At 35.5% G+C, this 72,089-nt stretch overlaps 4 protein-coding genes across 4 annotated transcripts; all 4 read right to left on the bottom strand.

Moving 5' to 3' along the window:
• Positions 1-3,021: 3,021 nt before the first annotated feature.
• On the bottom strand, positions 3,022-3,955 carry LOC123947191 (olfactory receptor 6C3-like). Its single transcript, XM_046013237.1, is given in 2 exon segments — positions 3,022-3,346; positions 3,348-3,955. Coding segments are annotated over 2 exon segments (933 nt in total).
• Positions 3,956-21,942: 17,987 nt separating this feature from the next.
• LOC123946977 (olfactory receptor 6C1) lies at positions 21,943-22,881 on the bottom strand. The gene has a single exon (XM_046012887.1). It carries the CDS (start codon positions 22,879-22,881, stop codon positions 21,943-21,945), a length of 939 nt encoding a protein of 312 aa, XP_045868843.1.
• Positions 22,882-41,845: 18,964 nt separating this feature from the next.
• On the bottom strand, positions 41,846-42,817 carry LOC123947199 (olfactory receptor 6C6-like). The gene has a single exon (XM_046013246.1). It carries the CDS (start codon positions 42,782-42,784, stop codon positions 41,846-41,848), a length of 939 nt encoding a protein of 312 aa, XP_045869202.1. The 5' UTR covers positions 42,785-42,817.
• Positions 42,818-70,278: 27,461 nt separating this feature from the next.
• Positions 70,279-71,250, bottom strand: LOC123947180 (olfactory receptor 6C6-like). Its single transcript, XM_046013223.1, has one exon. The coding sequence runs from the start codon at positions 71,215-71,217 to the stop codon at positions 70,279-70,281; it is 939 nt and encodes a 312-aa protein (XP_045869179.1). The 5' UTR covers positions 71,218-71,250.
• Positions 71,251-72,089: the final 839 nt, after the last annotated feature.

The following is a 72,089-nucleotide window of genomic DNA, read 5'->3' as shown; positions in this document are numbered from 1 at the left end:
GGAGAAGAATAAATGAAACAAGATGGGATTGGGAGGGAGACAAACCATAAATGACTCTTAATCTCAAAAAACAAACTGGGCGTTGCTGGGGAGAGGTGTGGTTGGGAGAGGGGGAGTGGGATTATGGACATTGGGAAATGTATGTGCTATGGTGAGTGCTGTGAAGTGTGTAAACCTGGTGATTCACAGACCTGTACCCCTGGGGATAAAAATACATTATATGTTTATTAAAAAAAAGAAAGAAAGAAAAGAAAGGATGAATACCCAGCTTTTGCTGCAACATGGACGGGATTGGAAGTGATTATGCTGAGTAACATAATTCAAGCAGAGAGAGTCAAGTATCATATGGTTTCACTTATTTGTGGAGCATAACAAATGACATGGAGCACATTGGGAGATGGAGAGGAGAAGGAAGTTGAGGGAAATTGAAAGGGGAGGAGAACTGTAAGAGACTATGGACTCTGAAAAACAACCTGAGGGTTTTGAAGGGGCAGGGGTGGTAGGTTGGGGGAACCAGGTGGTGGGTAATAGGGAGGGCATGTATTGCATGGAGCACTGGGTGTTGTGCAAAAACAATGAATACTGTTATGCTGAAGAAATAAATAAATAAATTTTAAAAAATTGTATAATAAAGCAAAATATACTAACATCCCTTTACATTTTTAAAAATAGATCCAGTTGAAAAATGAAATTCCAATATATCCTATTTAATCTGACTAAAAGTTGAGCTGATTAGTAATGAAGCAATGACACAGTTTGGGTGACTCCATTGCCTTCTTTATGTCTGACATAACTCTGATTTTCATACAGGCTCACTAACATGCAGAATGGCCAGAACATAAAAAATACCAGCAGTTTCCATTGTTCCAATCCAGGGTAACCAGCACTCCTGAACACATGAACTCTTAGTGTACCTCTTTGCTTTCTATTGTTAATGTTTTTGTCCTAAATTTCCTTTTATTTCTTGAGTGAGAGAGAAGTAAATGTATGAAAGAGAAAAAAACTTCAGAAAGTATTTTAAAACCTTCTGATGTGGTTTCTACACAGATCTTATGTAGCAAACATCTTACGTAATGTTTTATCTGTTCTCTCTGCCGATGGCTCAAAGGGAATAAGTCAGTGAATCAAAATTGCCAGAACAGGACTGCACACAAAACATGAAGGAATATAAAACATAATACACTTTAGAATTGAGATTTGACAAAGAAGCTTGGGGGACAGTGTCCAATGAGACAGAAAAAATAACAATGAACAAACAACCATTCTAAATGTGATTCTCTTGAGAAACATACTGAAAGAAATTATTTTTCAGACAGAGATTACAAAAAAAGTATCTCAATTCATACTTCAGAACTCTACCAAAAGTGCTTTTACACCATGACATTTTTAAAAACCGGTAATCTACCACATTGTACTAAGTCATTCATTGCCTCTATTAACTTTTTAAAAATATATATTTTATTTATTTAATAGACAGAGATCACAAGTAGGCAGAGAGGCAGGTGGCGAGAGAGGCAGGGAAGCAGGCTCCCTGCTGAACAGAGAGCCCAATTCGGGGCTCGATCCCCAGACCCCGGGATCATGACCTGAGCCAAAGGCCAAGGCTTAATCCACTGAGCCACCCAGGAGCCCCACCTCTATTAACTTTAATCTGCCTTCCAAGAAGAATTTTTGCTACTCTAATACTGCTAGTGCTTTATACTTTTTTTCCTTCTCACTCTGTTGCTCACCAGCAATGTCAATTGAGGAGGTTCTTGTTTTGATTGATTAATGTTCCAGTGTATATTGGCACCTTCCTTGACCAGACCATGATAACATAATCATCCCCAAATGATATGATGTGAGTGTAAAACACCAATTAAATTGTTCCTGTCTTTAGTAAAAACAAAGCAATATATGCAGGTCCATAAGAGTTTGGAAAATGTAAAATAGAACAAGCATAAGTTTTAGTTATTTTATTTTGTTTCATTTTCAAATCAGGTTATTATATTGGTTGTTATAGCTCAAGACCTCAGGCGAAAACTCAACCTCTCTATTTACATATTTGTGAAAAAGAGATAATCACCCTAATTTGCCATATAGCTTTGAAAACTAAATACAGTATGATTGAGGACATACCTAGTTGAGTATATGGCATAGAATAAACGCTCTCTACAAAAGAGATATTATTATTTGTGAAATCCTGTTAGACTTCCAGGTGGCATGACTGTAATGGTGACTGCCTAAATACTCATTTATCTCATATTTTTAAATATAATACAAGTAAACAAGGAGAGTATATAAAATAAGACATAACATATACCTAAGCATAACTACAAAACAGAAGATATATGACCTTCAAATAATTTATAAGCAGTAAAGTAAACATTCAAGCCTATACCTAAAGGGAGGAATTGGACAAAAACTACAGATATTATGTAAAAAAATATGGCTGTTGCAGATAATATATTTCATTTTTTATAACTTTAAGAAAGAAACTGCAATATCAGTAACAAAATAATATTTTATTTTTTTAAGACTTTATTTATTTATTTGACAGAGATATTGCAAGTGGGCAGAGAGAGTGAGAGGGAAGCAGGCTTCCTGCCAAGCAGAGAGCCTGATGTGGGACTTGATCCCAGGACCCTGAGATCATGACCTGAGCCGAAGGCAGAGGCTTAAACCACTGAGCCACACAGGCACCCCACAAAATAATATTTTAGAGTAAGTTGATTAAACTGTTTACTCCTTTAACTATTAACCATATACAATATTTGTATTATTCATAAAAATCAGCAAAATTAGGTATGTTTTATAGCCACTGCTTTTCTGTATAGAATTGTAACTCAATAAGGAAAGAGAACCTATAGAGGGTTTAAAAGAAAGACATAAAGTAGCTATTTTTGGTTTAAAAGAAAAATTAAAGTACTTTGCCTTACAAGTGTCTGTGAGATGGATATTGGAGGATACTGTAGAAGTTGAAATTTTATTTATCATTTATTGGGTCTTCACAATGATATCAATTCATGTTAATACATATTTTCATTTGTTTCTAGAAAGCAGTACTTTAAGAAGCAAGTTTCTGAAAGCTTGTTTTACTTGCTGATTCCTCAAGGTATAAATAAAAGGGTTCAACATGGGGGCAATTGAGGTGTTGAGAATAGCTACTCCTTTGGTCAGTGATGCTCTTTCTTTTGCTGAAGGCTTGACATACATGAATATACAGCTCCCATAAGAGATGGAAATGACAATCAAGTGAGAGGAGCATGTGGAGAAAGCCTTTTTCCTCTGACTAGCAGATGGGATTCTCAGGATCGTGCTAAGGATGCACAGGTAGGAAAGAATCACTAATGCCAAAGTGAAGAGAAGTGACAAAAGCAAAGTAAAAGCCAATCATTTCCAAAAGCCATGTGTCTGAGCAGGAGAGTTGTAAGATGGGGAAATAGTCACAAGAGAAATGATCAATTACATTGGAAGCACAAAAATCTAGCTGGAGGATGAGCATGAGTGGTGGGAAAATGGTAAGAAATCCTCCTAGCCAGGACCCAAAGACAAGCAGGGTGCAGATTTTTTTGCTCATGATGGTGGTGTAATGAAGAGGCTTGCAGATGGCAACGTAACGATCAAAAGACATGGCAGTGAGAAGAAAAAATTCAGCAACACCCATGAAGATGAAGAAAAATAGTTGAGCTAAACAATTGTTATAGGAAATGGTCTTGATATTTGTAATGATCGCCCCCAAAAATCTGGGGATAGAGACACTGGTGAATGTGATTTCTAAGGAGAAATTCTGCAGGAAGTAATACATAGGAGTCTTGAGATGACAGTCTATCAGGGTGAGGATGATGATGGTTAGGTTTCCAGTGACACTTAATACATAAGCCATAAATAAAAAGATAAAGATTACAACCTGAAGCTGTGGGTCATCTGAGATGCCCAAGAGAATGAACTCTGTAATCATTGTATGGTTTCTCATGCTGCCTTTTATTTTCTTTAAGCAAAATCTACTGTTGGGAAACAAGACAAAAAGAAAGAGTATGTAAATAGTAAAGGAATTGAAGATTTAAAAATTTTTATGTTCATATTAGTAGCTCCAATGAAATGAAGCAATGGAACTTTTTTCCTGTGTGCAGTTTTGCAATATCCACTCAGCCTGTTAAAGCATAAATATTCTACACATCCTCTCTTGAAATGGAAAACCGTATTCACAGGTCTATGTTAAAAGTCCCCTCGTGACTTTACATAACACCTGTACCTGTAAGAAAATTGTCTATATATGCAACATATTTCTTAATTTTTATTTCTTAATTTTTATTTTATTTTAATTTCAGTATTGGTAACACACACTTATATTCATTTCAGTTGTACAATATAGTGATTCAAGAATTGCATACATCACCCGGTGCTCATCAGGACCCGTGCACTCCTTCCTTAATCCCCATCCCCTATTTCTCCCTTTCCCCCACCCATCTTCCCTCTGGTAATCATCAGTTTGATCTCTACAGTTAAGAGTGTCTTCATTCCATAAAGGAGGAAAGAACATCCAATGGGAAGAAAGAGAGTCTCTCCAACAAATGGTGGTGTAAACTGGTCAGCTACATGCAGAAGAATGAAAATACACCACTCTCTTACACCATCCACAAAACTAAACTTGAAATGGATTAAAGATCTAAATGTGAGGCCTAAAAGCATAAAAATCCTAGAAGAGGGCACAGCAGTAATCTCTCTGAAATTGGCCACAGTAAAATTTTTCTAGATAAGTCTCCAGAGGCAAAGGAAATTCGTTCCTGCAATACTAGTTATCATATCTGTAATTTAGATATTGAAGCATTGTTTTGCAGTTTCCAAGATTGTGTGTTCTTAGGACTAAAATACTTAATTCTGAGTTTTAACTTTGATGCCACTTACAAACTTCATCTTCTGATTTTGGTGGAAGTTGATGTCTCTGTTATAATTCCTGAGCTTAATAAGAACACGATTATTGTTATTCTTAACATGCATACTTTTTAAAAGTGACCAGAAGAAATAAATGTATTTCCTGTCTTACATATATGAGACTAGAATTGCCTTGGTTGTAAATGAGAGTAAAATTCTTTATTTGTGTGAAAGAAAACAGAAGCCAGAAATATCATTTAATACATGGAAGAAGCCATGTAAATAACATAGTTTTTACAACATAGTGATCCATTCCTATCATCTTTATGTTCTTTATTTAAATTAACAATTGACTTCCTTTTTTTTTTTTCATTTTAAACTATGTTCACTTTGTTTTGTTACTCTCCATATTTGAGGATAATAGGAGTTCAAAAGGGAATTTTTTGATCGCAAAATATCTCATTGTCTTCTTTCCAGAAGAGTAAATAAGTAGAATTAATAAAATTCTCTGTAAAATTGACTTTATAGAAACTATAGATTATTAAAATGTAATCAATATAGGGAACATGGGTGGCTCAGTCATTTATACATTTGCCTTCGGCTCAGGCCATGCTCCCAGGGTCCTAGGACCTAGTCTGGCATCAGACTCCCTGATCAGTTAGGAACCAACTTCTCCCAATGTCTCCAGCTCCCTCTGCTTGTGCTCTCTCTCTCTGTCAAATAAATAAATAAAATCCTTAAAAAATGTAATCTATATGTTGGCTAACTGAACATAATAAGAAAATTTTTAAAAATTCTTAAAAAATGAAGCTCATTTTGTTTCAATTAAAAAAAACAGTTAACCAAAATAACTAAGTTTCTTTTTTAGTAAATTCAGTGAATTTGGTTTTGGAGAAATGTTCAATGCAGAAAACTGTAAAGTCTTTTTATGATTAAAAAATGTAATTTTAGATGACCTTTATCCATCATGTTCTGTCTTTATTCTTAGAAACCAGTATTTATCTATGTTATAAGTTCTCAGTAGTATTTGCTGTATTATTTTCTTCCTGTGGGGGATAAGTGTCAAGCTTATATTGGGCCTCTTTTTTTCTTTTAATTTTTCCTGACAATCAACGTTTCTTCCTTCAGGAATAAACACACATTTGTTATAAGACACCAGCAAAACTGTCAGATCAAAAGGCAGAGATTGCTACCACATTTTGAAAAATGACTGAAGTATTAAATCATAAAATTAGTAATTATAAATATACTAATGTGATAACTAGGGGATCCCTGAAATTTATTTCAACAAAATAACCTCTGGAATGGGAGGTAAGCACATTCACTGACAAGTATGGAACATACTTTCTTTTTGTTATGTCTAATGATTCAAGTCATAAACATAACCCCAGATTTTCTTAAGTTACTTAAAATGTGAGAGGCAGTGCACTCATAATCTACTTCAGGAGGTTTTTGTCATGAGTTTACCCTTGTCTCTGTCATGTAAAAGCCTCTCACACTGAGAAAATGGAGGCTTGATTGCACACAAGTTTTCTATAGCCTCTTCTCCAATCAAAGGGATTTCTTTTTATCACTTTTATCTTTCCATATTACCATAAGCTTTGTTCTGAACTGAACTCCAAGAAGTACTATTGTAAGCCTGTGAGGTCTTTAAGAGATTTCCAGGGGGTAAAACCCTATGACTGGAAGGTAAAATATTTCACAGCTCCCTGGATAAGATGAAGATTGACTGAATACTATCCAAATACTAAACAATCTTACCTTCTCTGGTCATTGTATAAATCCCTGAGAGACCAGAGTGAAGAAAGGAAAAGTCGCAAAACTGATAAACTCAAGAAGTATAGTGATGCCGAGACATGCATCTTCCTAGAAAGCTAGCAATGCAGTGACATAAAAGCAAAATGTACTTACCAACAACACAATCAGACTAGTTTCCCTTCGTCTTTACTTATTTTTCCTGATATGCCCATGGAGCTCTGTCTACACTCAAGAGATAGTTTATTCTTAGTTCCTTTGGGACTGTTTAAATACAGGGCTGAGCTACAAAGTAGTGGACCCTTCACCAAAAGTAGCAGCCAGACTTTATTAAATGATACACCTCCACCTGCAAAAAGTAGAATGAATAAGCAAATTATTTTATTTATTTATTTTTGTTGTGTAGTTTTGTTACTAACTTTAAAGTGAAAATAGAGTTTGAAATAAAAATGCCTCAATTACCAAGTTCATTGTTAAAAAAAAACAAACCCAAAAAACATTTTCAGACTTTAGTGTTAGGCTATTGCCCATCTTCTTCCAAAAACCATTCAGGATTAAATCTTCTGCCAGATCTAAAAGCCTCCTTTACCTTGTCAACTCTCAGCCCCAAACTGCTTACTATATCCACAATCCATGCGACCAGTTCTGGATCTCATTACTCCCTTGAAAATGTCTGCTCTGTGCTCAACATATTTACCTATTCTTTCTTTTTTATTATTAATTTTTTTAAAAAAAGTTTAGTTTTAGTTTAGTTGATTTACACTGTTGCATTAGTTTCAGGTACACACTTAGTGATTTGACAGATTTATACATTATGCTATGCTCATCACAAGTCTAGCTACCATCTGTCCCCTTACACTGGTATTACAATATCATTGGTTGTATTCCTTCTATTGTGTGTTTTACTCCCATGCTTACTTATTTCATAACTGAAAGCCTGTATCTCCCTTTCCCCTTCACCATTTTACCCAACCCCCCAACCACCTCTCCTCTGACAACCATCAGTTTGTTCTCCATATTTACATGTTTGGTTCTGCTTTTTGTTGTTTGTTTATTTGTCTATTTAAAATATTTTATTTATTTATTTGAGAGAGAGATAGTGAGAGAGAGCATGAGCAGGGGCAGGGGAGAGGGAGAAGCAAACTCCCCACTGAGCAGGGAGTCCCATGTGGGCCTCCATCCCAGATTCTTCAGATTATGACCTGAGCAGAAGGCAGACACTTAACTGACTGAGCCATCCAGGTGCCCTGTTAATTCATTTTTTTTTTTTTTTTTAAGTAGCCACTATGAGGAGAATCATCTGGTATTTGTCTTTCTCAGTCTGAGCTTTTTCACTTATGATAACACCTTCTACATCCATCCATGTTATTTCAAATGCAGGATCTCACCCTTTTTTATGGTTGTGTATTATTCCATTATATATATATATATATGTATATATACATACATATATACATATGTGTACATATACACATACACATGTATGTATACACATACATATATACAGAATATACAAACAATATATGTATATCACCTTATTTTATATATATGTATATCCATACACACACAATTGTATGTATTATATATAATTATATTATATATATTATATATATATGTGTGTACGTATATATATATATACACACACACATATATATATATATAAAATCACGTCTTCCCTATCCATTCATCTACTGTATCTATTGACAGATACTTAAGTTGTCTCATATCCTGGCTATTGTAAATAATGTTGCAATAAACATAGAGGTGTATATATTATTGAAATTAGTGGGTTTGGGGGGGACTGGTAAATACCCAATAATAAAATCATTAGGTTAAAAAGCACTTTTTTTTAAATTTTTAATTTTGTTGTTGTTGCTTATTTTGAGCATAACAGTGTTCATTGCTTTTGCACCATACCCAGGGCTCCATGCAGTACGTGCCCTCCCTATTACCCACCACCTGGCTCCTCAACCTCCCACGCCCCTGCCCCTTCAAAATCCTCAGGTTGTTTTTCAGAGTCCATACTCTGTCATGGTCCATCTCCCCTTCCAGTTTCCCTCAACTCCCTCTCCTCTCCATCTCCCCATGTCTTCCGTGTTCTTTGTTATGCTCCACAAATAAGTGAGACCATATGATACTTGACTCTCTCTGCTTGATATTTCACTCAGCATAATCTCTTCCAGTCCCATCCATGTTGCTACAAAAGTTGTGTATTCATCCTTTCTGATGGAGGCATAATACTCCATTGTGTATATGGACCACATCTTCCTTATCCATTCATCCGTTGGAGGGCATCTTGGTTCTTTCCACAGTTTGGCGACCGTGGCCATTGCTGTAATAAACATTGGGGTACAGATGGCTCTTCTTTTCACTACATCTGTATCTTTGGGGTAAATACCCAGCAGTGCAATTGCAGGGTCATAGGGAAGCTCTATTCTTAATTTCTTCAGGAATCTCCACACTGTTCTCCAAAGTGGCTGCACCAACTTGCATTCCCACCAACAGTGGAAGAGGGTTCCCCTTTCTCCACATCCTCTCCAACACACGTTGTTTCCTGTTTTGCTAATTTTGGCCATTCTAACTGGTATCAGGTGGTATCTCAATGTGGATTTAATTTGAAGCTCCCTGATGGCTAGTGATGATGAGCATTTTTTCATGTGTCTGATAGCCATTTTTATGTCTACATTGGAGAAGTGTCTGTTCATATCTTCTGCCCATTTTTTGATATGATTATCTGTTTTGTGTGTGTTGAGTTTGAGGAGTTCTTTATAGATCCTGGATATCAACCTTTTGTCTGTACTGTCATTTGCAAATATCTTCTCCCATTCCGTGTGTTACCTCTTTGTTTTGTTGACTGTTTCCTTTGCTGTTCAGAAGCTTTTGATCTTGATGAAGTCCCAAAAGTTCATTTTTGTTTTTGTTTCCTTTGCCCTTGGGGACATATCTTGAAAGAAGTTGCTGTGGCTGATATCAAAGAGGTTACTGCCTATGTTCTCCTCTAGGATTCTGATGGATTCCTGTCTCACGTTGAGGTCTTTTATCCATTTCGAGTTTATCTTTGTGTACGGTGTAAGAGAATGGTCGAGTTTCATTCTTCTACATATCGCTGTCCAGTTTTCCCAGCACCATTTATTGAAGAGACTGTCTTTTTTCCATTGTATATTTTTTCCTCTTTTGTCAAAGATTATTTGACCATAGGGTTCTGGGTCCATATCTGGGCTCTCCACTCTGTTCTACTGGTCTATGTGTCTGTTTTTATGCCAGTACCACGCTGTCTTGGTGATCACAGCTTTGTAGTAAAGTTTGAAATCGGGTAACGTGATCCCGCCAGTTTTGTTTTTCAATATTTCCTTAACAATTCGGGGTCTCTTCTGATTCCATACAAATTTTAGGATTATTTGCTCCAGCTCTTTGAAAAATACCGGTGGAATTTTGATCGGAATGGCGTTAAAAGTATAGATTGCTCTAGGCAGTATAGACATTTTAACAATGTTTATTCTTCCAATCCAAGAGCATGGAATGGTATTCCATCTTTTTATATCTTCTTCAATTTCTTTCATGCGTGTTCTGTAGTTCCTCGAGTACAGGTCCTTTACCTCTTTGGTTAGGTTTATTCCCAGGTATCTTATGGTTCTTGGTGGTATAGCAAATGGAAACAATTCTCTAACTTCCCTCTCTGTATTTTCATTGTTAGTGTATACGAAAGCCACTGATTTCTGAACATTGACTTTGTATCCTGCCACATTACTGAATTGCTGTATGAGTTCTAGTACTTTGGGGGTGGAGTCTTTGGGGTTTTCCATATAAAGAATCATGTCATCTGTGAAGAGAGAGAGTTTGACTTCTTCCTTGCCAATTTGGATACCTTTTATTTCTCTTTGTTGTTTGATTGCATTGCTAGGACTTCTAATACTATGTTGAACAAGAGTGGTGAGAGTGGGCATCCTTGTCATGTTCCTGATCTCAATGGGAAGGCTGCAAGCTTTTCCCCATTGAGGATGATATTTGCTGTGGGTCTTTCATAGATAGATTTTATGAAGTTCAGGAATGTTCCCTCTATCCCTATACTTTGAAGCGTTTTAATCAGGAATGGACGCTGGATTTTGTCAAATGCTTTTTCTGCATCAAGTGAGAGGACCATGTGGTTCTTCTCTCTTCTCTTATTGATTTGTTCTATCACATTGATTGATTTGCGAATGTTGAACCAACCTTGCAACCCAGGGATGAATCCCACCTGGTCATGGTGGATAATCTTTTGAATGTGCTGCTGGATCCTGTTTGCTAGGATCTTGTTGAGAATCTTTGCATCCATATTCATCAGTGATATTGGTCTGAAATTCTCCTTTTTGGTAGGGTCTTTGCCTGGTTTGGGGATCAAGGTAATGCTGGCTTCATAAAAAGAGTCTGGAAGTTTTCCTTCTGCTTCAATTTTTTGGAACAGCTTCAGGAGAATTGGTGTTATTTCTTCTTTGAAAGTTTAGTAGAATTCCCCAGGGAATCTGTCAGGTCCTGGGCTCTTGTTTTGGGGGAGGTTTTTGATCATTGCTTCAATCTCATTTCTAGATATCAGTCTATTCAGGTTGTCAATTTCTTCCTGGTTCAATTTTGGGAGTTTGTAGTTTTCCAGAAATGCATCCATTTCATCTAGGTTGCTTAGCTTATTGGCATATAACTGTTGGTAATAATTTCTGATGATAGTTTCTATTTCCTTGGTGTTAGTTGTGATCTCTCCCTTTTCATTCATAATTTTATTAATTTGGTCTTTCTCTCTTTTCTTTTGGATTAGCGTGGCCAATGGTTTATTGATCCCATTGTTTCTTTCAAAAAAACAGCTTCTAGTTTCCTTGATACGTTCTACTGTATCTCTGGTTTCTACCTCATTGATCTCTGCTCTAATCTTGATTATTTCCCTTTTTGCGTGTGGAGTTAATTTGATTTGTTGTTGATTCTCCAGTTCTTTAAGGTGTAGAAACAGCTGGTGTATTCTGGATTTTTCAATTTTAAAAAGTACTTTTGACCTAAATTCTTTAAATTCTTAATTTTCTGAGGAAACTTCATAATGTTTCCCACAGTAGGTGTAACAATTTACATTCTCTCCAACAATGCATGTGGGGTCCTTTTTCTCTGCATCTTATCAGCATGTGTTATTTTTTTTGTCATTTTGACTTCAGCAATTCTAACTGGTGTAAGGTAACATCTCAGTGTGGTTTTATTTATATTTCCCTGTTGATTCATGATGTTGAGCATCTTTTCATGTGTCTGTTGGCTGCCTATATGTCTTTGGGGAAATGTCTGTTCAGGTCTTCTGCCCATTTTTTAAACAGATTGTTTGCTTTTTTTGGTATAGACTTCATAAGTTCTTTATGTATTTTGGAATTAAACCCTTATCAGATATATCGTTTGCAAATATTTTCTGTCATTCAGTAGGTAAACTTATTGTTTTGTTGATGGTTTCATTTTTTGTGTAAGAACTTTTTATTTTTCTGCAGTCCCAATAGTTTATTTTTGGTTTTGCTTCCCTTAGGGGATATATCTAGAAAATTGTTGTTACATTCGATGTCAGAGAAATTACTGCCTGTGATTTCTTCTAGGATTACTTATGGTTCCAGGTCTCACATTTAGGTTTTTAATCCATTTTGAGGTTTGTTTGTTTTTTTTTTTTTAATTTGAGTACATGGAATTGGAAAGTGGCCAATTTCATTCATTTACGTGTAACTGTCCAGCACTGTTTATTGAAAATACTGTTCTTTCTCCACTGTATTTTCCTATCTCCTTTTCATAGATTAATTGACCCTATGATCACAGGTTTATTTCTTGGATCTGTAGTCTGTTGTATTGATCTAAAGATCTATGTGTCTACTTTTGTACCATACTGTTTTGATTACTATACCTTTGTAATATATCTTGAAATCTGTGATTGGGATACCTCCAGCTTTGTTCTTTCTCAGGGTTGTTTTGGCTATTGGTGTCTTCTGTGGCTCCATACACATTTTATGATTATCTGTTCTTGTGAAAAATGCTATGGGTATTTTGAGAGGGATCGCTCACTAAGATCTCAGGCCACTGGATGCAGATCCTAGTCCAGTCTGGGCTTCTAAGGTAGATGAGAGGCAGCAACATTGCAGCTCTTTGGTGTTTTTAAATTACATCTTTTTTTTTTTCCTTGCCCAAGGAAAGAGGAATCTATTCTCAGTCCCTCAGTACTATCCCTCCCACTTATGTTCCCAGTCAGGGGGTGGGGGCTCCCTTTGTTACTGTGTCTCCTGTTTATTCTATGCTCTTGCCTTTGTGCTTGTCATTGGTTGCTCAGAAGCTGTTCAGTCAGCCCTAGTTCTTCAGGAGGAATCGTACTATTAATAGGCATAATTTGGTGTGGTCTGTGGAGGAGACATGTTCAGGGTCTTCCCACAACACTAGCTTCTCCTAACAAAGATGCATTTTAAAATCTTGAAAACTCAGAAGATTATTTGAAACTTTAACTTTTCATTTTTAATTATAAGAGTGAATTACAGAGAATACCAGAGGAGACTTGTATATAACTTAGCAGTTTCATTGTTGGTTAAGTTTTAGGAAATCAGCTGCTTCCAGTATCACCTCATTATTTGCATGCATTCCTTTGCATATGTACAAGTAATGGTAGAACATATATGTGAGTACTAAATTATTTTGATAGATATTTCAAAATTTCCCTCCCACACACAAGAATAAACATCATTGCAAGCCGAGCATCACAGGTATTAGAAATCACTTACATATTTTACAAATGGAAAGATGAAATGAAGCCACAATACACATACTACTAAAGACAGTCATGTAAAGAACAGATCATAGAGCCCAGATATTAAGGGTAAAGAGACACAATATCTTTGTAAACTTGGAAAAATTAATTAACCTTTCTGAACATTAATTACTCTACTCATAAAATGAGAAGACTAATAGTCTTAACTCCTAGGATATACTAAAGATTAAATGAAATAATGAATGAAAGTGCTTACAGACTAGTTAGGATACAGGAAGTTCTTAACAGAAAAATGTTTACTCTTTTAATTTTATATTCCCCAACTGTTAGAGAGGTTGAACATTATTTTAAAAAGATATTATTTGTTTATTTGAGAGAAAGAGACAGAGAGGGGCGCCTGGGTGGCTCAGTCATTAAGCGTCTGCCCTCAGCTCAGGTCATGAACCCAGGGTCCTGGGATTGAGCCTCACATCAGGGTCACGACTTAGCAAGGATCTTGCTTCTCCCTCTCCCACTTCCCCTGCTTGTGTTCCCTTTCTATTTGTGTCTCTATCAAATAAATAAATAAAAATAAAATCTTAAGGAAAAAAGGAAGAAACCGAGATAGCAGGAGAGAGCACCAGCAGGGAGTAGAGGGAGAAACAGAGTCCAAGGTGGGGATCAATCCCAGGACCCTGAGATTATGATCTCAGCCAAACTCAGAACTTAACTGACTGAGCCACCCAGGCTCACCCAAGGGTGGACATTTTTTGTACCTAATGTAGCTTTAGTGAGTTAAGCACAGGGGTAATCCACGTGCTCCTACAGATATGTTTACAAACATATATATTTTAATGAAAGAAGATTTTACTTGAACAGTTGATCAAACATAGAGCCATTTCAATGAGTTAAGCATAAGGCAATCGCCATATGCTTCTACACTTAAGTTTACAGACACTGCTATCTTAATGAAAGACATGCTACTTGAAAGAATGATTATACAGTGTATAATAAGCACAGGGCTATTCCCATATGCATCTACACTTAAGTTTACAGACACTTATAGCATAATAAAAGAAGATGCTGCTTGAGAGTAATATTGTAAACAGTGGAGTTTTGATGGCTAAAGCACAGCAAAATCCCCCTATGCTTCTATACTTCAGTTTATAATTACATCATTTTTGAAAATCTTTTTATTTAAATTCCAGTTAGTTAACATACAGTGTAGTTTTAGTTTCAGGTGTACACTATAGTAACTCAAAACTTCCCTACAACACCTGGTGCTCATTACAAGAAGTGTTCCCCTTAATCTGCATTAACTATTTCACCCATTCCCCTACCCACCCCTCCATTAGTAAATATCAGTTTGTTCTCTAAAGTTTAAGAGTCCCTTTCTTGGTTTGTCTCTCTCTATTTTGTTTATTTTTGCACGTTTGTTTTGTTTCTTAAATTCCACTTAGGAGTTGAAATCATATGGTATTTGTCTTTCTCTGACACACTTATTTCAGTTCGCATACTTTAGAGAGATTGAACGTTTTTAAAAATTCTATTTCTCATCCATGAATTGTCTATTCCTATCTCATGTTCACTCTTGAAGATTATATCTTATTTAATATACTTATTTAATATACTATATTTAATAGTAGGAGATATTTATGTACCTGGATATAAACCCATGGTGAATTTCTTTTGTTGAATCAAGTTTTCAGAACCTCTCCTTAACTTATTTATGAGGTGCTTCTACTCAAAAAAAAAAAAAAAAAAAAGATGTATTATGAATTCTTGGTGACCTGTTCTTCTTAGAGCACCTTTCCACACATTAATTTGCTCACTGTTTCTATGGTTCTGTGGTTCCCATTTGCTTCCTAATCTATCCAGAATTTGTTCATATGTAAGATATGATCTGGTTTGTTTGTTTGTTTTTGCTTTTTAAATAAATGGTCAACTTCTCTAATATCATTGGGCTAGGGACAATATGAGAGGTTGGAGAGTGAGTCGTTTAAAGCACCAAAACCATGGTATCCCCTGCAAGTAATGTTTCTAGCTCAGAGAACTTGGGTCTGAGAAATTCATACTTCTCATTTTTCAGGAAAAGAAGAATGGTTTCTTAGTATCCTCAATATAAGTGTCTAATTTTAGCAAGGCCAAAGCACAGTAGTAGTTGACCCTTTTCTGCAATTTCACTTCACCCCATCCACCCTCACCTTTCCATTCCAGAATACCTGTGGTTTTCTTTCCTTATTGTTTTAATAACCTTACTTTCTCTTCTCCTTTAGGATGTTCATAGTCACATAAGATCTTTCCCCTTTGGCACCTCAGTTCACTTCTACTCATTTATCAATGATCTTTATTTGTTTGTTTGTTTTTATTGAGTATTGCTGACACACAATGTTACAGTAGCTTCAGGTTTATGACGTTGTAATTCAGCAAGTCTATACATTGTGCTATGTTCACCATAAGAGTAGTTATCATCTTTCACCATACAACAGGATTACAATAGCATTGACTACATTCCCTCTGCTGTACATTTTATTCCTGTGACTTATTTATTCCATAACTAGAAGCCTGTACCTCCCACTCTTCTTCCCCCATTGTGCCCATCAGTCCAACATCTTTCATCTGGCATTTGTGATTTTGTCATCATATGTGTTCTCTGTATTGTTCTCTGTATTGATGGGTATGTTTCTACTTTGTTTTCTGGTTTACTTGATCATTTTGCTTTTTGGATTCTACATATAAATGAAAGCATATGGTATTCGTTTTTCTCTATCTGGCATATTTCACTTGGCATAGTGTCCTCTGTGTCGCTTGATGTTGTCAATGGCAAGATCTCATTTTTTTTATAGTTGAGTAATATCCCATTGTGTGTATATGGATATGGATATGGATATGGATATTTTTCTTTCTCTATTCATCTATAAACATACACTTAGACTGCTTGCATATTTTGAGCATTTTGAATACTGTAAAAATGTGGGGGTAAATATATCTTTTGGAATTAGTGGTTTTGACATAATAAAGCAAAATGATTGATGTTTCATAACCACTGACTTTATATTCATAATTATAAACCACTTACATGGAACCTACAGATACTTTAAAGGAAAACACAACTCAGCCATGATGCAAAGAATGTTTAACAAGTAATCTCAGCATTTCCTGTAGCTGTGACATTGATATAAGAAGATAGCAGATTAGAAATTTTAAATTTCATTTTTCTCTTGTTAAATCTTCATAATAACATTAGTTCATATTAATCAGAACTTTGATTTCTTTGTATAAGATGGTATTATAAGGGTCAAATCTTTGAAGGTTTGTATCTTTCCAGCTCCTTAGGGAGTAAATGAAGGAGGTCAGCATGGGGTCAACAGAGTTATTGAGAATAGCTACTTTTTTGGTCAATGAAGCCCCTTTTCTCCCTGCTGAGTAATTAGCATATATGTAAATGGTAATGACAATCAGGTGAGAAATATAAGTGGAATAAAACTTTTTTCTCTCCCTGGCATGTGTGATGTATATTAGGACAAAATCACAATGCTAAGGTAAATAGCAAAGTAACCAAAACAAGGGAAAAACAGAATACTTCTAGGAATCATGTATCTGAGAAGATAGTTAGATAAGCAAAAGATACGCACAGGCAATTACCCGTGATATTGGATGCACACTTCTCCAGCTGGAGTAGAAAAATAGCACCTTGAAAAATGGTTAGGAACCTGCCCAGCCATGCATAGAGCACAAACAGGATGTATAGTTTCCTGCTAATGATGATGGTGTAATGAAGGGGTTTAAAATAGCAACAGAGGGGTCAAGGGACATGGCAATTAGAATAGGAAATTCATTCACCTCCACGAAGATAAAGAAATTATTGGATGGTACAACTCTTATGAGAAAGGATTTTATGCTTGGTGATGATTGTCCCCAGAAATCTACAGATACATACAGTGGTAAATGAGATTTCTAAGATAGAGTAGTTTCAACTAAGAAACACTTAGGGGGCTGTAGATGGAAGTCTACCAAATAATGATAGCCAGGCTGCCAATGACACATAAAATATATGTGATAAATAAGAAAGGTAAAACCTCGACCAGAAGATCAGGATCATCAGAAAGGCTCAGCAGGACAAGCTCTGACCATTTTATCATTGTTCATTTCCCTCTTTCTCTTTTTTCTTTTGTAAGGATATGCAGCAATATTGATGAGTGTAAACACATTGATAATAATACAACAATCATATGGAACTTTAACACCCCACTGATTGCAATGGATAGATCATCTAGTAGGTAACAAAGGTTTTGAATGACATATGGGGCCAGATGGACTTCACAAATATACTCAGAGCATTCCATCCTAAAACATCAGAATACACACTCTTCTTGAGTGCACATGGAACTTTCTCCAGAACAGATCATATACTGGTTCACAAATCAGGTCTCAGCTGGTACCAAGTGATTGGGATCATTCCTTATATATTTTCAGAGCACAATACTTCAAAACGTGAACTCAATCACAAGAGGAAATTTAGAAAAACTCACATACATGGAGACTAAAGAGCATCCTACTAAAGAATGAATGGGTCAATCAAGAAATTAAAGAAGAATTTTAAAAAATGTGGAAACTAATGAAAGTGAAAACACAACTGTCCAAAACCTTTGAGATGCAGCAAAGGTGGTCCCAAGAGGGAAGTATATAGCAGTACAAGCCTTTCTCAGGAAAAAAGAAGGGTCTCAAATACACAACCTAACCTTACTCCTAAAGGAGCTGGGGGAAAGAATAGCAATAAAGCCTAAAGCCAGGAGGAGAAAAAAATTAATAAATATTAGAGAAGTCAATGAAATAGAAACCAAAAGAACAGTAGGACAGAACAATGAAACTAGAAGCTGGTTCTTTGAAAGAATTAATAAGATAGATAAACCCCTGACCAGTGTTATCAAAAGACAAAGGACCCAAATAAATAAAATCATTAATGGAGCCAACACTGAAGAAATAAAAACCATTATAAGAACATATTATGAGCAACTATATGCCAACAAATTAGGCAATCTGGAGGAAATGAATGCATTCCTAGAAATGTATACACTATCAAAAGTGAACAGGAAGAAATAGGAAACCTGAACAGACCCATAACTAGCAAGGAAATTGAAGCAGTAAAACAAGAGTCCAGGACCAGATGGCTTTCCAGGGGAACTCTACTAAAACGTTTAAAGAAGAAATAATGCCTATTCTACTGAAGCTCTTTCAAAAAATCAAAATGGAAGGAGAGCTTCCAAACTCTTTCTATGAGGCCAGCATTACCTTGATCCTAAAAGCAGACAAAGACCCAAAAGGAGAATTACAGACCAATATCCCTTGATATTCCTCCTTGAAAGGAATGGGCTACTCCACTGATGTTCGTACTCATGTTCACTCCAAGAACATGGATGCAATAATTCTCACCAAGATCCAACAGTACATTAAGATCTAACCAAAAGGATCTGCCAAAAGGATCCAAAAGTATACATTAAAAGGATAGATCACCACAATCAAGTGGGATTTATTCTTGGGCTGCAAGGGTGGTTCAAAATCCACCTATCAATCAAAGTGATACACTACATTAATAAAAGAAAGGACAAGAGCCATATGATCTTCTCAATAGATGCAGAAAAAGCAGTTGACAAAGTACAGCATTCTTTCTTGATTAAAACTCTTCACAGTGTAGGGATAGAGGGAATATACCTCAATATCATAAAAGCCATACACGAAAAGCCCAGACAAAAATCATTTTCAGTGGGGAAAAACTGGGAGATTTTCCCCTAGGGTCAGGAACATGGCAGGGATGCCCAATTTTACCACTGTAGTTAAACATACTCTTAAAAGCACTACCCTCAGCAATCAGACAATGAAATGAAATAAAAGACATTCATATTGAAAAGGAGTAAGTCAAACTCTCTCTCTTCACGGATGACATGATACTTTACGTGGAAAACCCAAAAGACTCTACCCTCAAATTACTAGAACTCAAACAGGAATTCAGCAAAGTGGAAGGATAGAAAATCAATGCACATAAATCCATTGTATTTCTATACACTAACAATGAGACAAAATAGAGAAATTAAGGAATTGATCCTATTTACAATTGCACCAAAAATAATAAGATATCTCGGAATAAACCTAAACAAGAGGCAAAGGGTCTATACTCACAGAGTATAGAACGCTCATGAAAGAAACTGAGGAAGACACAAAGAAATGGAAAACCACTGTGTTAATGGAATGGAAGAATAACTACTCTTAAAATGTCTATGCTACCAGGAGCAATCTATACATTCAACACAATCCATGTCAGAATACCATCAACTTTTTTCACAGAGCTGAAACAAATAATCCTAAAATTTGTATGGAACCAGAAATGTCCTTGACTAGCCAAAGGAATGTTGAAAAAGGGAACCAAAGCTGGTGACATCACAATTCCAGACTTCAACTCTGGAATCTATACTCATCAATACAGTATGGTACTGCCACAAAAACAGACACATAGATCAAGGAAAAGAATAGAGAACCCAGAAATGGACCCTCAACTCTATGGTCAACTAATCTTTGACAAAGCAGGAAAAATATGCAGTGGCAAAACCACAGTCTTTTCAACAAACGGTGTTGAGGAAATTGGACAGACATATGCAGAGGAATGAAACTCGACCATTTCCTTACATCACACACAAAAGTAGACTGAAAATGGATGAAAGACCTCAATGTGAGCAAGGAATCCATCAAAATCCCAGGGGAGATCACAGGCCACAACCTCTGTGACCTCAGCCACAGCAACTTCTTGCTAGACATGTCTTCAAAGGCAAGGGAAACAAAGGCAAAAATGAAATAAAAGATAAAAAGCTTTTGCACAACAAAAGAAACATTCAACAAAACCAAAAGACAAGCAACATAATTGAAGAAGATATTTGTAAATGACATACCAGATAAAGGGCTAGTATCCAAAATCTATAAAAAACTTATCAAACTCAACACCCAAAGAACAAATAATCCATTAAGAAATGGGCAGAAAACATGAACAGACACTTCTCCAAAGAAGACATACAAATGCACAAAAGACACATAAAAAATGCTCAACATCACTTGGCATCAGGGAAATACAAATGAAAATCACAATGTGATACACTGGTCAGAATGGCTAAAATTAACCACTCAGGAAATGACAGTTGTTGGCGAGGTGACAAAGAAAGGGGAACCCTCTTACCCTCTTAGTGGGAATGCAAGGTGGTGTAGTCACTCTGGAAAACAGTATGGAGGTTCCTCAAAAAGTTAAAAATAGAGCTACCTTAAATCTAGCAATTGCACTACTAGGCACTTAGCCAAAGATACAAAGTTAGTGATCCGAAGGGGCACTTAGATCCCAATGACCACAATAGTGAAACTATAGATAGAGCCCAGCTCAACAAGTCCTGTCTGTATTTCTCAGTTGAATACATTGCATAGAGATCATTAGGAATGGTGCAGCACTAATTAGGATTATAGTATAAATAATAGTTTATATTATTTAGAATACTTTATTCTATCCATAATTTTCTTTCACTTTCTCAAACACACACACCCACACACACACATGCATACATACACATCATCCAAAATACTTTAGGCACCTAATACTTTAAGCTGAATGAGTGGATGAGTATTTTAACTGCTGAAATTCTGAGTTTTGCTCTGTTATGAAGTTTTTATTTTCTACAAAACTTAAATGATTTTAATGTTTAGGCATTAAAAATTTAGATACATGCCCAGTTTCAAACTAGTCCAAAACTAAGAAAGGAGCTATACATATATATTCTGTTGTAGTCAGAAAGCAGAGCTTACCTTCCATGGAAATAGAGAAAGTGAACTTATTCTACACATCTAAAACAGCTATTTCTTCACTAACTTCTACAGTATTTGTATATCTGTGGATGTATACATGCATGTATATACCCTGTATATCTGTCTATATCTACTGAGTCATTATGGGATTTGGAAATATGGAGGTCCATTTATGCTTTTAAACATCTATGCTTTTTTTTTTATTTTAGCAATGGGTAGATTATATGGACATACTCTACTAAGTAAGCAATATGTTTTGGTTTTTAAATGAAAACATTCATAATTTTTAAAAAATCATATGGCATTTGAAAAATTTTTCCTAGAGGAATGCAAGATGGTGAAGGGATTTCTGACAAAGATCAATGAAAATGACAAGATTATATTGTCTGTATAGAATAAGGAAAATATCATATCAATAATTATACAACATCCCTTCCATTCTAGGTGATAGTTGTTTTCCCAAATAAATCTCAAAGTACACGTTTTCGAATTAAAATAATTATTGTTCAAGAAGTTCCAGCTAACAATGGGTTCAGAAGAATGAGAACCAGATAAGCATATGAAGTTATATCAATTGAATGGGAAATATATTAAATGTGCTTGTAAACTGTTAGAAAGAAGTAATGAATAGGGTGATGGGAAGGCCATTGTAAATTGAAGAAGTTGCTCAGACTTCATTTTTGCATATTTTAGTATATGTGCTGCCGAAACGAGCACATCATTTTTGTATATTTTAAATTGCCTGCAGTGGGTGTGTCTAATTCAAGTACCATAGTATTTCATTTGCTTGAGAAAAATACAATCTTCTTTGCCCTGTCCATGAAGGCTCGCTTGACTTGCTCATTCCTTAGACTGTAAATAAAAGGGTTTAACATGGGGGCTACTGAGGTGTTTAGCACAGCAACACCCTTGCTCAGAGACACTCTGTCTTTTGCTGAGGGTTTAATATACATAAAAATGCAGCTGCCATAGGAGATGGAGATGACAATCATGTGGGATGAGCAGGTGGAAAAGGCCTTTGTCCTCTGACTATTAGAAGGAATTCTTAAAATTGTTCTGATGATATATATGTAGGACAGAAATATTAATGCCAGAGTGAACATTAAAGTAAACACAGCACAGGAAAACCCCATTATCTCTAGGAATTTTGTGTCTGAACAAGAAAGTTGCAGCAGGGGAAAATAGTCACAGGTAAAATGGTCAATAATATTAGACCTACAGTAATTAAGGTTTAAGAGCAACATGAGTGCAGGGAATATGATTAAGAATGAAATCAGCCATGAAGAGAAGACAAGGAGTATGCAGGCTCTGGGATTCATGATGGTCATGTAATGCAGAGGTTTACAGATGGCAATGTAACGGTCATAGGACATGGCAGCCAGGAGGTAAAATTCAGTGACTCCCAACAGAATGAAAAAAAATAACTGAGCAATGCAATCATTAAAGGAAATGGTTTTATCTCCTGTAATCAGGGTGCCCAGGAACTTGGGTATGCTGACGGTGGTGAATGAAACCTCTAATAAGGAGAAGTTTCTGAGGAAGAAATACATGGGTGTCTGGAGGTGAGCATCCAGCAGGGTAAGGGTGATAATGGTCAGGTTCCCAGTGATACTGAGCATGTAGGTGATGAACAGAAAGACGAAGATCACTCCCTGAAGCTGCGGGTCATCTGACAATCCCAGGAGGATGAACTCTCTTAGTTCTGTGTGGTTTCTCATTCTCCAGTTGCTTATTTGTTGTTCTCCTGCCAGATCTCTAGGAGAAAACACAAGGAACAAATTTGAAGAGAGGATTAGCAAAGGTCTAAGTGTGTAGCCAGAATTTGGCTGAAATACTACATGTTTCCATCTGCAGATGAGAATTTACTTGAACTTATAATAGCATGAACTATTAATTTCCTCTCTTTCACCAGGGAAATCTCCAGTTAAGGCAAGTTTGAAAATATTCAATATCACAGAGTTAAAAGGGCTAGAGCAGGTAGTTTTCTCAGGTTTTTCTGACTCCAAATAACACGTGGTAGTTTTCAAAGATGTGCCCATGAGGTTTTTTTCCCAGTGAAGACCATCTTTGTGCTCTTGCTCTGATTGTTTACTAGTTTCCAATTCTCTGTAAGTTAAAGCTTAATTACATTGAGAATCCTCAGAAACAGGAAAGAGCCTGTATTTTTTAATGACTTGTGAGTGTTTTATCCTTAGACATTGATCAACTTTTGCAAACACTCAGCTTTTCCAACTCCTTCTATCTCACTGGTCAGATATACTTGTCATTGCCACCAGCAACCTTAGAAGTTAGAGATAGAGAGGAGAAAGAGGCAGGAAGTAATTTTAGCTGGAGAGTTTAGAACTGAGTTTAATCCCATCGGAATCCCTTGCCATAGTTTATGAAGTTTCAGGCTATATGTAATTATTATGACCTGTATTCATATACAAATGACTTCTCTTTCTATTGAAAATAATAATTATTACTATTATTATTGAAGTATGTCCCCCAGCTAAAGAGTTAGATAAACATTTTCTGATAAAACTCAGGTACATAGTTTAATTTCTTTACTTGTATGTGGTTTTAAGATAGTACATTTTAATTTCTTTTTTTTATATTAAATGATATTACCATAGTTATTTCCATAAGGAAGAGTGAGGATATCTAGTCATGAGTCCAAGCTAATTACTAGGCCTGAAACCATGTATGAATTTCTTCTATAAATACAATTTATTCTTCTGCATGCAGGCCTTTCTTTTTTTTTTTTTATTAACATATAATGTATTGTTTTCTGCAGGGGTATAGGTCTGTGAAACATCAGGTTTACACATTTCACAGCACTCACCATAGCACATACACTCCCCAATGTCCTTAAGCCAGCCACCCTATCCATACCTCCCCGCCGCCCTAGCAATCTTCAGTTTGTTTCATTAGATTAAGAGTCTTTTATGTTTTGTCTCCCTCCCGATCCCATCTGGTTTCATTTTTTCCTTCCCTGCCCCCCACAACTTCCCTCCCTGCCTCTTAAATTCCTCATATCAAAGATATCAAATGATAATTGTCTTTCTCTGATTGACTTATTTCACTCAGCATAATACCCTCTAGTTCCATCCATGTCTATGCAAATGGCGAGATTGTGATTCACTTGATGGCTGCATAGTATTCCATTGTATATAGTATTCCATTGTATATATTTACCACTTCTTCTTTATTCATTCATCTGTTGATGGACATCTACCCTCTTCCCATAGTTGGCTATTGTGGACATTGCTGCTATAAACATTTGGGTACATGTGCCCCTTCAGATCACTACGTTTGTATCTTTAGGGTAAATACCCAGTAGTGCGATTGCTGGGTCATAGGGTAATTGTATTTTTCAACTTTTTGAGGAACCTCAATACTGTTTTCCAGAGTGACTACACAAGCTTGCATTCCCACCAACAGTGTAGGAGGGTTCTCCTTTCTCTGCATCCTCGCCAACATCTGTCGTTTCCTGACTTGTTAATTTTAGCCATTCTGACTGGTGTCAGATGGTATCTCATTGTGGTTTTAGTTTGTATTTCCCTGATGCCAAGTGATGTTGAGCACTTTTTCATGTGTCTTTTGGCCATCTGAATGTCTTTGCAGAAATGTCTGTCCTTGTCTTCTATGCAGGCCTTTCTTATAAAGTTATTGTGAGTATTAAATAAGCTAATATGTGAAGCATTTGGAAAAGTGCTTTACATGAAAAAAAAAAGCTATATAAGGATTAGGGTGCTTGGGTGGCTCAGTCAGTTAAGCATCTGCCTTCAGCTCAGGCCATGACCAAGAGTCCTGGGATCGAGCCCCACATCAGGCTCCTTGCTAATGGAGAGCCTGCTTCTCTCTCTCCCTTTGTCTCTCCTCCTGTTTGTGCTCTCTCTCTCCCTCCCTCTCTTTCTTTGTGTCTAATATTAAAAAAAAACAACTATATAAGGATTGCTCAATGGAGAAATCCCTTGGTGAAAAGCTACAGGATTAAGAGGGTGTCCTGTATTAAAAGCTTTGTCTTAAAGTAATAGTAATGAATAAAGTAACAGCAAGAAAATCACATAGAAGCAATGACAACAACAAAAAAGTGAGGTGGAATCATCTCGTTGTACAGTATCTGGGAGGCTCTGGGCAAGTGAATTTTAGTTTTGCTTTTCCACTTTGTGAACATGGTGACCTCTCTCCACCATGGTTTATCTGTGTCCTTCACTCCATCACACCCTCAACAATTCACTGCTTTCATTCAACTAAGATATGGTCACCACATTTGAGGCATGTTGGATATTTGTAACACTTCAACATTGCTACCAAAGGCTACTGATATCCACTTCATTTCTCTGCTGTTCCTCAGTAAGAGTAACCTTTCTGACAATGACTGTGAAACTTGTGTTAAATAGAATATGTGTATGTAAGTAGCCTTGTGGGTAACATATTTCAATGACACTGCAAATCACCTTCTTCTTATTCCCACAACAATGGGTTTATTACTCTTTGTGTGAGTCTCATAAAAATCTTTCACAGATTCTTCCTAGTCCACAACACATCTGTACTGAAATACCCTGTGAACACCTCCACAATGTTGTGCACATCTGAAAGTTAGGACAGAGTCTGATCTTCAAAGCCTTTGTAGAGTCATATCATAGGAGGCTTAAAATAAACATTTGTCTTCTTCATTCATTCATTCATTTTGAGTTTGTTCTTGCATCACAGACACCCATCAGGTGAAGTTCTTGACTATATGCCCAATTCTTGGCTGTGTAATATGTAGGTTGAATCTTTGTTTTACAAGATCTGTTCATATACACAATGAAATATTACTCAGTCATCAGAAAGGATGAATACCCAATTTTTACATCAACATGGATGGGACTGGCGGAGATTTTGTTAAGTGAAATAAGTCATCAGAGAAAGTAAATTACCATATGGTTTCACTTATTTGTGGATCATAAGGAATAGCAGGGAGAACATTAAGAGGAGGAAGGGAAAAATGAAGGGGGAGAAAATGGAGTGGGAAATGAACCATGAGAGACTATGGACTCCAGGAAACAAACTGAGGGTTTTAAAAGGGACAGGGGTAGGAGGATGGGTGAGCCTGGTGTTGGGTATTACGGAGTGCACAGATTGCATGGAGCACTGGGTGTTATACGAAAGTAATGCATCATGGAACACTACATCAAAACCTAATGATGTACTGTATAGTGACTAACAAAACACAATAAAAAAAAAAAAGCCAAGATGTCTTTTCTTAGTTTACCTATTTTCAAGATATATGTATTCACTAGGCCTAAAATCCCCATATCAAGTAAATTATGACAAAGGACATATAGGAGAAGCCATTTTTTGGATATATAATTTAAAAAATTATAAGACTTTTTTTAAAATTACTTTCATTAAATTTCTTTAGCATTCATTCCTTTAATTATCTGTATTTTCTCACCAGCATCTCTCTTCCTTCATCAGGGTTTTCCATTGATAGCACTAGCTTTTCATAACACCTGGAAGTCTTAAAATACATTTTCAATAAATAAGCAATATTTGGTTTAAATCTCAAGATTGAAATTTCTGCACTATTTTATTGAAATTGGAGATCCAGGTTAAAAAAGTATATTATTACTCTTCCATAGGTAATAATGTGCTACTCCACTGTATTTTTATCCTTATTTTTTTTTGCATATTCTTTTTTCCTTTTAGATTTCCTATCAATTTAAGACTGTTCTGAAAAATAATACCATGACTGACTTACATATTTTGGCTACTAACTAAACCTTTGAGGGAATATCTGAAAAGCTAAGAAAGAAGGTATTAATAGATAAAGAAAGGTTCATGTGAACATGAAAATCAGTACTAATGGGTCAATTTTGTAGGAGCAGAGAACATACTTAAAGAAACTGTCAGAGAATATGGTCCAATATCACAGAATTGGGGGAGGTATACTATACTACTTGTGTATAAATATTAATGAAAATTCAATGGACAGTATTCATTTACCAACATTAAGCCTGATGGATGTTATTCATTCATTCATTCTTTCATTCAGCAGGCTTTGTGGAGAAAAAACCTCAATGTTTAACAAGGTGCATATGATTCCTCAATCCTGAAGCCATCCCAAGGATGTACTCACGAACATGGTTTAGGTTCAACTTAAATTATCTTCCACCCATTTAGTCAAAATCAAGGACCACTTCTAAGAACCCCTGAGGTATATACTTTGAGCTATTCAAAATGAAAGTTAGAAATAATACTTCGTATTTATTAAATAAGATGGCCACGAAGTACCTTCAACTTTTCATTCTGAAAACACCACTGTTCCATTCTCTATTTAGTCATCAATAATCAAATAAAAAAGGAAAAATACATAAATAATACATACATAATAAGATCATGGTATAAAAATCCTATTAATTTCTTACTTATGACACTCTAAGGTAAATTGCTATTGCAGAAAGTATATGGGCTCTGCAGTTAGAAAAATGTGGGTTAAAAATATAAATGGGCCACTTAATAGATTTGTGATTTTGAATGGTACTTTATTTCCTTAATCATCCATTTTCTTTCTTTACCTTGTACATGAAATTTCAAGTGTGTTTTGGGAATTAGTTGGAATAATATAAATGAAAGTGCTGTATAAACCATGTAGCACCAAATATGCTTTAAGAAGAGCTGGTTTATTTATCTTCTTATAGTTAGAATTGATTTCCAACTTTGGGCAGAATATTCATAGTAACTGTGTTTAAAGAAAGGCATTATGTATTCCAATGACATACTAAGGATTTATATATTCTATCTCATTCAGCCTTCATGACACACTTATGCAACTTTATCTTTATTCCCAAATGAAGAACTGGGGTCAGTTTTGTTTTGTACCTTAGATATATTCATATAACTAACAACCATTCAATGTAATCAGGGACTACCCAAAATAAAATTCTAGTCTCTTAAAGTAGGCACTACCTAACCTGTATTCAATTAGAAAGAGATGGTAATTTCCTGCCTTTTATTTAATAGAGAATGAATAAATTGATTAATAAAACAAAACATGGACTTCTATACCCACTTGCGAAATAGAACTCCAGTATACCCTATTTAATCTAGTTAAAAGTTGAGCTGATAAGTAATGATGCAATGATATAGTTTGGGAGACTCCATTGCTTTCTATATGTCCGACTTACCTCTGATTTTCATACAGGCTCACTAACATGCAGAATGGCTTAAACATAAAAAAATATTAGCAACTGTCATTGTTGTTATCCAGGGAAACCCAGCATTCCTGGACACACTTCTTCTCAGTGAACCATTTTGCTTTCTACTGCTAATGTTTTAGTCTTAAATTTTCCATTTTATCTAGAGGAAGTATATTTCTTTGAGTACAGAGAATGAGAAAGGAGCAAATAGATGAGGACGAAAAAATATCAAAAGGTGTTTTAAAACTCTCTGGCATGGTTTCTGCATAGATTTTATGTAGCATAAACTACTTATTGTTTTATCTATTCTCTCCGCTGCTTGCTCACTGGGAATAATTCAGTGAATCAAAATTGCCAGAATAGGACTATACACAAAACACTAAGGAATATAAAACATCATACACAATAATATTGAATTTGAAAATGAAGCTTGTGGGACAGTGTCCAATGAGACAGGAAAAAAAAAAAAGCAAGCAAACAACCACACTAGGTAAAGTTTGTTTCCCTTGATACTATTTTTCAGAGATTAATAGATAAAATCTAGCTCCTAATGCATATCTCTACTGAATGTGTATCTACCACATGGCATTTTTTTAAACAGATCATCTGTTGCATAGTACTAAGTCCATTCTTTACTCCATATTTTTCATCTGCCTTCCAATAAGAATGTTTAGTATTACTACTAACACTTTATATATTTTCTCCTTGCTCTGTTGCTCACCAGCAATAGGTGTTGAAGAGTTTCTTGTTTTGATTGATTAATATTCTAATGTAGGGGTGCCTGAGTGGATCAGTTGGTTAAGTGTCTGCCTTCAGCTCAGGTTATAATCCCAGAGTCCCAGGATCAAACCCTGCATCTGGCTCTTCTTCTCGATGTAGAGCCTAGTTTTCCCTCTGCCCCTCATACACTCATTACTGTTTCTCTCAAATAAATAAATAAAATCTCAAAATAAAATAAAACAAAATAAAATTCTAATTTATATGACAAGTATAATATTAGGAATTAGTACCTTCCCTGACATGACTATAATAATATAATCATGCCTAAATGATATAATGTGAGTGTAAAACTCCAATAAAATTGTACAGATCCTAAGTAAAAGCTATAGATATTTTCAGGTTCCCGCAATTTTAAATATGCATGAAAGAAACACAACTCTTTGTCACTTTGTTTTGTTTTACAAACCAGTTATCACATTGGCTGTCATACCTCAAGACCTCTGGAAAATTACTCAACCTTTCCAAGCATCACTTTGCACACCTGTAACAGAGATAATAAGTCTATGTTCCCATATATCTGTGAAGATTAAACATGACATTATTTAGGACATATATGGTTGAGCATATGGCACAGAATAATTGTTCTCTATAGAAGAGATATTATTATTTAAAAATTCCTATCAAACACTCACGAAGCATAGGTGTAATGGTGACTGACTATAATTTCATCTGCTGCATATTTAAACAAATTACACAGAAATGGGGTGTCTGGTGGCTCAGTTGGTTAGACATCTGGCTTCAGTTCAGTTGATGATCTTATGGTCCTAGAATTCAGCCCAACATCATGTTCCCCACTCAGCAGAGAGTCTGCTTGTCCCTCTCTCTCAGTCTCTCCTCTTCTCCCTGCTCATGTTTTCTGTCTTCTCTCTGAAATAAATAAATAAATCTTTAAAACATAATAATAATACAGTTAAACAAGGGTAGTACATAAAAAGGACATGACATGCCCTAAACATAACTAGAAGGCAAAAGATGTGTGACTACAAAATAACCTATAAGCTGTGAAATAAACACTCAACTGAGTGGGAAGAACTGGACAGATTTGCAGCTAGTGTGCACAGAATATGGTTGTTACATAATTTATTTCATACTTTTTATAGCTTTAAGAACAAAAATGTAAGAAAAAAAGAAAATATGATATTAGGAACAACAAAAAATTTAAGAATAAATCAATGAAATGAGCATTTACTCAAGTCTTCACAGTAAAAATAAATAAAGAGCAGAGTGACAAAAGCAAAGTAAAACCAATCATCTCTAAAAGCCATCAACTCTCTGAGCATGAGAGTTGTAAAATGGGCAATTAGTCACAAGAGAAATGATCAATTACATTGGAAGCACAGAAATCTAGCTGGAGGATGAACATGAGTGGTGGGAAAATGGTAAGAAATGGTAAGAAATGGTAAGAAATCCTCCTAGCCAGGACCCAAAGACAAGCAGGGTACAGATTTTTTTGCTCATTATGATGGTGTAATGGAGATGCTTGCAAATGGCAATGCATCAATCAAAAGACATGGCAGTGAGAAGAAAAAATTCAGAAACACCCATGAAGATGAAGAAAAATATTTGAGCTATCGATTGTTATAGAAAATGGTCTCGGCATTTGTAATAATTGTCCCCCAAAATCTGGGGCTAGAGACACTGGTGAATGTGATTTTTAAGAAGGAGAAATTCTGCAGGAAATGAAACTTAGGAGTCTTGAGATGTCATTCTATCCAGTTGAGGATGATGATCTTTTTTTTTTTTTACAGTGACACTTAATACATAAGCCATAAATAAAAAGAAAGATTACAACCTGAAGCTGTCGGTCTTGTGAGATGCCCGAGTATGAACTCTGTAATCATTGTATGTTTTCTCATGCTGCTTTTATTTTCTTTAAGCAAAATCTACTCTACTATTGGGAAACAAGACCCCCCCCAAAAAAGAGTATGTTAATAGTAAAGGAATTGAAGATTTAAAAATGTTAATGTTCATATTAGTCGTCCATATGAAATGAAGCAATGGAACTTTTTCTTGTGTGCATTTTTGCAATATGCACTCAGTGTGTCACAAATAATTTACACAACTTCTCTTGATAAGGAAAATCGTATTCACGGTTCTATGTTAAAATTCCCCTCTTGAGTGCCTTTATGTAAGACCCGTACCTGTACCCAAATTGTCAATATATGCAGTAGCTCTCTTAATTATGTTTCCATCGCTACACAGTAATTATAATTGGATTTAAATATTGAGACACCATGGTCCAGTTTCCAAGATTGTGTGCTCTTAGGAGTGAAATATCTAGTATTGAGTTTTAATTTTGAGGTCTTTAAAATACTTTCTTATTTTGTAAGTCTTTGATGGAAATTAAAGATCCAACACAATTAGAGACCTTAAGAATGCTTAATTATTTTGTTCTTAAGGTGCATTCTTTTAAATATGTTCTGCAGAAATCAATGTGTTTCCAATCACAGAAATATAAGACTAGAATTATCTTGGTTGTAAATAAAAGTAAACGTCTTAATTTATGGGAAACACTAGTGAAGCCAGAGATACTAATTAATACTCACATAGATAGACCTATATCAATAATATAGTTCATATTACATATTGATCTATTTTTATCATTTTAATGTTCTTTTTGTAAATTAACAATCAACTTTCTTTTGCAACTATGTTCACTTGGTCTTTTCAATCTTAAACTTGTTTGATAACAAGAAGGAATTCATAAAGGAGTTTTGAAATTCCAACATATCTCATCGCCTTCTTTCTAGAAGAATAAATAGGTAGAACAAAGAAAATTCTAAGATTTACTTTATAGGAAACACAAATTGCAAAACTAGTCTATATGGCTTTCACCTGTGTTCTTTTTATCTTGGTAACCAGAATTTTCCTTGTCGTATAGGTTCCTAATATTTGCTGATCTTTATTTTATAACATAAACTGGTCAAGTGAGTAGGTGATAACTGTCAGTGCTGTATTGTGCCTTATTTTCCTGTTTTAATTTTTTTCTGATGATCAGCATTGTCTTCCTTTAGAAATAGACACATATTTTGAACAAAGTGAAATATCAAAATGCTCACTCTTTTGGGTTTTCCACATAAAGTATCATGTCATCTGAAAAGACGCCACCCCAAAATTGCTACAACTCATACATTAATTCAGCAATGTGGCAGGATAAAAATTAATGTACAGAAATCAGTTCCATTTCTTTTTTTTTAAAGATTTTATTTATTTACTTGACAGACAGAGATCACAAGTAGGCAGAGAGGCAGGCAGAGAGAGAGAGAGGAGGAAGCAGGCTCCCTGCCGAGCAGAAAGAGCCCGATGCAGGGCTCGATCCCAGGACCCTGGGATCATGACCCGAGCCGAAGGCAGAGGCTTAACCCACTGAGCCACCCAGGCGCCCCTCAGTTCCATTTCTATACAGCAGTAATGAGACAGAAGAGAGAGAAAGTAAGGAATTGATCCCATTTACAATTGCACCCCAAACCATAAGATACCTAGGAATAAACCTAACCAAAGAGGCAAAGAATCTGTACTCAGAAAACTATAGAATACTCCTGAAAGAAATTGAGAAAGACACAAAGAATTGGAAAAACGTTCTATGCTCATGGATTGGGAGAACAAATGATGCTAATATGCCTGTGCTACCTAGAGCAATCTACATGGTCAATGCAATCTCTATCAAAATACCATCAACTTTTTTCACAGAGTTGGAACCAATAATCCAAAAATTTGTATGAAACCAGAAAAGACCCCAAATAGCCAAAAGAATGTTAAGAAAGAAAACCACAACTGTGGCAAAAACAATTCTTGATGTCAAGCTCTATTACAAATCTGTAATCATCAAAACAGTATGGTAGTGACAGAAAACAGATCAAGGAACATGCTAGAGAACCCAGAAACGGACCCCAAACTCTGTGGTCAACTAATCTTTGACGAAACAGGAAAGAATATCCAATCGAAAAAGGACAGCCTCTTCAACAAATGGTGCTGTGAAAAGTGGACAGCCACATGGAGAAGAATTAATATGGACCATTTCCTTACAACATACAGAAAAATAGACACAAAATGGATGAAAGACCTCAGTGTGAGACAGAAGTCCATCAAAATCCTAGAGGAGAACACAGGCAGCAACCTGTTCAACCTTGACAGCAACAACTTCTTGCTAGACATATCTCCACAGGCAAGGGAAACAAAGGCAAAAATGAACTATTAGGACTTCATCAAGATCAGAAGCTTTTGCACAAACAAAGAAAACAGTCAACAAAATCAAATGACAACTGACAGAATGAAAGAAGGTATTTGCAAGTAACATATCAGATAAAGGGATTGTTTCCAAAATCTATGAAGGATCTAACAAAATCAACACCCAAAGAGCAAATAATCTAGTCAAGAAATGGGCAGAAGACATGAACAGACATTTCTGCAAAGAAGATGTACAAATGGCCAACAGACACATGAAAAAGTGCTCAACATCACTTGGCATCAGGGAAATGCAAATCAGAATCACAATGAGATACCACCTCACATGATTCAGAATGGCTAAATTAACAAGCCAGGAAACAAGAGATGTTGGTGAGGATACTGAGAAAGGGGAACACTCCTACACTGCAAACTGGTGTAGCCACTCTGGAAAACAGCATGGAAGACCCTCAAAAAGTTGAGAAAGGAGCTACCCTATGACCCAACAATTGCACTATTGGGTATTTGCCCCAAAGATGCAAAGGCAGTGATCTAAAGGGGTACCTGCACCTCAATATTTATAGCAGAAATGTCCACAATAGCCAAACTATGGAAATAGCCCAGATGTCCTCAACAGATGAATGGATAAAGATGTGGAATCGGAGCGCCTGGGTGGCTCAGTGGATTAAGCCGCTGCCTTCGGCTCAGGTCATGATCTCAGGGTCCTGGGATCGAGCCCCGCATCGGGCTCTCTGCTCTGCAGGGAGCCTGCTTCCTCCTCTCTCTCTGCCTGCCTCTCTGCCTACTTGTGACCTCTCTCTCTGTCAAATAAATAAATAAAATCTTAAAAAAAAAAAAAAAAAAAGAAGATGTGGAATATTATATGGTGGAATATTACAAAGCCATCAAAAATGAAATCTTTCCATTTGCAGCAACATTAATGGAACTGGATGGTATAATGCTAAATGAAATAAGTCAGTCAGAGAGACAACCATCATATGATCTCACTGATAAGAAGAATTTAAGAAACAAGACAGAGGATCATAGAGGAAAAAATGAAACAAGTTGAAACAAGAGAGGGAGACAAACCATAAGAGATTCTTAATCTTAAGGAAACAAACTGGGGGTTGCTGGAGAGGAGAGGGTGGCAGGATAGGGTTACTTGGTGATGGACACTGGGGAGAATATGTGTTGTAATGAGCACAGGGTATTATATAAGACTGATGAATCACAGACCTCTACCCCTGAAAAAAATAATACATTATATGTTAATTAATTGAATATAAATAAAACAAAAAAATCAAAACAAGTAAAACAAAAACAACAAAAATAAATAAAAAATTAGAAATAGTAAATATGTTAAAGTGATAATTTGGGGATCATTGCAATGTATTCCAAAAAATAACCTTTTGAATGGGAGAAAGATAAAAATATATTTATTAGCAAATACAGAACATACTTAATTTATGATATGTCAATGATTCCAGACAGAAATATAAACCCATATTTTCTTAATTTACTCAAAATGTGAGAAGAAATGCATTCATAAGCTACTTCTGGAGACTTTTTGTCAGGAATTCACCCTTCCTCTCTTACACAGAGAAAATGCAGGCTTGATTGCATCGATTGGTTGTTGTTGAGTTTTCTACAACCTCTCCTAAAATCAAAGAATTTTTCTTTATCTCTTTTATCTTCCCATATAATCATAACCATTGTGACCTAAATCCAAAAAACTACCATTGAAACCCTGAGATTTCTTTATGTAAATTTCCAGGGACTACTGCTTCATGACTGAAATGTAAACTGCTTCAAAGTTCTCTGGGTAAGATGAGAATTGAAAACTATCAAAAGATGAAACAAATTTACCTTCTCTAGTCACTATATAAATGAATGAAAGGCCAGAATAAAGGCCAGGTGCAGGAGAGATGGGCCCAAGAGGTATAGTGATGTCATGATGTACACATTCCAGAAAGCAAAGCAATATAGTGGGATAAAAGCAAAAGTATACCTACCAATGTATCCAATCAACTTAGTTGCCCCTTGGCTATATTGAAGTTTTCTAGTATGCCTGTGGCACTCGGTCTTCACTCAGGAGATAATTTATTCTCAATTTCTTTTGGGTTCATTAAATACAGAGCTGAGCTCCAAAATTTCATTGAGGGTAGCACTCAGGTTTTATTCATTTATACATCCCTATCAGCACAAAGAAGAATGAATGATTCAAGAAAAAATTGCAATATTTTTAAAAATCAGAAGGGTATTTGAAATTCAGTTTTTAATTGTTTAGTGTTAAGAGTTATATAGACTTATTGCAATGAGAAATAAGTGTCAGGGAATCAATTACCATATCAGTGTTATATAATGACAGATGGAATTACTCTTATATTTCTAAGTCATCCTCCATTTGCCCTCAAATCTTCAAATTAACAGGTATCAAATATTTATAGTACATTCTATCAGAAATTTCATACACAGTCAATACTCCCACATAATGGGAGCACAAATTTTTTTAATTTGGTAATACAATTTTGCTACAGAAAATATTCAGCAATTTTTCTCCCCACCCCCCTTTTTTTTCAGTTAACAATATTTCATGGGTATCATTCCTTGTCAACTTATACAGCTGGGACTCATCCTTTTAAAGATTAAGTGAAATCATAAATGAAAGTCATTCACTCTCACATGTTATTTTCCTTGCTGGAAGTTGTTTCCTGGGCATCTCAACTCACTTCTAATCACTCATCAATGCTAATTTATTTGTCTGTTTATATTGAGTATAGCTGACACACAACTATTAGTTACATTAGTTACATTGTTATATTAGTTTCAGGAGGAAAACATAAGGAATAGACAAGTTTATACATTATGCTATGTTGAACACAGTGTAATTATGATACGTTACCAATCCTATTACAATAGGATTGGCTGTATTCTTTGTGCTGTATGTTTTATTCCTGTGACTCATTTATTCCATAACTGGAAGCTTGTACCTCTAACTTTTCTTCAGCCATTTTGTACCCTCTCCCCTCTGGCAACCACATGTTTGTTGTCTGTATTTATGGTCTGTTTCTGCTTTTTGTCTTTTTGTTTGTTCATTTGTTTTTGTTAATATTAGTTAAATTGTACCCTTTGATGCAGTCTCCTTGATTCTCTGGTTTTCTCAGATGTATGTAATTCCCTGTGTTACATATTCATAGTAGTAAGTGCATTTTAATTGTGAATGAATGTCATTCTTGCTAGAATAAGTTTCATGTTATGCATGTGGTTATTTAAATTTAAGTGTGAATCCAACAAATGAGGTTTAAAGGGAACATATCTCAACTTAATAAAGGCCATATATGAAAAACCTACAGCTAATATCATCCTAAATGGGGAAAAACTGAGAGCTTTTCCTCTACAGTTAGGAGGAAGAAGGAATGTCCACTCTCACCACTTTCCTTTAACATAGTACTGGAAATCCTACCCACAGGAATCAGACAACAAGAGAAATAAAAGGAATTGAAATCTGTAAGGAAGACGTAAAACTTTCTCTATTCACAGACGACAAGATGCTCTATGTACAAAACCTGAAGGACCCCATGAAAAACTTCCTAGAACTGATACACAAAGTTGCAGGATTAAAAAAAAATCGATGTCCAAAAATCTGTTGCATTTCTAGAAACCAATAATGAATCAGCAGAAAGAGAAATCCGGGATAAGTTCCAATTACACTACTTATTAATATTATAATTTGTTACCAACTTTTTCACTTTTCTCCTCCTTCTTTTCTTCAAGAGAAGCTCTTGAATATATCCTATATATAGGATATATTTTATCCTGTAATGTAATGTAATTTTCAACCAGGTTGCCAAATGTATTAGAAATAATATGAGAGGGTTACATTCATTTAAGCATTCATAATGTCAGGATATCGACATAGTGTCCTACATAGTGGGGGTAAATTGAACAAGAGGGTACAAGATGAATCTCTTCTCTTCATTTTTTTTTTATTTTTAAAGATTTATTTATTTAATTTAGAAAGAGGGAGAGGAAGAGAGAGCACAGGTAGGGAGAGGCAAAGACAGGGAGGATCTTTAAGCAGTCTCCCCACTGAGAGCAGATCTTATGGAGATTGATCCCAGGACCCATAGATCATGACCTGAGATAAAACCAAGAGTTGGATGCTTAATTGATTGACACACCAGGGGTCTGCATCTCATTTCTGCTACATTGCCCCCAATATTGATATCACACTTTGGTAGAGCCAGTGAAAAAAGCACTCGTTTGCAATTTCTGAGACTCCTTTTTTGGTTATTTTCAAAGTATCTGCATTGAACTGTCTGTTGCCAACTCAACATCACATCACATTCTCTCAGTTGTTCTCAGTGCTGTGAAGAAACTGGGATGATATTTCTGAGAGTTCCCCTCCCTCTATTTTTCTAATTTATGATTTGTCAGTGATAGGACCTGGTGAAAAATTTAGAGGTTGGAAGGGAAGCAGAGGATATTGCTTTCCACTTTGTACCCAGATTGCTGCATATAACCCAGATTCATAGTGAATTTTCAAAAGAACTTGAAAACTACCAACTTTATTGCTAACACTATTAGTAGATGCTTTCTCAGAAATAACTGAGTCACTATGATTTCCCATTAAGCTTTTTTGAAGCATTCTCTCAGGGCTTCAACATACTTTGGCATTAGTTTCCTCAACATTCTCTCTGGTGCTCAAAGTTTTCCTTCCATAGCTATCTCTTTCATTATTTTTAAAAGCTAAAATTCCTCCAATATCTTCTTTCTTCCCAAAGGACTTACAGAAATCCTACTTTTACCTAAATCCTGGCTGACAAGTGATCCATGCTGTAAGAATTTGCAAATTTATGATTTCTTATAATTACAGCATTTTGTGATTCCATATATAACTGGCAGTATAGCCTTAAACCAAATATACTGATTCATGAGAAGGTAGCAAAGACAGGAGGTAAGACAGTGTATTATTCCACAGCAACTCCTTGTGGGTGTAAACCCAAAAAGATCAAGTAGCTGCTAGCACAAAGGAGAAAAGTAGGTTGAGTCTTGCAACATGCTGCATCAGAAAGAAGAGCAGAAGATGTTAATTAGCAGTTGGGATAAACAAAATGGTGAATGGTGTTTCTCTTCATGTATCCTTCTTACTTTTCTCCAAAGACAATTCCTGTAATTCTGTATTTCCAACTGCCATGGAGAATGGGAATTGAGGAGTAGAGTCACCAAGGCATAGGGGACTGGTAACCTCCCTGCCCCAATTAATTTTCCTTTGGCAGACACTTATTTCAGAAGGACAATTTGGGAGGATACAGGCTTTTAGGGATTGGCATTTCAGAATATGGTGTGTACTTGATATTACACTGATCAAATCAAAAGATTCTGTCTTGTGGAGAGATTCCTCAGAGAATAAGAACACCAATGTGTGGGAATTGGGGAGGGAAAGCCAGCTAAGACAGAAGGATGCCAGAGATTCTGAATTTGCTAAGCCAAATATACTAAATGTAGATTTGGTCAAATTGCATGAGCAAAAAGGAAAAGAACTTAAGGATGCACACAATTAAATGGGTGAATCTCCAAAATATGGCTGAGCAAGAGAAACCAGACTTCAACAATCACAATTTGTGATTTCTTTTATAAGAAATTCCAGAAAAAGTAAAGTGATTTCTGTGGCCAAATGACATCTGTGTTTATCTGAATCTACTAGCAGGCATGGAGACCAGAGGGAATGGCTGGGAAGAGGCCAAAGAAATTATTAAGTATGATGCAGATATTCTATACATGCTTTGTCAATTGTTGTACAAATCTGTTGGATTTAAATGATTATATTTGCTTTTATGTAAGACATACTTAATACATTTGTTTACATTGACACAACTAGAATGTATCAGAAATCTTTAATTTATAAATGGTTTAAAATATGGAAAGATTCCCCAAACACAGAAATAAATAAATCATACCTTGAATTTCTTCCAAGAATCACTTTCATTGTTATAATATAAATGAATCTAAGCAACGTCTGGGGTTCAATTATTTCTACACAGAACAATAACTGACAAAATTTATAAATATTATGTGTTGCAATCACCTTCTTCCAAAGTCCTGTTCATATTGACTCTTTTTGACCTCTTCCTATGATTCAAAAAATGTTCTATATAGTATGTAGAGTGATAAATCCTTTCCAGGAAAATTTTCTATTTACTTTGCCCAGAACCATCAGAGAAATCTGTATCCATGGCCTCTCTAGCCTTATGAAATGTATTTCTAAAAGTATAAGACTTGAAAGTCAGAATTATGTCTTAATTCATGGCCTGCTGAATAATGGTGTTAGGAGTCATGAAAACAACATTAACCATATTGTACATCTCCATCAGAGCTCTGGAATGGTCAGGTGCATTATCAATGAACAACAATATTTTGAAAGGAATATTTTACTGAGCAGTAAGTCTCAACAGTGAGCTTAAAATCTTTAATAAACCATGTTATAAACAGAATTGCTGCCATCCAGGCTCTGTTATTCCATTTATAGAACTCCAGAAGAGTAGATTAAGCATAATTCTTAGACCTACGTTTTTCAAAATGGTCAGTGAATATTTGGCTTCAATTTAGAGATGTAATTTAGCTTTAACAAAAGAGTTAGCCTAGACTTTGAAGCTTTGAAGCCAGGCATTGGCTACTCTTCTCTAGCTATAAAAGTGGTAGATAGAATCTTCATCCACTATAAGTCTTTTTCATCTACTCTGAAGGTATGTGGTTTAGTGTAGTCACCTTCATTAATTGTCTTAGCTAGATCTTCTGGATAATTCACTTCAGGTATTACATCAGTCCTTGCTGCTTCATCTTTTACTTTTGTGTTAGGTAGATGGCTTCTTTCCTTAAACCTCATGAGCAAATCTCTGCTTGCTTTGACTTTTTTTCTATAGCTTCCTCACCACCCTTAGTCTTGATAGAATGAAAGAGAATTAGGTCCTTGCTTTGCATTAGGCTTTGGTTTAATGAAATACTGTGGCTTGTTTGATCTTCTATCTAGTAGACTAAAACATTCTCCCTATCAGCAATAAGGCTGCCTCTGCCTTTCTTATCACTCATGTGTTCACTGGAATAGCACATTTAATTTCCTTCAAGAGCTTTTTCTTATCTTTTTTTCTCTTTCTAAAGATTATTTATTTGTTTCAGCAAGTGATCAGGAGAGAGAAAGGGAAAAAGAATCTGAAGTAGGTCCCACACTAAGCTGAGAGCCAGACACAGGGCTCAATCCCACAACCACAAGATCATGCCCTGATCAGGAACCAAGAGGAAGATACTTAGTCAACTGAGCACCCAGGCCCCCAAAAAACATTATCTTTGTATTCACAGCTTGGCTAACTAGTGCAAGAGAACCTGGTTTTGGCGTATCCTGGCTTTTTATATGCTTTCCTCATTAACCTTAATCATTTCTAGCTTTTGACTTAAAGTGGGAGACAAGTGATTCTTCCTTTCACCTGTACACTTACAGGTCCTGTGGGGTCATTATTTAGTCCAATTTCAATATTGGTGTGTGTGTCAAGGAATAGAGAGGCCAGAGGAGAAGGAGAGAGAAGGGGAAACAGCTGGCCAGTGGGGCAGTAGGAACACACAGAGCATTTGGTGATTAGACTTGTGATCAAAGATCACAACCACATATCACCATAACAAATATACTAATAATGAAGAATCTTGTAATTTTGTAAGCATTACCACAATATAATACAGAGGTGTGCAAATGCTGTTGGACAATGGCACTAGTAGACTTGCTTAATGTAGGATTATCACAAACCTTCAATTTGTAGGAAATGTAGTAAATGGATAGTACACCAAAGCAAAAGACAATAAAATGAAAATGAATGACATTTACCTGTATCACATTTATTTCTCCCTCTCCCTCTGCCTCTTCCCCTGCTTATGCTCATTTTGTCTCTCTCTCTTTCTCTCCCTCTGTCAAATGAATAAACGAAATATTTAAAAAACATTTTAAATGTTTTTAAACATTTAGACATTTTAAGGATGAGAATATTGTCTTTGCTATTAAATAAGCCAACCAGGTGTGTGATTCTTACTCACTCCAAATTTTCAGGTCTACTGACATACCAGATAAAGAAAGTTCTGTTACATTTTAGAACATATGAGCTATTTATGACTTGAAGCCTACCTTCTTTTCTTGCTTTGTCGAAAACATTTGTGTGACACTTGAAGAACTTCCTAGAGTTCCAATAGTAGTGCATGTTGTTATATTGATGTCTGTATACTCATTTAAAATTTTTATAATGACTAACTATTTAAAATCATTTTTTGAGGAGGTCAGAACCATGTTTTGTAGAGTGAAAGAAATTTCACATTTGTGTTGATAACTCAAGTGAATACACATACTTTAGCACAAGACTGTTAATCATAGAGTAGGAGGAAAAAGATGAATTGTGGTGACAGGTGTGGTTAAATATTATGAGGTATAAATATTAGGTGGACTATTTGAAGAATAGATTAAGTAAGCTTATAAAATGAGTCAAAAATTTTATATACTTTTTATCTAAGATTTAAAAATTATATTTCCTCTTCATTTTCTGAAAAAAGAGAATATCTTTTGGAGTATATACTTGAAGGCTTGTTTCACTTGCTGGTTTCTGAGAGTGTAAATGAAAGGGTTTAATAAAGGGGAAACTGAGGTGTAAATAACAGTTACACCTTTGGATAAAGTCACCCTTTCCTTCGCTGTTGGTTTTATGTAATTAAAGATACAGCTACCATAAGTAAGGGAGACTACAATCATATGAGAAGAACACGTAGAAAAAGCCTTTGTTCTTTTCTGAGCAGAGGGGAGTTTTAGAATGGTCTTGATAATGTATGTGTAGGAAAGAATTACTAAAGGCAATGTGATCAGGAGTATTCCAATAGCTAAGGCAAATGAAAGCAATTCCAGTAAATGAGTGTCAGTACAGGAAAGCTGCAGCACGGGGGAAGTGTCACACATGAAATGATCAATTACTTTGGAAGCACAGAAATCTAGTGTCAATCCCAAGGCCACTGGTGGAAATGTAAATAGAAAGCCAGTTGTCCATGAGCTGAATAGTAGTTGGTAACACACTTTGTTGTTCATAATGATGGGGTAATGGAGGGGTTTGCAGATTGCTACATACCGGTCAAAAGACATGGCAGCCAATAGATAAAATTCTGTAATTTCTAATAAGAGGAAAAAGAATAACTGAGATGCACAACTATTGTAGGAAATTATTTTGTTTTTAGTCATGATGCTTATCAGGTATCTGGGAATACAGACTGTTGTCAATGAAGCTTCCAAGAAGGAGAAATTTCGGAGGAAAAAATACATGGGAGTCTTGAGGTGGGGATCTAGCAAGGTAAGAAGGATGATGGATAAGTTCCCAATCACACTCAACACATAGTTTAGGAAGAAAAATATAAAAATCACAATTTGCAATTGTGGGTCATCAGTCAATCCTAGGAGAATGAACTTGATCTCTCTTGACTGATTCCTCATTTCTGATTTGAATATTGTGAAATAGACATAGGAAAATAACTCCAGAAGTGAAAATAAGAGGAGTTTTTAAAAAGGTACAGAGAGAAAAAATAAAAAAACAGTCAAACATGAAAATAGTCAAAAATTTAAATAAGTTAAAAGATATGATCTAATTTCACAAGACAGTTGATACTTAAAACTATAGTATATCAACCTAGGAATCTATAACAGATGATTCCATTTAAACCTTAGTTACGGTAACAAAACTACTTAATTTTTTCTTTTTTTCTATTGGAACTTAAAAGATAACTCAAATTTTAGCTGATCATTTCCAAATGAGCTGAATTCTGTTTCAGTGTTCTAAATAGAACATAAGCTTGACTTTAAATTTATTTTCTATGTGTATTTTAAAAATTATTGAAAAAAAATCTTGTAACATCCAAAAAATTAATACCAATGTTTATATGTAATATTCTTCAAAACTTCTTAGCTCATTAAAATACTTAAAAATTTGTAATATATAGAAATAACTACAGTTACATATTTTCTCTATGATTGAAATATTCTGATATATATTATTATTTTGTTCTGGTGCAGTACTTCTGCATTGTTCCTTTATCTCATTTCACATAATTATTCTTTTTCTTTGGTTTCAAATGCATCAGTCTTCTCATATCAGTTGCATTTAATCATGAAGCTTTTACTATTGCATCTACATAAAAACAGAAAAGTAAATGACAGTTCAAAAGTCAGTGGATTACCTGACTTTTACTTGTGAGAATGTTTTCATTTATGAGCTAGATATTTATTGCAAATTTTAAGTGACTTACCATATCTCAAATACATTCATATAATTTTCCCCTTAGTCAAAAATAAATGATGACAATTCTCTCTGAAGAAGGATTCTAAAAACATATGCATTCTCAAAATTATATACATCTGTTAATTACTTTCAGTTCCACTGCTACTCATTAAAATGACAGAATCCAGATATTACATATAATTAGAATCCTCTTTCAGGCTAGGTAAGATTCATTTTCTGTCTTCTTTTCTCATATATTAAAATGAAGCTGAATGTGTCCATAAAAATTCTAAATGGAAGTGTAATGCTGTAAATGAAAAGATGTTTTGGAAAATCCCTCATATGAAAGGAACCCAAATTTTGTAACAAAGAATTCTTACTTCATATTGTGCACTAACAAAAGGCACAGTTTTATCACTTTTCTCAAAAGACACACAAGGGATTAATTAAAAAAAAAAAAGAAGAAAAGAAAAGTAAATGACCTCTGGAGACTCATGTCAGGAATATCAGTTATGTAAGAAATAAAACAACCACCAAAAACAAGCAAACAAAAAAAGAAAGAAAGAAAAACTGAATTGCTTTAAGCACAAAACTGAATTTCTTTAACTACAAAACAAAACAGATATGCTCCCAAAGAGAACTAGAAATATTTTAAACTCTATACTTAATGCCAAAAGAATTTCAGATATTCCAGTTAGCTGGGACAGTATGATCATTTCTACACATTAAAGTGGTTTATTCCAAAAAGAAACTCTCTCTTGCTTTCTTAGTCAATGTTTGGATTTCACTAACTTGTGACCTATGCCCCAAATTGGAGGTAGAAAACAATACTTAAATGTTTTGCTATTTTTTTAATTTGGAAACAATATAAAATATAACAAAAAATCCAACAAATAGACAATGAATACCTTTTATTCCTGCACCATTTGATGCTCTGTCAATATAGTAGTATGTGTTTATATCAAAAAAGTACATTCTACTAGCAATACATGCTATAACCATTAATGTCAGGACATTAACAATGATACATTATCAACATGAAGTTCTCCAATGCTATTTAAGTTTCACCCGTGACTAAAAATTTTCCTTATAGAAAAAATACAATTTAAAAGTACATGTTTATTTAATTACCATAATGTTTTAGTCTCCTTTAATTTGGAAAGCTCCCTAGTCTTTCCTTAATTTTCAAGAACATTGGTTAATAATTACTTTTTTCTTTTTTTTCTTTTTCTATGTTTTCTTCTTTAAATTGACTCTAAGTACATTTTTTAAAAATTTTAAATCCAGTGTAGTCTACATATACTGTTAGATCAGTTTTAGGTGTACAATACAGTGATACATCAGTTCTATACATTACTCAGTGCTCTTCAAGGTAAGCATGGTCTTTCTCCCCTTCACCTATTTCAGCCATCCCCTCACCCACCTCTCCTCTGATACCCATCACTTACTTGGTTCTTGTAAGTTAAGATCAGTTTTTTGTATCCCTCTCTCTTTTTTTCCTTTGTTCACTGGTTTTGTTCCTTAAATTCCACATGTGAATGAAGTCAAATGGAATTTGTCCTTCTCTGACTTATTTTGCTTAGCATAGTACACCCTATATCCATCGATCTTGATTCAAATAGCTAGATTTCATTCTTATTTATAGCTAAGTCACACACACACACACACATTATATCTTCTGTTGTATTTTTCTATTATATCTTTTTCCTAATCCATTCATCTTCTGAATCTTCTTTATCCATTCAAATCTTCTTCAGCACATCTTCTTTATCCATTCGCCTATCCATGCACACTTGAGTTTCTTCTATATTTTGGCCATTGTAAATAGTGCTGCAAAAGTATGGAGGTGCACATATCTTTTCAAATTACTGTTTTCATATTCTTTGGGTAAATGCCTAGTAGTGGAATTAATGGATCATACGGTAGCTCTAGTTTTAAGTTTTTATGAAACCTCCCTACAGTCTTCATCAGTGGCTACCCCGGTTTGCATTTCAACCAACAATGCATGAGTAGGGTTCCTTTTTCACCACATCCTCACAAACACATTGTTTCTTTAGTTTTTGATTTTAGACATTCTGACAGGTGTGAGATCATATATCCTTTTAGTTTGATTTACATTTCCTTAATGATGAGTGATGTTGAACATATTTTCATATGTTTGATGACCATCTGGATGTCTTTGGAGAAATGTCTGTTCATGTCTTTTGCCCATTTGTTAACTGAATTGCTTGTTTTTCAGTGTTGAGTTGTGTAAATTCTGTGTATACTTTAGATACTAACCCTTTATTAATATGTCATTTGAAAATATATTATCTCCTTTGGTAGATTGTCTTTTAGTTTTATTGATTATTTCCTTCAATGGGCAGAAGCATCTAATTTTGGTGAAGTCTCAATAGTTTATTTTTGCTTTTGCTTCTGTGCCTCAGGAAACATATCAGGAAAAATATTGCTATTTCCAATGTCAGAGAAAATATTGCCTGTGCTCTCTTCTAGGATTTTTATGATTTCAGGGTCACATTTAGGGCTCAAATCCATTTTTTTGTTCGGTGAAAGAAAACCTTTTTTTTTTTTTTTTTCAGTGTAAGAAAGTGGTTTCCTTTCCTTCTTTTGCATATGGCTTTCCAGTTTCCCTAACCTGCAAAGACTTTTCCTATTATGTATTTGTGAAAGAATAATTGAATCATGGGTTTATTCTGGGTTTCTTTATTCTGTTCCATTGATTCATATGTCTACTTTACTGTCAGTACAATACTGTTTGATTACCACAGCTTGGTAATATAACTTGAAGTCTGGAATTGTGATAACTCCAGTTTTGTTCTTTTTCAAGTTTGCTTTGGCTATTAGGGGTGTGTGTGTGTGTGTGTGTGTGTGTGTGTGTGTGTGTTGTTCCATACAAATTTTAGGTTTTGTTTTGTGTGTTTCTTTTTTTGTTTTTTGTTTTTGTTTTTGTTTTGGTTTGGGTTTGTGAAAATGCTGTTACTATTTTCATAGGGACTGCATAAAATGCTTAGATTGCTTTGGGTAGTATAAGACATTTTAATATTTCTTCTTCCAATCCATGAGCATGGGCTATCTTTCCACTGATTGTGTCATTTTCAATTACTTTCATCAGTTTTCTACAGTTTTCAGAGTAGGTCTTTCACCTCCTTGTTTGAGTTTCTTCCTAGGTATTTTATTATTTTCAGTGTAGTTGTAAATGGGATTGTTTTCTTAGTTTCTCCTTCTGTTGTCTCATTATTGGTATATAGAAACACAACATACTTCTGTACATTGATTTTGTATCCTGTGATATTAGTGAATTCATTTATTGGTTCTAGTCATATTTTGGTGGAGTTCTAAGGGTTTTCTCTATGTAGTATCATGTCATCTCCAAGAAGTGAGTTTCACTTCTTCTTTACCAATGTACATGAATTTTATTCCTTTTTCTTGTCTGATTGCTGTAGCTAAGACATCTAGTACTATATAGAATAAATTGTGACACTGGATATTCTTGACATCATCCTGACCTTAGGGGAAAAGGTCTCAGTTTTTCCCCATAGAGTATGATGTTAGGTGTGGTTTTTTGAATATGGTGTATGTTTTGTTGAGGTATGTTCCTTCTACATCTATTTTGTTGAGATTTTTATCATGAATGGATATTATACTTTGTTAAATGCTCTTTTTGCATCTATTGAAATGATCTTTTGATTTTTATTCTTTCCCTTGTTGATGTGATGTATGATGATGTTTGATTGACTTGCAAATATTGAATCATCCTTGCATCTCAGGTATAAATCCCACTTGATCATGTTGAATAATTTTTAAAATATATTTCTGGATTTGATTTGATAATACTGTGTTGAGGATTTTTACATCTATGTTCATCAGAGGTATTGGCCTGTAGTTTTCTTTTTTGTAGTGTCTTTATCTGGCATTGGTATTAGCATAATGCTGTCCTCATTGACTGAATGTGGAAGCTTTCCTTCTTCTGTTTCTTCAAAAAGTTTGAGAAGAATAGATCCTAACTCTTTTTTAAATATTTTCTGGATTCACCTGTAAAGCCGTCTGGTCCTAGACTTTTCATTTGTTGGGATTTATTTTATTGATCCAGTTTTGTTACTTATAATTTGTTTTTTCAAGTTTTCTACTTCTTCCTGTTTCAGTTTTTGTAGTTTATATGTTTCTAGGAATTTATCCATTTCTTTTAGGTTTCCCAATTTTGGGGCATATAATTTTTCATAATATTTCCTTGTAATTCTTCATATTTCTGTGGTGTCAGTTGTAATTTCTCCTCTTTCATTTGTGATTTTATTTGAGTCCTCTTTTTTATGATTAGCCTGGCTAAAGGTTTTTTATTTTTTAAACTTTATTGATCTTTTAAAAAAACACAGCTCCTAAACTGCCTGCCTGCTTTCCTTCTTTCCTTAACTTCCTTGCTTTGCTCCCTCCCTTCCTCTCCCTCCCTCCTTCCCTTCTTCCTTTCTTTTCCTTTCCTTTCCCTTCATTTCCTTTTCTTTCCTTCTTTCCCTCTCTCCCTCTCTTCTTTCCTTTCTTCATAATTTATTTATTTCTGTTTTATTTTTGCTCTAATCTTTATTATTTCCTTCCACAGAGTTTGAGTTTTACTTATTCTTCCTTATCTGGTTTCCTTACATGGAATGTTATGTTGTTTGAGATTGTTCTCACTTCTGAGGTAGGCCTGTATTGATCTAACTTTCCCTCTTAGAACTACTTTTGCTGCATTTCAAAATTTGAAACAGTGTTTTCATTTTCATTTGCTTTCTTGTATTTTTTGATTTCCTGTTTTATATCTTGATTGTACTATTTATTGTTTAATAACATGTTATTTAACCTCCATGCATTTATGCTCTTTCTAGGTTTTTTCTTGTGGTCAATTTCTAGTTTCATAACATTGTGATCAGAAATGATGCATGATATGACTTCAATCTTTCTGAATATATTAATATCTGTTTTCTGGCCTAAAATGTGATCTATTCTGGAGAATATTCAATGTGCTCTTGAAGACAATGTGTATTTTGTGTTGGAATATTCTGAATACACCTGTTAAAAAATCACCTGGTGATTTGGGTAGTACCTGGTAAAAATTATAATCAAAGCTATTATTTCTTTGTTGATTTTCTGTCACTGATCTACCTGTTGATGTAAATGGGTTGTTAAAGTCCCCAAATGTTATTGTCTTACTACTGATTATTTTGTTTATATTTCTTACTAACTGCTTTATGTACTAGGTGCTCCCATGTTGAGTGCATAAATATTTGCAGTTGTTATTGTTTCTTGTGGGATTGTTAGCTTTAGAATTAAATAGTATCCTTTGTCTCCTGTTTCAGACTTTTTTAAAAGTCTATTTTGTATGATATGATATTGCTACCCCAGATTTCTTTTCACATCCATTTCCGTGATAATATTTCCCCATAGCCTCACTTTATTTTTTTTCCCTTTTTATTAATTTTTTCAGCGTAACAGTATTCATTCTTTTTGCACAACACCCAGTGCTCCATGCAAAACGTACCCCCCCATCACCCACCACCTGTTCCCCCAACCTCCCACCCCTGACCCTTCAAAACCCTCAGGTTGTTTTTCAGAGTCCATAGTCTCTTATGGTTAGCCTCCCCTCCCTAATGTCCATAGCCCGCTCCCCCTCTCCCAATCCCACCTCCCCCCAGCAACCCCCAGTTTGTTTTGTGAGATTAAGAGTCATTTATGGTTTGTCTCCCTCCCAATCCCATCTTGTTTCATTTATTCTTCTCCTATCCCCCTACCCCCCCATGTTGCTTCTCCATGTCCTCATATCAGGGAGATCATATGATAGTTGTCTTTCTCCGATTGACTTATTTCACTAAGCATGATACGCTCTAGTTCCATCCACGTCGTCGCAAATGGCAAGATTTCATTTCTTTTGATGGCTGCATAGTATTCCATTGTGTATATATACCACATCTTCTTGATCCATTCATCTGTTGATGGACATCTAGGTTCTTTCCATAGTCTGGCTATTGTAGACATTGCTGCTATAAACATTCGGGTACACGTGCCCCTTCGGATCACTATGTTTGGAGGTTCCTCAAAATGTTGAAAATAGAACTACCCTATGACCCAGCAATTGCACTACTGGGTATTTACCCTAAAGATACACCCATAGCCTCACTTTAAATCGTATGTGTCTTTAGGTCTGAAAGGAATCTTCTCCTAAGGACAGCATATAGATGAGACTTGCTTTTTTATCCATTCCATTACTTTGTTTTTGATTTGAAAGTTTAGTCCATTTAAACTTAAAGTAATTATTGATAGGTATGCACTTATTGTCATTGTCATTTTGTTACTTGCTGATGGTTATATTTGTAGTTCTTCTCTGTTCTGTTCTTCTCTTCTCTTTTCTCATAGTCTGCTTGATTTCTTTAGTGATATACTTGGATTCCTTCCTCTTTGTTTTTTGCATATCTATTACTGGCCTTTGATTTGTGGTTACCATTAGGTCTGCATATAACATCTTCTGTATATAGCTCTCTATATTAAGCTGATGGTCACTTAAGTTTGAACTCATTTTTGACTCCTCTCTCTCCCATGATTTAAGTGTAGGGTATCATACCTTACGTCTTTCCATTTGTGAGTCCCTTGACTGAAGTTTACAGATACACTTATTTTTTATTGCTTTTGTACTTTCTACCATTTTCCTCTTACTTATGGACTTTCCTTCTCACTCAAAGAGTCCCCTTCAAGGGGTGCCTGGGTGGCTCAGTGGGTTAAGCTGCTGCCTTCGGCTCAGGTCATGATCTCGGGGTCCTGGGATTGAGTCCCGCATCGGGCTCTCTGCTCAGCAGGGAGCCTGCTTCCCTCTTTCTCTCTCTACCTGCCTCTCTATCTACTTGTGATCTCTCTCTGTCAAATAAATAAATAAAATCTTAAAAAAAAAGAGTCCCCTTCAAATTTTATTGAAGGGCTGATTTAGTTGTCATGACCTCCTTTAACTTTTTTTTTTTTAACCTGGCAAACTGTTTATCTCTTCCTCTATTCTGAATTTTAGCCTTGATGGATAGAATATTATTGGCTGAAGGTTTTCTTTTAGCACTTGAATATATCATGCCATTTCTGGCCTGCAAAATTTCTGCTGAAGGATCATCACCTGATAGCCTTTTAAGAGTCCTTTTGTATGTAATGGCCTTCTTTTCTCTTGATGCTTTTAACATTCTTTCTTTATCCCTACTTTTTGCAATTTTATTTAGTATGTGCCTTGGTATAGACCTCCTTAGGTTGATTTTGTTGGGGCATCTCTGTGCCACTTGGGTACGGATTTCTCTTTCCTGCCCCAGATTCAGGAATTTCAGGACTTCAGCTATTATTTCATCAAATAAATTTTCTGTCCCCCTTTCTCTCTTCTCCTTCTGAGCTTCCTATACTGCACTTGGACTACAATTGATGAAGTAACTGAGTTCCTTAAGTCTGTTATCATTTTACATATTTTTTTCTCTCATCTGCTCAGCTTTATTACTTTCTGTTACTCTGTCCTTCAGGTTGCCTGTTTGTTGTTGCACTTCATCTTGTCTATTTATTCCATCTCATGTGTTTAAACTTCATTTATTGTGTTCTTCATCTCTGATTTTTCCTTTCAATCTTTTTGTTAAGAGTCTCACTGAGGTTCTCCACTCTTTTCTCAGGTCCAGTGAGGATCTTTATGATCATAAATTGAAATTCTATATCGGGTATATTGCTTATCTCCATTTCACTGAGGTCTCTTGCTGCAGTTTTGTCCTGGTATTTCCTCTGGGATATATTCTTCTGACTTATCATTTTTTCTAATTCTCCATTTGTTTTTTGTTTTTGTTTTTGTTTGGTGTGTGTGTGTGTTTAGGAAAATCAGCTATGTCTTCTGCTTTTGTAAGTAATAGCTTTATGAAGAAGAGATCCTGTATGCCCTGCAGGGAAGTGTCCCTTATTCACCAGACCCTGGTACTTAAGGGGTGTGCTCTGTGTGCCTTGCTTTGTATATTGGCCACTTTTCCCTTCATTCTGATCATCTTAGTGGCTTTCTTTGCCTCTTGTGCACAGTGTTGTGTCCCTGTGGTATTAGTGGATCAATCGGGTCAGCCTTGGGCTGAGTTTAGTCAGATAAGGTATTTTCCAGAGATGCAGTAGCACTAGACTGCATGCTGCTTCTCCCATGTTGTCCCCTGAGAAGCTTTCATTGGTGGGTGGATGTGCAATCAGTCCAACTGTCTTCCCCCAGCCCACTGCTAGGGCTGCGGACTGACTGGTATGTAGTTATCTTCCCCTCACCCCAGGGACACTTTGGAGTGGTGCTGGCTCCTGTCAGGGCTTCTTGCACCCTGCCCAGCTTGTGCCTGAAGTGAATGGGCTCTGGCCAAGAACATACTGGAGGAAGGGGGCATAGAATGCCTGGAAAGTCTGCATGCTAGTGAGGGGGGATATGTTGACATCACTGGGGCTGGGTTGGTGAGGGAAGGTTTTGGCAAGGTCTGTGCAAGTCTTCCATGGGACTGGGCCCACCAGCACCAGTAGGAATGCCCAAAGTGCAAAGATCCATTGATGCAGTGTTGACAGGGTTTGTAGTGGTACTCTGGAAAGGGCACTTGCAGCACCAGGACTGAGGCAACTGTGATTGAAAAGAGCAGATCTACTGAAGATGGAAGGATGGTCAGTGTGGGCACTGTAAGCACAGTGTAAGCAAGTTACATAGTGAATGTTGACACTGCACTGGTTCCCACAGGTAGAATGTGTTATGCTGCAGGGTAGGAGAGAGAAGTGGTGCCTGTCACCTCCTTTGCTCCTGGAGAGTCTCCCAGGGATCTCTATCTCTCCAGGATATGCACCCAGATTAGTAAATAGCACTTCACATATGCCCAGGTACTTTTCTTGTAAGTAGCATATCAATGGGTCTTTTTTTTTTAATCAATTCTGATACCCTATGTCTTTTGATTGGAGAATTAATCCATTTTCAGTTAGTAATTACTGAAAGATATGAGCGAATGCCATTGTATGACTTATAAAGTCGCTCTTTCTTAGATTGTCTCTGTTTCTTTCTAGCCTTTGTAATTTTTGGTCTCTCTTTCTGCTCAAACATTCCCTTTTAATCTTTCTTGAAGGGCGTGTTTACTGGTCATGATCTCCTTTAGTTTTTGTTTTTCTTGGCAACTTTTTATTTCTCCTATTCTGAAGGACATTCTTGCTGGATAAAGTACTCTTGGCTGCTTATTTTTTTTTAATTTAGCATGTTGAGTATATCATGCCTTTCCTTTCTGGTCTGCTAGGTTTCTGTGGACAGGTCTGCAGCCACCTTTATGTGCCTATCCTTAGAGATTAAGGACATTTTCTCCCACACTGCTTTCAGAATTCTCTGTTTATCTTTGTATTTTGCATGTTTCACTATGCTATGTCATTGTGTTGACCTGTTCTTGTTTATTTTGAGGGGAATTCTCTGTGACTGGACTTGAATGCCTGTTTCCTTTTCCAGATTAGGGAAGTTCTCGAGTATAATTTGTTCAAATAAACTTTCTGCCCCATTTTCCCACTGTACTTCTTCTGGTACTCCTATGCTATGGATATATTATTTTGGTTCATGGAATTGCTGAGCTCCCTAAGTCTACTGTTGTGGTCTAATAGCTTTCTTTTCCCTTCTTTTCAGTTTTATTATTTTGCATACTTTTATATTCCACATCACCTATGCCTTCCTCTGCTTCTTCAGTTTTCATAGTGATTATATCCAGTCTGTTTGAATCTCTGCTTTAGCATTTTTTTATTTCAGCCTGACTAGTTTTTAGGTCTTTTACCTCTGCATCAAGGGTTTCTTGGATGTCTTCTACATTTTTTTCAAGTCCAGCTAGTAGTCTTAGAACTGTTGATCTAAATTGTTGTTTAGATATATTGCTTATATCTGCTTTGAGCAAGTTCCTGGCTGTGATATCTTCCTGATCTTTCTTTTGGGGAGAATTCCTCCATCTTGTCATCTTGGCCAAGATTTTATCTTTTGCATATTATGAAAGGTTGTTATATTTTCTATACCTCAGGGTAATGCTAAATTAAGAAAAGTTCATAGAGTATTCAGGGCCTGGCACTTCAGGAAGTGTTTCTGGTGTATGCTGTGTACTCAGCTATTGCATTTTGGCTATTTTTTCCCAAGGTCACTCCTCTGCAGAGTTCCTCCATGCTGGCAGTGGGGATTGCTTGGAACTTTATCTAGATGAACTTTGATTTATTCATTGAACAAAGCCTAGAAAAAAAGGAAACAAAAAGAAAGGAAGGGGGGGGAGTGGTTTGAGAACAAAAGCTTGCTCCAAAAATAGAAGGAAAGGGAACAATAAAAAAAAAAAGAAGAAGAAGAAGAAGTTTCAGGGATGCCTGGGTGGCTCAGTTGGTTGATTGTCTGTCTATCTTTGGAATCCAGTTCTGCCTCTGGTTCCTTGTTCAGTGGAGAGCCTCCTTCTCCCTCTGCCTGCTCTTCCCCCTGCTTGCAGTCTCTCTCTCTCTCCCTGGTAAATAAATAAATAAATGAAATATTTTTTAAAAAAGTCTCATGTCTTTGGAAAGCTAAGAGTTTGAAAGATACAGGTTATTGAATTGTGTTTTAAACCAATGAAAGAGGGTTGAGGAGAGAATGGAAAGTAAAAAAGTAGTGATGGCAATAATAGCTAAATGTAGGCAAAAATTGATGCTTTTTCAAATTCTGATTAAGAAACAAGCAAGGAAACATTTAGTAGGAATAGAATATTTTTAGGAATGTTATCTCAATGGAAACACTAGTCCAGCTTTTAGTCAATAATATCATGAATAATTTAAAAGTCCTAATAAATAAGAGTGCATTTGCTACTACAATTTTCAAATTATGGCCAGCTAATTAAAAATAAATAAATAGAGATTTGTTAGACAACCTGAAAATCTGATTATGCCATACTTAGAAAAAGAGAGCACTAAAAATGAGAAATAGAGTCCATAATTAGGAAATTCCATTTGAGATATTTAGGGGAAAAAAAAACATTTCTGCAAAGAACTTATTATTATAGGAGAATTATCTGTACCTTTTAGAGACACTAATCATAGGTTAATGTCATAATCACTTAACCTAAAATAATGTTGAGCTTAATAATGTGGATGTCATATTCATAGTACAACAATGATAAACATTTTTATTGGAGAAAGGATTTTATACTATTGTTTAATTGACCAAAAGTTGAGATGTTTCTTGAGACAAAGCATGGGAGTTTCCATGGATTCTTTTGAATAACAAATAAAAACTTTCAGTCATGGGAATTTTATTTATATTCTGGAAGGCTAAATTGATAAATGAACACAAGTCTAAGACCATAATCAGATAGAGAAGTCCATACTATTCTAATTTATTTTGGAAAAAGTAATTTAAACCTACTAAATTCATGGGCAAACCAACTGGTAAGTTTGGCAGAACCTTAGTAATTTTAAGCCAAGAAGATATTAAAAAACAGAAGATTACAGGAACTTTGGGTAAGGATGATTACAAACAGGGTTAAAAGAGTACTGTTTGTACTCCTACTTTGTATTCAGAGTGCTCAAAATGTAAACCACATCTCAGGACTGTCCAGAGATTAGGCTTAAAACATAGGTTTAGAAGATATTAAGATTACTCATTGGAGTAATGAATACTAATGCTTCCTGAGTTTACATTTTCACTAATCTTTTTAGCTATACATCTCTCAAACTGATTTTAACTTCATTGACCTAGCTCTTCTACTATGCATAATGAATAATAATATTAATATCTTCTATGGTAAATAACTACTAGTAGTTATATCACTAAAGTGCAGCTTCTTGATGGCACACAGGAGAAGAATGGGGCACAAACAAGTCAGCTGCAAGAGAATGGGAGCAGCGGATGACAGTAGAAAAGACTGTTGTCCCAAACAACTCCTCAGTCTCATATTTATTACAAAATGGGTAACAACCAACAAAACCAGAGTAGATTACACATTGACCATGAGTCTTGTAAATACGTAAGAAGAAAGGCAAAATATGTCTGTTTACATAGCACATGACCTACAGTGAGCAAGCCCAAAGGAAAGGATTGTCTGACTAACTGCTGATGCTCTCTGGGGCAGGGGACATAACAAAAAACTTAGCAGGCAGCATTCTGCCCTGAGGGGCCAGGCATTCCCAGCTGCTAGGCTTCCATGAAGCAGGCTTTGATCTGACCTGAATGAGCCAGGCATCCCAGCTGCTGGGCTTCAAGGATGGATATCGTCCTCTCTCCAAGAGGCCAGTACATGTTTTTCTTAAGGCTAGATCTAGGCATGCTTGGTAACTAGTATAATTTCTCATAGGTTATATTTTAAGCAGTACTTTGCTCTGAGGGATGGTTACACTAAAGCATCTTTGGATTGCTTAATGATAAAATAATGGCTTAACTTGGAAATATGTTTAAAGCAAAGTCATTTGGGTGGACCCATAGCAGGGCTGAAAAAAACAAACAAACAAACAAACAAACAAAAAACTCACTTTGAGAGCCTTGGGTTTTAATCTTATTAAACTGTCTCAATATATGTATCTTGTATTCCTTTCTGTGCTTTTTATTTTAATTTCTAAAATTAGATAATGTTCCTGGATCATTAGATTTATTTTCTCAAATTATAAAAAGTACACATATAAAGAATCATGGAAAAACATAATCAATGGTTTATCTGTTATTCCTGAAATCATTCATGATTCAAATATCTTTTAAGATCTAGTCTATTACTGAAGTATACAGAGTATTTAGATAATAATTTTCAAATATATTCAAATCAAGACCCATAGTTAAGATAAAAAGAAATAAAAAATAGTCTAATATACATATACTTTTATTAAAAATGAAATATGATATAGACATATGAAGATTTTTTTATTATACTTAATATTATCGTAAAGTTTCACAGGTGAGGTAAACACACCACCTGGTGAGGTAGGCGCATGGCAAGATTTATTAAAGGCACTCTCTGGTAAAGTTTTGGGGCTCAGGAGAAAGGGAGCCAGGAAAGTTGCACTGGGAGGAGGTAGGCACTCTCTGGGGAGGTTCCTTGACTCTGGAAAGGGGAGCCAGGGAAGTTCATGCTGGGAGGGAGTGGGCGGGGTCTTTTATCTGTCCAAGGCAGGGCATGGGTTAATCCATACATGGTAAGGTATTTGGTGATCTGAGGGTATGGTGGGGGGGGGGGGGTCCTGATGCTCCTGTTTCCTGCATAGGTATTGAGTTATCTATGGAGACATGACCTGGGCATATATCCTTTTGGCAAGAGAGTCAAGGGTTCAGGAAGGGGGAGAGGGGCTGGAAGATAGTGGTCCCCAAGGTCATTTCTACTGTTCCTCCTGCATTCCCGGAGCCCCCAACCCAATAATTATAACACTATGTTCATGACATAAAAAGTTTTTGAAAATCCTAGATTGAAATCCTAGATTATGATCTATGGTTCAAAAATCCATAAGTAAGTAATTATTTTAATTCTACTATTTTGGTTTTACTGGGGTAGCTATATATGTATATATTTTTGTCTCTTCAAAACTGATGTTGGGAAACTGGTCAGCTATTTGTAGAAGAATGAAATTACATAACACACAAAATTAAATTCAAAATAGATTAAAGATCTATATGTGAGACCTGAAAGCATAAAAATCCTAGAAGAGAGCACAGGAAGTAATCTCTCTGAAACTGGCCAAAGCAACATTTTTCTAGATATGTCTCCAGAGGCAAAGGAAATATGTTTCTGCAACAATTGTTATCATGTCTATAATTTAGATATCGAGACACTGTTCTCCAGTTTCCAGGATTGTGTGCTCTTAGGGCTGAAATGCCTAATTCTGAGTGTTAAGTTTAATGCCATTTACAGACTTCATTTTCTTCCTAGATTTTGGTGGAAGCTGATGACCCAGTCACTATTCCTGAGCTTAATAAGAGCTATGATTATTGCTATTCTTAATATATATTCTTTTAAATGTGGCTAGAAGAAATAAATGTGTTTCCTGTCTTAGAAATATAAGACTAGAATTGCCTTGGTTGTAAATAAAAGCAAAGTTCTTGTTTTGTGGGAAAGAAAACAGAAGCCAGAGATATTAATATTCACATAGATAGATCTATATCAATATATAATTTGTACAGCATGCTGGTCCATTTATATCATTTTTATATTTCTTACTTAAAATAGAAATTGCCTCTTTTTTTTTTTGTTTTTTTCTTTTCTTTTTCTACTGTGTTCACCTTGCCTTTTTACTCTCACATTTTCCGAAGGACAAGAAGGAATTTATAAAGGAGGTTTTTTTTTTTTTTTAAGATTTTATTTATTTACTTGAGATAAAGAGACAGACAGAGAGAGAGAGAACAGGGGAAGTAGGGAGGGGGAGAAGCTGACTCCCTGATCGGCTGAAAGCCCCACCCAGGGCTAGATGTCAGGACCCAAAGATCATGACCAGAGCTGAAAACAGATGTTTAACCATCTGAGCATCTAGGTGCCCTATAATAAGGGAGGGTTTTGATGACAACATATCTCAATATCTTCTTTCTAAAAGACTAAAACATAGAATCAATAAAAATTCTCTCTAAAATTAACTGTGTAAAAAACACAAATTGTTAAAATGTAATCTATATGACATTTATCCATCATGTTCTTTCTTCTTTCTTAGCAACAGCATTTTGTCTATGCTGTAAGTTCTTAATAATATTTGCTGTATTATTTTCTTTCTGTGGGATGAACTTGGCAAGCAAGTAGAATTAAGTAGGGGTTAAGCGTCAAACTTGCATTGTGACTCTTTTTTCTTCTATATTTTACTGACAATCAGCATTCTTTTCATTTAGGAATAGACACATATTTGTTATCAGACACCAGCAAAACTGGCAGATCAAAAGGCAGAGATTATTAGTGTATTTTAACAATAACTGAAATGTTAAATTATAAAATTAGTGATCCTAAATATACTGATGTGATAACTTGGAGACCTCTGTAATTTATTTCAGCAAAATAACCTTTGGAATGGGAGAGAGATAAACACATTCATTGACAATATGAAACAAACTTTCTTTTGCTATTTTAATGATTCAAGTCATAAATATAACCCCAGATTTTCTTAAATTACTTAAAATGCGAGAGGCAGTGCACTCATAATCTACTTCAGGAGGTTTTTGTCATGAGTTTACCCTTGCCTCTGTCATGTAAAAGCCTCTCACACTGAGAAAATGCAGGCTTGATTGCACACAAGCTTTCTATAGCCTCTGCTCTAAGCAAAGGAATTTCTTTTCATCACTTTTATCTTTCCATATTACCATAAACATTGTTGTGACCTAAACTCCAAGAAGTACTATTGTAAACCTGTGAATTCTAAGAGATATCCCAGGGGTAAATCCCTATGACTTGAAGGTAAAACCCTTCACAGCTCCTGAGTAAGATGAAGATTGAATACTATCCAAAGACAAAACAATTTTACCTTCTCTGGTCATGGTATAAATCCCTGAGAGACCAGAGTAAAGAAAGGAAAAGGCACAAAGAGAAGTAAACTCAAGAAGTATAGTGATGCCATGACAGGTATCTTTCCAGACAGCTAACAATATAGTGAAATAAAAGCAGAAGTGTATTCACCAGCAACCCAATCAACAGGGTTTCCCTTTGTCTGTACTTATTTTTCCTGATATGCCCATGGAGCTCAGTCTACACTCAGGAGATAGCTTATTCTCAGTTGCTTTGGGACTGGTTAAATTCAGGGCTGAGCTGCACAGTAGTGGACCCTCCACCGAAGGTAGCGCCCAGGCTTTTTAAATTTATACATCTCCATCATTATAAAATAGAATGAATAAATAAATTCATTTTTGTTGTGTATTTTTAGTATTATCTTTAAAGTGAAAACAGATCTTTGAAATGAATGTCCCAAACAGTTACCAAATTTATTGCCCAAAAAAACAAAAAACAAAAACCATTTTCAAACTTCAGTGTTAGGCTGTTGCCCTCCTTCTTTTTTTTTTTTTTTTTTTTTGGTGGTAATTTTTCTTTTTTCTTTTCAAAATTTTTTAATTTATTTTTAAAATTTCTTTTCAGTGTTCCAGAATTCATTGTTTATGCACCACACCCAGTGCTCCATGCAATACATGCCCTCCACAATACCCACCACCAGGCTCACCCAACCTCCCACCCCCTCCCCTACAAAACCCTCAGTTAGTTCCTCAGAGTCCACTGTCTCTCATGGTTCTTCTTCCCTTCCAATTTACCCCAACTCCCTTCTTTCCATCTCCCCATGTCCTCCGTGTTATTCCTTATGCTTCACAAATAGGCAAAACCATATGATGATTGACTCTCTTTGCTTGACTTATTTCACTTGGCAAAATCTCTTCCAGTCCTGTCCATGTTGATACAAAAATTGGGTGGGGCGCCTGGGTGGCTCAGTGGATTAAGCCGCTGCCTTCGGCTCAGGTCATGATCTCAGGGTCCTGGGATCGAGCCCCACATCGGGCTCTCTGCTCCGCAGGGAGCCTGCTTCCTCCTCTCTCTCTGCCTGCCTCTCTGCCTACTTGTGATCTCTCTCTCTCACTGTCAAATAAATAAAATAAAATCTTTAAAAAAAAATTTTAAAAAATTGGGTATTCATCTTTTCTGATGGAGGCATAATACTCCATAGTATATATGTACCACATCTTTATCCATTCATCCATTGAAGGGCATCCTAGTTCTTTACACAGGAGATTGTGTCCATTGCTGCTATGAACATTGGGGTACAGATGGTCCTTCTTTTCACTACATCAGTATCTGTGGGGTAAATACCCAGTAGTGCAATTGCAGGGTCATAGAGAACCTCTATTTTTAATTTATTTTTTTAAGATTTTTATTTATTTATTTGACAGAGAGAAAGAGAGAGAGAGAGAGAGATCACAAGTAGGCAGAGAGGCAGACAGAGAGAGAAAGGGGGAAGCAGGCTCCCTGCCGAGTAGAGAGCCAGGTGTGGGGCTTGATCCCAGGACCCTGAGATCATGACCTGAGCTGAAGGCAGAGGCTTAACCCACTGAGCCACCCAGGCGCCCCACTATTTTTAATTTCTAAAGGAATCTCCACGCTGTTTTCCAAAGTGGCTGTACCAACTTGCATTCCCACCAACAGTGTAAGAGGGTTCCCCTTTCTCCACATCCTCTCCAACACATGTTGTTTACTGTCTTGTTAATTTTGGCCATTCTAACTGGTGTCAAATGGCTAACAGACGCATGAAAAAATGTTCATCCTCACTAGCCATCAGGGAGTTTCAAATCAAAACCACATTGTGATACCATCTTAGACCTGTTACCCACTTTCTTTCAAAAATCATTCAGGATTAAATCCTCCGCCAGATCTAAAAGTCTCATTAAAAATCCTTTATCTTGTCAACTCTCAGCCCCAACCTACTTAGTCTATCCATACTCCATGTGACCAAATCTGGATCTCATTCCCTTACAAAATACCTGCTCGGTACTTAACAAACTACCTATGCTTTCTTTTTTAAGTTACTATTTTTTTTTTTAAAAATGAGTAGAGTTGACACACAATGTTATGTTAGCTTGAGGCGTACCACTTAATGATTTGACATGTTTATACATTATGCTATGTTCACCGCAAGTGTAACTACATCTGTCCTGTTACACTGGTATTATAATATCATAGATAGTATTCCTTCTGTTGTGTGTTTTACTCCCATGACTTATTCGTTCCATAACTGAAAGCCTATATCTTCCTCTCCCTTCACCCATTTTACCCAACCCCTCACCCACTCCCCTCTGGTAACCCTCATTTGCTCTCCATATTTACACATCTGATTCTGCTTTTTGTTTATTTATTATCTTTTTTTTTTAAAGATTTCATTTATTTATTTGACAGAGAGAAATCACAAGTAGGCAGAGAGGCAGGCAGAGAGAGAGAGGAGGAAGCAGGCTGTCTGCAGAGCAGAGAGCCCAATGCGGGGGCTCAATCCCAGAACTCCGGGACCACGACCCGAGCCGAAGGCAGAGGCTCCAGCCCACCGAGCCACCCAGGCCCCCTATTTATTATCTTTTTTAAGGAAATCACTTATGAGGAGAATCATATAGTATTTGTCCTTCTCAGAGTTATTTCACTTAGAATAATACCCTTTTTGTCCTCCCATGTTGTCTCATGTGGAAAACAAAACAAAACAAAACAAAACAAAACAAAAAACAAAAAAACCAAAACCCTCATCCTTTTTAATTGTTGCATACAATGCATGTACCTATCTATATCTCACCTCTTCCTTTTCCATCTTTCTACTGATATTGATTTCTATTATAATAATACTGATTTCTATTATAAATAATGCTGCAGTAAACATAGCGATGCATATATCTTTTCAATGTAGTGTGTTTGTTTGTTTGTTTGTTTGTTTGTTTGTTTTCCCATGGGGAGTGTCTAAATACCCTGTATGGAATCATTAGATCATAAGGCATTCCTATTTTTGACTTTTTGAGGAAATTCTATAATGTTCTCCACAGTGGCTATACCAATTTACATTCTCATCAAGGACATTTTGGTCCTTTTTCTCCACATGCTTGTCAATGTGTGTTACTTTTTGACATTTTGATTTTAGCCATTCTAACTTGTATAAAGTAACATCCCAGCATGGTTTTGATTTTTATTTCCCTGACAATGAGTGATGTTGAACATCTTTTCGTATGTCTGTTGGACATCTATATGTCTTCTTTGGAGTGATGTCTATCAGATCCTCTGACCATTCAATGAGATTGTTTGGGTTTTTTGGTGTTCGGTTATTTAAGTTCTTTATATATTTTGGGTATTAACCCCTTATCAGGTAAATCATTTGCAAATATCTTCCCCCTTTCAGTACATATTATTTTTGTTTTGTCGTGCAACAACTTTTTATTATGATGTAGTCCCAATAGTTTATTTTTGTTTTTGTTTGCCTTGCCTTAGGGGACATATCTAGAAAATGTTGCTATAGTTGATGTCAAATTATTGCCTGTGACTTCTTCTAGGATTATTCATGGTTCCAGGTCACATATTTAGGTTTTTAATCCATTTTGAGTTTGCCTTTTTGTTTTGATTTTTTTCACATTTTTTTTAGATTGAATGTGTAGTGTTAGTGGTCCAACTTCACTGTTTTACATGTAACTGCCCAAGTTCCTAGCACTGCTGTTTGAAAATATTGTTTTTTACCCATTGTATTTTCTTGTCTCCATTGCCATAGATTAATTGACCATGGAATCATAGCTTCTACTTCTGGGGTCTCTATTCTCTTGTATTGATCTATGTTTCTAGTTTTGTCCCAGTACCATACCGTTTTGATTACTCTAGCTTTGTAGTTTATCTTGAAATCTGGGATTGGGAGGCTTCCAGCTTTGTTTTTTCTCAGGATTGCTTTGGCTATTTGGGGTCTTCTGTGGGTCCCTACACATATTAGGATTATTTGTTTTTGTGAAAAATGCTTTGGTATGTTCATAAGGATTGCTCACTGAGGTCTCAAGCCACTGGACCCAGATCCTACTCTAGTCTTTGGTTTTTGGATAGATGGGGAGAGAGGGTCCCTGCAGCTCTTCAAGTTAGAGGAATCTATTCCCAGTCCCTCAGTAGTATCCCTCCTCACTTATGTTTCCAGTAAAGGTGGGGGGGGGGGGGAGTGCTCCCTTTGTTACTGTTTGTAACTGTTTGTTACTGTGTCTCCCTGTTTATTCTGTGCTCTTGCCTTTTCTTTGTCTTTGGTTGTTCAGAAGCTGTTCAGTCAGCCCTTCAGGATCTTCTTCAGGAGGAATTGTACTACTAATAGGTGTAATTTGGTGTGGTCTATGGAGGAGGTGTGTTCAGGGTTTTCCTAGCTCACCATCTTCTCCATTCAAAAGAACATTTTAACATCTTGAAAAGCCTCAAGAACACTTGAAATTTTAGCATTTCATTTTTAATTTAAGGATAATATATGCCTAATGTAATGAAAAAATAATGTCAAAGAATGAAGTATCAATAGTATTTGGGATATATAAAATGGCCCTTTGATTTTTGACCAATCCTCACTCACATTTTCAGTATGACTGGGATTAAACATTTATACTATATTCTACCAGAGTTTTCTTTATGCTATATGTTTTTATATATATTCCCTCACACAGTCACATTCAGACACTCAGACTTGTCTTTTTCCTTACATAATATGGTAATATATATTTACTGTAGAAAATATTCTGTAAGTTTCCCTTTTTTAGTTAACAAAGTGTAGTAGATATCATTCATGGTCAATTTATCATCCATTTATAATTGCACAAAATAACAGAGGAGATTTCTGTATAATTTAGTAGTTTCATTATGGTTATACTTGAGGAAATCAGGTTGGTACCAATGCACATTATTAGCTACAGTGTTAAAGCTGTTTGTTTGCATTCACTTGCAAGTATATAAGTATTTGTACAGCATTTATGTGAGGACTGAATTTTTTAGAAATATATTATTTATTTATTTTCAGAGAAAGAATGAGAGAGTGAGAGTACAAACAGGGGGAGCATCTCACAGATGGAGAAGCAGGTTCCCCACTGAGCAAGGAGTCTGAATCCCAGGATGCTGTAATCATGACCTGAGCTAAAGCCAGATGCTTAATCACTGAGCCACACAGGTATCCCTGTGAATAACAAATTTTGATAGATACTTCAGAATTTCTCTTCCACAGACAAGAATAAAGACATTTCATTTCATTCTAACCATCATGGATATTGAAGATCATTTGAACATTTCAAAAATGGAAAAGCAAAAATGATGTCATAGCTCACCTAATAATAAAGACAGTATTGTAAAGAACAGATCACATTGCTGAGATTTTGAGGTTAATGAGATCCAATACCTTTGTAAACTTGCAAAACTTATCCAGCCTGTCTTAGCATCAATTACTCTTCTCATAAAATGAGACCAACCATCTTCCCTCCTAGGATATTGTAAAGATTAAAGGAGGTAATGAATGAAAGCACTTACAGACTAGTTAGGATACAGGAAGTTCTTAGTAGATGAATGTTAAATACGCCTTTAAATTTCATATTCTCCAATTATTAGAGAGGTTGAATTTTTTTTAACCTAATGTAGTTTTAATGAGTTATGAATAGGGTTATTCCATATGCTCCAATACATATGTTTAGAAACACATATATTTTAACAAAAGAAAGTTTTACTTGAGAGGTGGATCAAACAATGTCATTTCAATGACTTAAGGCAATCTCCGTATGCTTCCCCACTTAAGTTTTTATACACTTATAGCTTAATAAAAGAAGATGTTGCTTGAAAGAAAAATTATTAACAGTGGAGTTTCAATGAGTTAAGCACAGTGATATTCCCATTTACTTCTATACTTAACTTTACAACACTTTTATCTTTCTAAAATAGTTTTTATTTTGATTCCAGTTAGTTAACACACAGAGTAGTGTTAGTTTCAGGTGTACACTATAGTGATTCAAAACTTCTGTACAAAACCCAGTGCTCATCACAAGTGCACTCCTTAATCCACATCACCTATTCACGTCATCCCCCTACCCATCCACCTCTCTTCTGGTAACCATGTTTGTTCTGTATTATAAGAGTCTGTTCCTTGGTTTGTTTCTCTCTCCCTCTTTTTTCCCTTTGCTCATTTTTTTCCCTTAAATTTCACATATGTGTAAAATTATATGGTATTCTTCTTTCTCTGACACACTTATTTCAGATCACATAATATTTCAGATCATCATAATATTTAGAGAGATTGAACATTTTAATAATTGTATTTCTCATCCATGAATTGCTTATTCATAATTCTTGTTCACTTTGCGGGGTTATGTCTTCTCATTTATTAGTTGGAGATATTTATGTATTTGAATATAAACTCATGGTGAATTTCTTTTGTTGAATCAAGTTTTCAGAACCCCTCCTTAACTTATTTATGAGGTGCTTCCACTCATGAGTTCATGGTGCCCTATTCTTTTTAGAGCACTTTTTTACACCTACTTCAAAATCATGTAAATATTCATTCATGTTTACTATTTCTATGGTTTTGTTCTTCCCATTTGCCTGTTTAATCCACCCAGAATTTATTCTTATATAAGACATGAATATGTTTTTGTTTCTTTTAAATGAATAATCAACTTCTCTAATGTCATTAGGCTAGAGACAACATGAGAGTTCGAACAGTGAGTCACTTAGAGCACCAAAGCCATGATATCTCCTGCAAGTAATGTTTCTAGCTCAGAGAACATGGGTCTGAGAAATTCATACTTCTTATTTTTCAGGAAAAAGAAAAAAAGGTTTCTCAGTATCCTCAATATAAGTGTCTAATTTTAGCAAGGCCAAAGCACAGTAGTGTTTGACCCTTTTCTGCAATTTCACTTCACCCCATCCACCCTCGCCTTTGCCATTCCAGAATAGCTGTGGTTTTATTTCCTTATTTGTTTTAATAATCATACTTTTTCTTCTTCTTTAGGTTGTTCATAGTCACATATGGTCTTTTCCCTTTGGCAATTCAATTCACTTCTATTCATTCATCCATAACACTTTGTTTGTTTGTTTGTTTTTGTTGTTGAATATTGCTGACACACAATATTACATTAGCTTCAGGTTTACAACATTGCAATTCAGCAAGTCTATACATACATTGTGCTATGTTCACCATGAGAGTAAATACCATCTGTCACCACACAGCAGGATTACAATAGCATTGACTACATTCTCTCTGCTGTACCCTTTATTCCTCTGACTTTTTATTCCATAGGTAGAAATCTGTATTTCCCAGTCCTCTTTGCCCATTTTGCCCATTGCCCCAACAGCTCCCATCTGGCAACCATCAATTAGTTCTCTGTATTGATGGGTCTGTTTCTGCTTTGTTTGTTGGTTTACTTCTTCATTTTGCTTTTTTGACTCTACTAGAAGTGAAAGCATATGGTATTTGTCTTTCTCTATCTAGTATATTTCACTTGGCATAGTATCCTCTGTGTTCATCAAAGTTGTAAATGACAAGATATCATCCTTTCTATAGCCAAGTAGTATTCTATTGTGTGTGTGTGTATACATATATACATATATATATCCTCTTCTTTATTAATCTATCAACATACACTTGGATTGCTTCCATACCTTGGATGTTACAAATAATGCTACAAAAAATGTAGGGGGGGTGCATATATCTTTTGGAATTAGTGTTTTTGAAAAAATATTTTTATTTTTTACAATAGTAAGCAAAGTGATTTGTGTTCCAAAACCACTGGTTTATATTAACTATTATAACTCATTAACATGGAACTGACAGTTTTAAAGGAAAACACAGCTCAGCCACTTTCATGAATTTGTCCATTTCTTCCAGGATACCCACTTTGTTGGCCTATAATTTTTCATAATGTTTTCTTATAATTGTTTGTTCTGTGGTGTTGGTTGTGATCTCTCCTTTATTATTCATGATTTTATCTATTTGGATCCTTTCTTTTCTTTTTGGTATGTCTGGTTAGCAGTTTATTAATTTTATCAATTCTTTCCAAGAACCAGCTCTTAGTTTCATTTGTTTGTCTTTATACCATTTATTTCTGCTCTAATCTTTATCCCATTATGCTACTGTTAGGCATTATTTGTTGTTCCTTTTTTAGCTCCTTTATGTATAAGGTTACATCATATATTTGAGACTTTTCTTGCTTCACAAGGTAAGCCTATACTGCAATACACTTCCCTCTTAGAACTGATTTTAATATATCCTAAAGGTTTTGGCCTTTATACCTGTAATTTTATTTGCTTCCATGTATTTTTTTTAAGATTCATTTATTTATTTTAAGGGGGGTCAGGCAGAGTGAGAGGGAGGGAATCCTCAAGCAGACTCCCTGCTGAGTGTGGAAGCTGACTTGGGTTTTGATCCCAGGATCCTGAGATCATGAACTGAGCCAAAATCAAGAACTGAATGCTCAACTGACTGAACCACCCAGGTGTCCCCTGTGTATTTTGTTAATTCATCTTTAATTTCCTGGTTAACCCATTCATTTTTTGGTGATATTCCTTTTTTTTTTCTTAAGATTTTATTTATTTATCTTTCAGACAGAGATCACAAGTAGGCAGAGCAGCAGGCAGAGAGAGGGAGAAGCAGGCTCCCTGCTGAGCAGAGAGCCCAATGCGGGGCTCAATCCCAGGACCCTGAGATCATGGCCTGAGCCTAAGGCAGAGGCTTTAACCCACTGAGCCACCCTGGCGCCCCCTATGTTCTTTAATTTACATGTAATTGAGTTCTTCTTGAATTTTTTCTTGTGGTTGACTTCCAGTTTCATAGTGTTGTGGTCTGAAAATATGCATGGTATGATCTCATTCTTTTTGCTCTTGTTGAGGGCTGATTTGTCAGCCAGTATGTGATGTATTCTGGAGAATGTTCTATGTGCATTCGAGAAGAATGTGTACTGTGCTGCTTTAAGATGAAATGTTCTGAATATATCTGTTAAGTCCATCTCATCCAGTGTGTCACTCAATGCCATTGTTTCCATGTTGATTTGCTGTTTACATGATCCATCTCTTGTTTTAAGTGGGGTGTTAAAGTCCCCTATTATTTTTGTATTATCATCAATGAGGTTCTTTATGTTTGTTATTAATTGATTTATATAGTCAGGTGTTTCCAAGCTGGGAGCATAAATATTTATAATTGTGAGATCTTTTTGATGGTTAGACCCCTTAATTTAGATATAATGCCCTTCTTCATCTATTATTATGGTTTTATTTTAAGATCTAGTTTGTCTGATATAAGCATGGTTACTCCAGCTATCTCCCGACATCCATTTGTATCATAGGTGGTTTTCCATCCCCTCACTTTCAATTTGCAGGTGTCTTAAGGTCTAAAATGAGTCTGTTGAAGGAAGCATAAAAATGGATTTTTTTATCCATTCTTTTTTTTTAAAGATATTATTTATTTATTTGACAGATAGAGATCACAAGCAGGCAGAGAGGCAGGCAAAGAGAGAAGTAAGCAGACTCCCTGTGGAGCAGAGAATCCGACGCGGGGCTCGATCCCAGGACTCTGGGATCACGACCCGAGCCGAAGGCAGAGGCTAAACCACTGAGTCACCCAGGCGCCCCCTTTTTTTAACCATTTTTATACCCTATGTCTTTTGATTGGAGCATTTAGTCCATTTACATTCAGAATGATTATTGAGAGTTATGAATTTCGTACCATTTTGTGTTACCTGTAGAATTGGTATTCCTGGTGATGTTTTTAAGTCCTTTCTAGTCTTTGCTGCTTTTGGTATTTTTTCTTTCTCCATTCAAATAATTCCTCTTAAAGTTTCTTGCAAGACTGGTAAGTGTTTAAGAATGCCTTTAGTTTTTGCCTGGAAAACTCTTCATCTTTCCTTCTGTTCTAAATGAAAGCCTTGCTGGATAAAGAATTCTTGGCTGCAGGTTTTTCCCATTTAGCACATTGAATATGTCCTTCCATTGTTTTCTGGCCTCCAAATGTCTGTGGACAGATCTGCTGAGAACCTGGTCTGTCTCCTATTGTAGGGTAAGGACATTTTTCTCCTTGTCTTTTCCAGGGTTCTTGCCTTATCTTTCCTCCTCTGCTTCATCCATTCTCCTTTTCATACTCTCCATTTGTGCTTACATTGCAGTTATAACATTTTTAATTTTGGCCTGACTACGTTTTAGTTCTTTTTTCTCTGTAGTTAGGGATTCTCTAGTGTCCTCTGAGCTTTTTTCTAGCCCAGTTTGTAACCTTACCATTGTTGTGGTACCTCTATAAGCAGACTCTCTCCCTACCACTGCAACACATGTCTTAAACTTTCTTGAACCATTCTCCAGGGCTTCAAGTATGAGTGAGTACGTGCAGGAGTGGGCAGAAGGGAAAGTGAAGGGAGACCCAAATCATTTTTTTAATATTTTTTCAATGATCCCATATAACCAAATGTCCAACCATTCCTCTTTTTTTTTTCCCCTAAATATCTCTGGAACCATTTCCTGGAACTTCACATTCATTGACATTATTACATTTCAACTCTCAAATAACCCATGTAGTTTAAAATATTAGCCTTCTAACTTGCCGCCCAGATTCCAATATCCAAAAAGCCATCCTCAACACATTTAACATAGTGTCGTTATAAGGTAAAAATCTGCTTGCATAGGTTTTTATATTAAAGAAGAAAACTCTCACCTACATTAGAATCACCTACTATCCATGTTTCTACATTGTACTCTAAGTAAATTAAAAAGACATTTTAAGAGTGAAAACATTGACTTGTGTGTGTGATAAACAAATCATGTGTGTGATTCTCAGTCATTTCACATTTTCAGGTCTCTAAACCTACCAGATAATGTCCTGCTACATTTTAGAACATCTGAGCTTTTTATGACTTGAAGCCTGCCTTTTTTTCTTTCCGTATTGAAACAGGTGAGTCACATTTGAAGAACTTCCTAGAGTTCCAGTAGTGTATATTGTTATATTGATGTCTGTATTATTCTTTAAAATTCTAATGATGAATATCTATTTAAAATCATTTTTTGAGGAAGTCAGTACCATGTTTTGTAGAATAAAAGAAATTTCACATTTGTATTGATAACTCAAGAAAATACCCTACTATAGCACAGAAAGGAATGTATTTAATCATAAAGAGAAGTAGGAAGGAAAAGATTCCCTGTGCTGAAATATTTGGTTAAAATGTTGTGAGGTGAAAAAATATCATGAAGTGAACTAATTGAAGGTCAGAATAAGTAAACTTATGAGTCAAAATGTTTATTTACTTTCTTCTTCAAGGTTTTAAAATTAAATTTCCACTTCATTTTTTGAAAAAAGAGAAAATCTTTTGGAGTGTGTCCATGAAAGCTTGTTTCACTTGCTGGTTTCTGAGAGTGTAAATGAAAGGGTTTAATGAAGGGGCAACCGAGGTATAAATAACACTTACACCTTTGGATAAAGTCACCCTTTCCTTCGCTGTTGGCTTTATGTAATTAAAAATACAGCTACCATAAGTAAGGGAGACTACAATCATATGAGAAGAACAAGTAGAAAAAGCCTTTGTTCTTTTCTGAGTAGAGGGGATTTTTAGAATGGTCTTGATAATATATGTGTAAGAAAGAACCAGTAACAGCAAGGTGACTAGGAGATTTATAAGAGATAAGACAAATGAAAGTAATTCCAGTAAATGAGTGTCAGTACAGGAAAGCTGCAGCACGGGGGAAGTGTCACACATGAAATGATCAATTACTTTGGAAGCACAGAAATCCAGTGTCAATCCTGAGGCCAAGGGTGGAAACGAAAGCAGAAAGCCAACTGTCCATGAACTGAATAGAAGTTGGTAACACACTTTGTTGTTCATAATGATGGGGTAATGTAGAGGTTTGCAGATTGCTACATACCGGTCAAAAGACATGGCAGCCAATAGGTAAAATTCTGTAATTTCTAATAAGAGGAAAAAGAATAACTGAGATGCACAACTATTGTAGGAAATTATTTTGTTTTTAGTCATGATGCTTATCAGGTATCTGGGAATACAGACTGTTGTCAATGAAGCTTCCAAGAAGGAGAAATTTCGGAGGAAAAAATACATGGGAGTCTTGAGGTGGGGATCTAGCAAGGTAAGAAGGATGATGGTTAAGTTCCCCACCACACTGAACACATAGTTTAGAAAGAAAAATATAAAAATCACAATTTGCAATTGTGGGTCATCAGTCAATCCTAGGAGAATGAATTCGATCTCTTTTGACTGATTCCTCATTTCAGACCCGAGTACTATTAAACAGAGATAGGAAGACAACTTCAGACTTGGAAAAAAGAAGATTTTTACAAAAGCTACTGGCAGAGGAAAAAAACGTAGTCAGAAATGTAAAGAAGTTTAAAAAATTGACCCAATTTAACAGGATAGATGATACTTAAAACTGTATTAGCCTAAGGTCAATCCAACTGATTGCTGCATTTAAGTGACAGTTATGATAAGAACACTAATAACTTTTTCTTTTTCCCTATTTGAACTTGAACAATCATTTAAATTTTAACTGATTATTTCCGAATGAGGTAAATTCTCTTCATGCTAAATAGAACAAAAGCTTGACCTTAAGTGTATTTTCTATGTATAGTTTAAAATTCATTGAAAAATTTCTCATAACATCCAGAAAATTAATACCAATATCTATATGCAATTTGTTCTTCAAAAATTCTTAGCTCATTAAAACACTTAAAAATTTGTGAAATATGGAAGTAATGACAGTTACATACTATCTCTATGATTGAAATATTCAGATATATACCATTATTTTGTCCCGATGCAGTACTTCCCCATTGTTCCTTTATCTCATTTCACTTAATTATTATTTTTCGTTCATTTCAAATACATCATTCTTCTCAGCAGTTGCATTTAATCACGAAGTTTTGACTGTTGCATCTACATAAAAATAGAAAAGTAAATGACAGTTCAAAAGTCAATGGATATTACCTGACTTTTACTTGTGGCAATGCTTTCATTTATGATCTAGATATCTACTGCAAATTATAAGTGACTTGTCATATCTAAAACACATTGATATACTTTTCCCCTTATGGGAATATGGTAGAAACAGGGGTCAAAAATAAATGATGAATATTCTATCTCTA

This window comes from Meles meles, chromosome 7, assembly GCF_922984935.1.
Source record: "Meles meles chromosome 7, mMelMel3.1 paternal haplotype, whole genome shotgun sequence".
NCBI classification, from domain to species: Eukaryota; Metazoa; Chordata; class Mammalia; order Carnivora; family Mustelidae; genus Meles; species Meles meles.
This window is presented reverse-complemented; position numbering and strand designations above follow the sequence as displayed.

Coding starts and splice junctions, on each gene's coding strand:
- LOC123946977 (XM_046012887.1), bottom strand. CDS start 22,881: ATGAGAAACCACACAGAACTAAGAGAGTTCATCCTCCTGGGATTGTCA.
- LOC123947199 (XM_046013246.1), bottom strand. CDS start 42,784: ATGAGGAATCAGTCAAGAGAGATCAAGTTCATTCTCCTAGGATTGACT.
- LOC123947180 (XM_046013223.1), bottom strand. CDS start 71,217: ATGAGGAATCAGTCAAAAGAGATCGAATTCATTCTCCTAGGATTGACT.